The 72089-nt window shown below is 40.0% G+C and overlaps 1 pseudogene; it reads right to left on the bottom strand.

Annotated features, from left to right (window-relative positions):
* Positions 1-48887: 48887 nt before the first annotated feature.
* Positions 48888-59091, bottom strand: LOC111539441 (annotated as a pseudogene).
* Between the last annotated feature and the right edge of the window lie 12998 nt (positions 59092-72089).

Genomic DNA, 72089 nt, shown 5'->3' with positions numbered 1-72089 from the left:
ATAAAAGTATTACTTTGGGGAACTAATAAATGTCCATGAAATCGTCACAATTAATGTTCTGCGGCGGCTTCAGCCGGTCCCTCCGTTCCGGGTCCCTGACTTCCCGCAACAAGACAGATACAGTTAAGAAACGGATTAAAATGCGTGAACATGTATCCAAAATAATTATTCTACTTGGATTATATTTTAATACTCAGATAATCAAAATAAAGCAGTTTTAAATATTGCTTTAATGTACACAGTATATGTTACTTTCGTTTTTTGGAAATTATCTTTGAAAATAGTTTTTGAACTGTTTTAAAGATCTATCAATAAAATAAGTCACTTAAAAATATGTCACAGAGTTACCTAATTTGAATTTTTACCCCCTTTTACCCTCAAAAGCTATAAATTATGTGATCTTTCCACTTATGTCCTCACTAGCAAATCCAGACCCCAACACTGGTAGCACGCTAAAGGAAACAGGCTTTTCCCTTTCTAGAAGGCAGGAAAACGTTGTGAATCCTCATTGTTGTCTTGTCACCTATTTTTTTCTTGCAACTGTCAATTTCCTCATAAGGTCATATAAATTGAGCACTACGTGCTCAAAAGCTGTCTGAAGTTCTTTGCATGAATCAACTCATTTAATCATTCAGGTAGCCCTATGATAGGTATCGTTATTGTTCCCGTTTACAGACAAGGAAACAGAGGCTTTGTTCAAGTTAACTTGCCCAAAAGTACATAGTTTATAAAGGTCAAACCTGAGATTAGGATCATGAACCTCTGTCATTAACTACCCTCTATATTGCCCTTTTAAAAACTTCTGCTTCATCTGCCAAATTTCCAGATTTCTTGGAACAATTATACTCATTCAAGGATCTTCTCTCAACATCTTTATTATTCTAAGTGCCCACACTTCTTCCTGGTGCCAGAAAATTATCACTACCACCCCACCAATTGAACTCCAAATGGAGGGACGTGCTGTAGTACTTGTACCTATGGGCAATAGCTCTGGAGAAAACGGCTTAGGTTCATGTAGAGCTGTGTTGCCAACTGAGCCTTCACTGCAAACATTTTTCAGTGTCTTGTTGAAGTTGATCAGAACTCCTTTTTTTTTTTTTCTTTTGAGACGGACTCTTGCTCTGTGGGCCAGGTTGGAGGGCAGCCGCATGATCTCGGCTCACTGCAAACTCAGTCTCCCGGGTTCACACCATTCTCCTGCCTCAGCCTTCTGAGTAGGTAGGACTACAGGCGCCTGCCACCACACCCGGCTAATTTTGTTTTTGTATTTTTAGTAGAGACGGGGTTTCACCATGTTAGCCAGGATGGTCTTGATCTCCTGACCTTGTGATCTGCCCACCTTGGCCTCCCAAAGTGCTGGAATTACAGGTGTTAGCCACTGTGCCTGGCCCAGAATGCCTTTTAAGAGCAGAGTGGAAATACTGCTGATTTGGAGTCAGAAGACCTAATTTTCAAATCGTGACTTTCAATTCCTCACTAACAAGATGAGCACACTGTTTTGTATACTTAGTACAACTGTTTTAGCCATCAAATTAAAGTGCTTAAAAGTATATTATAAACTGTAAGTGCTATCAGATATTAATTATTGTTCTACAAGTAATCATGGAACAAGACTTTACATTTGTACTATTATTTGCAGTACTATACTATTTCATTGAAACTCTCAGTAACCCTATGGCTTAGGTATCATTATCCCCATTTTACAAACAGGGAACTGAAGCACAGAGAAGATTAATGCTTTCCTGTATCAGTGAGCTTAGACTGCCATAACAAAATACCATAGACTGGGTGGTTTAAACAGAAATTTATTTTTTCAGAGTTCTGAAGACTGGAAGTCTGAGATCAGGATGCCGGCATGGTAGGGTTCTGGTGAAGGCTGTCTTCCAGGTTGCAGATGGCTGCTTTCTTGCTATGTTGTTATATGTCAGGGAGAGAGAGAGAGAGAGAGAGAGAGATCACAAATTCTCTGATATTTCTTCTTGCAAGTATACTAATCCTATCATGAGGGTCTCGACCTCATGACCTTGTCTGAATCTGAATATCTCTCAAAGGCCCACCTTCAAATACCATTACATTAGGGGCTGAGGCTTCAACATGAGAATTTTGGGAGGTCATAATTCTGTCCACAGCACTCCTTCTTTGATATGGTTTGGCTGTGTCCCCAGCCAAATCTCACCTCAAATTGTAATCCTCATAATCACTGTGTGTCTAGGGAGAGGCCAGGTGGGATGTGATTGGTTCATGGAGACGGTTTCCCCCATGCTTTTCTTGTGATGGTGACTGCGTTCTCATGAGATCTGATCCTTTTATAAGGGGCTCTTGCCCCTTCGCTTCTCCCTCTTCTCTCTCTTGCCTACTGCTGTGTAACACTGTCTCTTCCCCATCTACCATGATTGGAAGTTTCCGGAGGCCTCCCTAGCCATGCAGAACTGTGAGTCAATTAACCCTCTTCTCTTTATAAATTACCCAGTCTCAGTTATGTCTTTATAGCAGTGTGAAAATGGACTAATACATCTTCCCTTCAAAGTCATGAAGCTTATAAGCAGCAAAGCCAAATATTAAATCAAAGTTTTCCAACTCCAAATCTTGAACCCTTTCCCTAAAACCAGAGGCCCCACCTCACAATATTTTGAAACTGACTTAATAGTCAAGGCTTTCCCCTGTTATATCTGGTACTTCTTATGACAGACACCATCTTAATAGAGATTGCAGTGTGTTTCTATCCACTTCTCTAGCTCTTGTGGAAATCAGATTTGAGAACATTTCTCCTTGGTAGTAATTTCTTTATAAAAGGCACCTAGCTAATAGGTCCTGGAATGAGCCCAACTAGAAACTCAGGAGTTGCCAAAGGACCTTCTGGTTTCAAGATGCACAATAATTTCAGAAATTATTAATATTATAGAAAAGTAAAGTTTATAGAAATGGAAGTTTTGATCCTTTAACTTATGTAATATAATATGATTTTTTAAAAAATCCTCCTTAAGATAATATGTTTTTTTCTTGGTGCCCAATGAAGTTCAGAACAGTTTTATTTTTTTCATTTATAAAAAGCAGGGAAGTGAGCCGGGCAGATTACCTAAGGTCGGGAGTTCGAGACAGCCTGACCAACATGGAGAAACCCCATCTCTACTAAAAATATATTAAAAAATTAGCCGGGCACATGCCTGTGTAATCCCCAGCTACTTGGGAGGCTGAAGCAGGAGAATTGCTTGAACCTGGGAGGCGAAGGTTGCAGGGAGCCAAGATCGTGCCACTGTACTCCAGCCTGGGCAACAAGAGTGAAACTCCATCTCAAAACAAAAACAACAACAAAAAATAAAAATAAAAAGCAGGGAAGCAATGGTTTTTGTTTTCCTGGGAACTTTCCTCTCTAAGCTTCCCTTCCTCCAGTTCAACACAGTGATCTGTTGTGATTAGATTAAAAACAGGGCTTGTCTGCTGCTTTTTTTTCCTCCTATCTATTCTTATTGCTTCAAATTTTAGAATTTACTATTTTGCTGCTTAATCAGTATGTTTTGAATGTGAAAAATCATAGAAGGGTCTATTACACTTCAAGTATTTGCTCTTAACGTTTTTATTTCTGCCTTACTTTATTTCTACCAAGAGAAAAGACCAATTTGTTTTTCACTTTAACAAAGCATTCTAGCAGGTCATTGCTGGAATATCCCAGGGAAGGTCTTTGAAGTTGCTGACATAAGCAAACTAGAATATTTCTCAGAAGCCTCAACAACATAACTTCTAAAAGAAAGATTTTTTGTGTGGACCGAATTTATCTGAAGTGAATTATTATTTCCAATTTAGCTTGGAGTTTTTCCACATTAAAAGTCTGTGCTCATTTAACCAGTATTAATTGAGTACCTACTATGTGCCAAGCCATTTGCTAGGAGGCAAAGACATAAAACTGAATAAAAGTGGATCTGATAATAGTTGGATGGAGGTGAAAGACAGTGTAGAAAAATCAATAAATGGTATAATAGAGCACACTCAAGTTTCTACAGAAGGTCTGAAGAGAGGGACCATTATTCCAGCTTCTTGAGGTTACTGAAGTACAGCCTAAGAAATGCTTTCAGCAACTTGTTATGGTTAATTTTATGTGTCAATTTGATTGGGCCTCAGGGTGCCCAGATATTTGATGAAACATTTTTCTGGTGTGTCTATAAGGGAATCTCTGGGTGAGATTGACACTTGAATAGGAAGACTGAATAAGGCAGATTGCCCTCCCTAATGTGGGTGTGTCTCATCCAATAGAACAAAAAGGCTGAGTAAGAAAGAATTGCTTCTGTCTGACTGCCTTCAAGCTGGGACATTGGTCTTTTCCTGCCTTCAACTCAAATGGAAACATTGGCTCCTTTTGGGTCTTGAGCCTGATGACTTTTAGAATAAAACTTCAACTATTGCCTCTGCTGGTTCTCAGGCCTTCAAACTTGGAAAGGAACTATACCATCGGCTCTTTTGGGTTTCCAGCTTGCTGACTGCAGATATTGGGACTTGTTATCCTTCATAATCATGTGAGCCAATTTCTTATAATACACCTTTCTGTCTGTCTCTCTCTTTCTTTCTCTCCAAACACACACACACACACACACACCCCTCATATTGCTTCTGTTTCTCTGGAGAACCCCGACTAATACGTAACTCCTCCATGCATATCCTATGGGTACCTTTATAAAGTGTCAACTTGGCAAGGCTAAACTACGTTTTCCACAGATTTCTTCCCTGTTTGTTTAAGATGGGCCACGAGAGATATTTGGCCTAGGATTTGGAAGCAGTGACAATATTGCTTTTATGTGCAGGGGGTAGAGTTAATGGTTGCAGGGGTGATTGTTGTAGGGGCACCAGGTGCTGGTTACAGCTCACACATCTTGTCACTATCTGTTGGCTCACCTTGTTGGTGCGGAAAAGCAGCTGGTCTGGCAGCTTTTCCTCCTGCCCCTGGATCTTTCTTCAGCTTTTCTGGCTCTAGTGAAGTGCATGGTTAGCTTTTTGACAAAAGGCACCCATGTCTGCTGCAGAACACCTGCACTGTTAGAGCTGGAAGCATTAGGAAGCATTGGTTCTAGTTTCATCTTCTTGGGTGCCAGCTTACACTCATAGGTTCCAGTTTGTTCCTCACTTTATGTGAGGGTTTCTCAGACTCATCATTATTGACATTTGGGTTGGATAATTCTTTACTGTGGGAGACTGGCCTTTTCATTGTAGGATATTTAGTGGCCTCCCTCGCTTATACTCACTACATGTTATAGCCTACACCCAGGTTGTGATAAGCCAGAATGTCTCCAAACAGTACCACATGTCTCCTGGGGGTCAAAATAGGCTCTAGTTAAGAACCTCTGCTTTATAGCCATATTCTCTTCCCAACTACTTGCTGAAAACTTCAGGCTCTAACACTAGACACAGAGCCTTACAGAGGCTTTATAACCAAATCCTGTAATTGTGAAAGATCAAATCCCTGAATAAATCCTTTATTACATATCTCTCTCCTAGTGGTTCTGCTTCTCTGATTAAATCCAGACTGATATCTTCCTTAGAGTTGGTTGAATCTTTCTGAGTCTCCTGGACAGCTTTATTCATTTTCATGATCCCTTTGTATCAACAATCTCCAGCACTATCCCTACTAGAGCCAGCCCCCCATCCTCAATACCCTAGTGAGGTAACTCTGCCTTTAGATGAGAGACAATCAGATCCATAGAAAGCATGCTTGGAACAAAATCTCAGTGTAACCCTGCCATGTGGAAATGTAGACTGTGTCCTGCCAGTGCTTCCAGGAGCTGTCAGAGCTGAGGGCAGTGCTGCAGAGACTCAGTGGGGCTTAGAATCACGGGGGAGTTTATTGCTTTGTTAAGGATCTAAGTCTTAAAGGAACAGTTATAGGCTTTGTTTTCAAAAACTTCCAACATATTTTTATTCTATTTTATCAAAGTGATTTCTATAGGAATAAATTGTAAACCAATGAAAATCATTTGCTGTTCGACTACTCTCTAGTCCCAGAGAATCTAAAAGAATATTCTATTTATTTAGCCAAGTAGAAGTCTATAACTAGCTTAGAACAAAGACTTTATTTTCTGGTAAATGGATAAGAAAGTCCTTTTGAAAAATTAGCAAAAGTAAGATAGAGGTATGATAAAATCAGGTCTATTCATTTTTGAATACATGTTATGAGCTGGGCACTGTGCCTGGTGTGGGGTATCTGGTGACCAACCAGACAGACAAGATTTTTGACCTCATGGAACTTACAGTGGAGTAGGAGAAACATTCATTACACAAATAATCATATAAGGAGAATATGAATTTATACATTAAGTTCTATGAAGGAAAAGTAGAGAGTCTTTACAGAGAGAGATCAAATATAGATGGCAGGGGTAAGTGAAGAGGGGCGTTCCTAAAGAAGTGACATGGGCTCTGAAACCTAGAAGATGAGTTGGAGCTAGTGAGTGAGAAGTAGATGGAAAAGAGCTTCAAGAAGGGATAGCAAAGAGCTTGGTGCCTTCAAAAAGCTCTAAGAATGCTGCAATGGCTGGGTCTAGTAAACAGGGAGAAGAGAGGAGGGAGATGAGCCTGCAGAGAGGAGAAGCAGTTAGATTGCTCCAGGACTTGCAGGCCAAGCTTGGGTTTTACTCTTAGGAATGAGCCATCGAAAGGCTTAAAGTCAATGTTTCTTTGAGAAAATGATGTTAACAAGGGAGCAAATCATATGGCTGTACATGATGAGGGAATAGTCCAGAGAGGACCATCTGTATCCACTATCATATGGCTACAGTGACAAGGGAGTAGCCCAGGGAGAGGGAATAGCAAATTCAGAGCTCTGAGTGGCATGCCTAGTGGGTTCAGAAAACTCCACAGAGGCCAGTGTGACTGGAGTGGAGCAAGCAAGGGGAGAGCATGGAAATAAGCAGGGCCAGAACATTCAGGGTCTGGTGTGCCATTTAAGGACTCTGGCCTTTATTCGGAGGAAAATGGGGAACCATTGAGTATACAAGGGATATGATTAGACTTACATTTTACAAGGATCAGTCTGGCTGCTGTATTGTAAAAGACCGTGGGGGTGGAGCCAAGAGAGAAAGAGGAAAGACTGGCTAGAAGGTTATTATAATAACTGAGGCCAGATAATGGTAGCTTGGAGCAGGATGATAGTCATAGAGCTAGTGAGAAGCAGGCAGAGTCTGGGTGTTCTTTGAAAGTAAAGTTATGGATTTGCAGTAGGTTGAATATGGGTATAAGAGAGAGAGGGGAGTGAAGGATGAGATAAGATTTTGGGCCTAAGAAAATAGACTTGCCATAGACTGAAGTGTGGAAGACTACAGGGAGATCAAGTTTTCAGGTCATCAGCTGTTTCGGACACATTAATTTTTAGGTGTCTATCAAGTTCCCATGTCATGTAAGTAAGACAGTTCAGGAAATGCCATCCCAAAATATGCCACTTTGGTATGCTGATTACTTTAATAGAGGGCACTTGGAAAACAGCAAATACAGGCATAGGCTCTCTGGGCTCCCCTTATCTGCCTAAAGATGAACTCAAAAGAAACTCAATTGTTATGAATCTCCTCTTCGGGAGTCTTATTAACCAGGGAGGATTGACTTGGATCCCAGGAGAGGAAAGTGGAGGTCCACACCATGCCAGACAGACCTTGTCACAAGCTATCATCTATTCTTCTGGGGGTCATTCATCTTTCCCAAAAATCACTTACTCTCCTCTAATGTAGGCAACCTACATTCCTGCCCTCCTCTCTATGAGGAAGGTATATATGCTTCTAGATCTCACTGAGTTTTGGGATATGAACTTTTCTGCAACAAATTTGTATACCTTTCTCCTGTTTACTTGTCTACTATCAGTTTATTTCATAGACTCAATTATCAAACTCTCAGAGAGTAGAGGGAACGTTTTTCCTTCCCTAAAGTTCTGGCAGTGAAGGTGGTATCAAATACTGCTAACTGTGAGGCTGCAGCTGAGAAACCCTGGCATCTGACAAAGGTAAGACTTCTTACCATATCAGTCTCTTGGATATCTGCCTGTAGAGTCCAGTCGAGTGAAGGTGGTGTGTTAGTCAGGGGTCTCCAAAGGGACAAAACTAATAGGATATATGTATATATGAAAGGAGTTTATTAACGAGAGTTGACTCACACGATCACAAGGTGAAGTCCCACGATAGGCCGCCTGCAAGCTGAGAAGCAAGGAAGCCAGTAGCAGTTCAGTCTGAGTCCCCAAACCTCAAAAGTTAGGAAACTGACAGTGCAGCCTTCAGTCTGTGGCCAAAGTCCTGAGAGCCACTGGCAAATTACTGGTGTAAGTTTCCAAGATTTCAAAAGCTGAAGAACTTGGAGTTCAATGTTCAAGGGCAGGAAGCATCAGCACAAGAGAAAGATGAAGAGCTCAGCAAGTCAGCTCCTTCCACCTTCTTCTGCCTGTTTGCTCTGATGATAGTTTCTTTTGCTGTGCAGAAGCTCTTTAGTTTAATTAAATCCCACTTGTCAATTTTTGCTTTTGTTGCAATTGCTTTTGTTTTTGGCAATTTCATCATAAAATCTTTGCCCACATGTGTGTCCTGAATGGTATTGCCTAGATTTTCTTCTAGGGTTTTCATAATTTTGGGTTTTACATTTAAGTCTTTAATCCATCTTGAGTTAATTTTTGTACAAGGTGTAAGGAAGGGGTCCAGCTTCAATTTTCTGCATATGGTTAGCCAGTTCTCACAGCACAACTTGTTAAATACAGGATCCTTTTCCCATTGCTTGTTTTTGTCAAGTTTGTTGAAGATCAGATGGTTGTACAGGTGTGGTTTTATTTCTGAGTTCTCTATTCTGTTCCATTGGTCTATGTACCTGTCCAGAACAAATTCTAAGTTATGTCTTTTTGACCTTGAATTAGCTTTAAGAGTTTCCAGTTGGGCCCCTGAAAAGCTTTGCAGGAGATATCTTTCACCCTATAAAAGAGAGAGATTAAAATAATTAGAATTATATGACATGTTAAATTATATGGAAAGCATTGCCGAATAATAAGTGATGCTAAACTTCTTTAAGTTATATTTATGGGTATGTTATTAATACAAGCATTCTAAAAATCATATGAAATTCCTAGAAATCTAATATGTTATCAGTCACAATTTTGGTTATTATGTTAAAATGTTGCATACTATATAAATAACCAAATTTTCCTGTCAGTTGTGCCATTATTATAATGACCCCTCATTATATACTTAACTATGGCCATTTAAAGTCTTTTGTAAACCTTAAGGAGTTATTCTTTTACTTTGATTATTGTTTAAAAGCATTTGCAATCAGATACAGTCCAAAATTATTTCTTCTTGAAGAAGATTCATGGAAAAGACTCTGACAAGTACTATTGAATACAGATTGCTGATAAATTTATTTGTATCAGGTAAGAATTTCTAAAATTCTAACGAAGAAACTGATAGCTTTATCAAGCAGAACAATAATTAATTACATGAGGCTGAATGAACTGATGAGGATGTTTTTATGATTTCAAATTTGTTGGTTTTAAAAATGTTTTGTTTTCCAGATTTAAGAAAACTTTTTAAAAACTCTTTATCTATAGCTTACAACAATTTGGCAAATTATGATTTTGTAAACAGCACTGAAACATTTACTTTTTTTCTCCACCTGATCTTTCCAGAATTTGGAAAATGTTTGTGGGTATTCTTATTTTATGGTATATAGTTATTTGCATAAGTTCAATAAGAATCTGTTCTCTTTGTAACAGGATGCAATTGAGATCACTGCTTATACTACAAAGGCTTTTACTAGGATGTCATATTTTTATATATGACCAGACAGTTTTAAGGAACTAAGGTTTAACTTTATAAAGTCAATAAGGCCTCCCCCACTGGAAAAATTGCCTTGGTAGCTTGCATACATGGTTGTTTTACAGGATTCCTAGCCTTGTGATGAGTAAAGAATGTCAACTCCTGGCAGGTTCAGGAACTTAGAAATATTTTAGGAACTTCAAGAAGAGAACAATTAATCCAAATCTGAAGGTATTATAGGCAAAATCTTACAGTAGGTCATTGGCTTGGCTTCCTAGCCTAGAGAAGCTTTTTTAAGTCTAATATAAGACTTCCTTTAAGCAAAACAGATTTTAAAAGAGCCTGGATGGTCAATCGTTATTCTTGCTGCATTTATTTAAATAATCAGGCCAAGTTTAATGATACTAAACTTATTTGCAATCTTACTGTGATTGTCTTTGGTAAAAACAGGAGGTGACTATGGAGAGAAAAAATTATGTTACAGAAGAAAACTATAGCACACCTGTTATTAGATTCCAGCTTATTGTTTTTGAGGGTTTGTTATTTACATACAAACTGGACTGGATCCTGAATTCCTCTAATTTCCTGCAATATCTGGCTTCAACTTTCCAAACTAATGTTTTCAATTTTTCTTCCACCTGTCTGACTTGGAAATTGTGAAATTAAAACTGCCCTTTTCCCAAAGCTCTGCAAGCTAAAGCTGGATGACTTGATATAAACTTCAGAGAACTCACCACAACAACTTATGTATGGACAACATTTGTGCCTATTGAAGTATGGACTACTCTGAAGGTTCACTGGAACCTCTGATGCGAACTGCAAATTAGGAAAATCTGTCAGATTGCCACCGCCTGCCTGCACTGCAACTGAAGATGCTTGAAGCCCAACATCTAGAAATATTCACAACTGGATAGCCTCCAGACTCTGAAACTAGTTTATAAAACTAGTTTACTAGCTCAGGACAACAAGCTTTTGTTTTTCTTTTGTTTCCATAGAAATGCATCTCATTAAATCCCTATTTGCTTACACCATGAAGAGGCCTAATTTTGATGGGAACCCATCTGCAACACCTCTTCCTGAAATGAGACAAAATTCTTTAATTGGATTGACCTATTCCCATGTCTCTTACCACTCAGTTACTAACCTTGTTTTCCTCTCTGTACCAACTCATGTTTTAGTGTATGAAACTTCTAGAGAAGTTTTAGACAGGAGAAATAAAGGAGTTCAGAATATGCCAAAATATGCCTCTTCGGTGTGCTGATTACTTTAGGAACTTCATATACAGACAGAAGCTTCTGTGAGCTCTCCTTATCTGCCTAAAGATGAATCCTTCAAAAGGAACTCAATCATTATGAATCCCCTCCCAGGAATCTTGTTAACCAGGGAAGGTTGAACTGGATCATAGGAAAGAATTCTCCATGCCCAGACAAATGTTTATTCTTCTGAGGACCCATTCACCTTGCCTCCAAATCATTTACTCTCTCTGCATCCCCACTCTCATGTCTTCTATGAAGAGGGCATATAAGCTTCTAGATCTGACTGGGTTTGGGGATATTCATTTTTCCTTCATATTATGTCACCGTGTGTGTAATAGATTTGTATACCTTTTCCCCTGTAAATTTGTCTACTGTCATTTTATTTTATAGACTCAATTATTGAACCCTCCAAGTGTAAAGGGAAAGTTTTTCTTCCATTACATAAGCAACTGGATACAAGTATGGGGTTAGGGGAACTGTTAGGTTTGCATAAAGACATGTGAGTATCATCAACATGTGGATGTATGTAAAGCCACAAAAATGGATGATCTCGCAAAGAGTGTATAGATAGAGAAGACATGAGGATTGAGGACCAATCTGGTTCTTCAGTCCAGGAGGAACCATCAAAGGGAGACTGAGAAGTAGCCAGTGAGGTAGGAAGAGAGGCAAGAGGGTCTTGAAAATCAAGTGAAGAAAATATTTGAAGGATGATGGAGCAATCAATGTGTAAAGTAAGACTGGGGCTAAAAATTGACTGTTGGATTTACCCACATAGCAGTTATTAGTGACCTTAACAAGAGTGGTCTGGGTTGCATGGTGGGATCAGATGCCTGACTTCAAAAGATTAAGAGAGAACTGAAAGACAGAAGTAGAGGACAGCAAATACAGGTAACTTCTCTGAGGAATTGTTTACTCTAAAGGCTAGGAGACTAATGAAATGTTAGCTGGAAAGATCAGTGGAGTCAACAAAAGGATTTGCTTGTTTGCTTTTAGGAAAAGGGAGATAATGCATGTTTTAGTGCTAATGGGAACAATCCAATAGAGGGGCTAGAATTTAGACAGAGAGGAGGGACTGGCCTTGGATAGAGATAGTTCACAGGGTATCAGAAGAAAAGGCAGTATACGTGGGAACACATGCTTATGAGTAGGTAAATGTGATGGAGATAATTTGTAGAAGGTTCTCTTCTGATTGCTTCTGTTTTCTCAGTGAAATTGGTCATTGGCTGAAAGTGTGGATGGGTAGGTGGTGCTGGAAGTTTGAGGACAGAGAAAGTATGAAACTGTCATGTAAGAGAATGGGAGAATGAATGAACTAGGGAAATGCCATACACCAGATGGGCAGCATTGCAGTCCTATGTGATGGGTGGGTTTGCTCTGGCAATATTTCTAGCTGCATGGATGTAGGTTTGTAGTAAGCAGAGAGTCAGCTGTTTTGCCAAGTAAGAACAATGAAGCAACAGTGGGGAAACAAAGGAGTTAAAAGTTTGTGAAAGACATGATTATAATAATTGACCATGGAATTCAGGCTGGGTAAGGAGGGAAATGAAGATATGAAGAAAGGCAAGGAAGAGTTCAAGTTGCGGGAACAATGGCTTTTAGGTCCTGAGGGTAGAAGTACTACTGGAGTTGGAACATGTAGGGAGAATAATGGCCCCTCAAAGATGTCCATGCACTAGTCCTCAGAATCTTTAAATATGTTTGCTAGGTTATGCAGCAAAGGGGAATTAAGGTTGCAGATGAAATTAAGAGACCTTAGGACAGGAAGATTATCAGAGTGGACTCAACATAATCACAGGGTCCTTAAAAATGGAATGGTAGAAGAGAGTCGGAGGCAGATGTGACTACAGAAGAAGGTCAGAGTAACACGTTGTAAGAAGCACCATTGCTGGCTTTGAAGCTGGAGGAAAGGAGCTATGAATCAAGGAACACAGGTGGCATTTTGAGGCTGGAAAAGACAAGGAAATAGATCCTATGCAGAGTCTACAGAAAGAAACACAGCCCTGCCAACATCTTGATTTTAGCCCTGTGAGTCCCACATCAGGTCAGACTTCTGATCTACAGACTGTACAATAAATTTGTGTTGTTTAAGCCACTAAGTCTGTGGTGATTTGCTATGACAGCAAGAAAACACTGCAGGTTGAGGATCCCTTTTCTGAAATTCTTGGGACCAGAAGTGTTTTGAATTTGGGTTTATTTTGGATCTTGGACTATTAACATATATATAATAACATATCTTGGGAATGGGATTCAAGTCTAAACACAAAAATTCACTATAGTTCTATATTCACCTTATAAACATAGCCAGAAGGTAATTTTATACAACATTTAAAATAATTTTGTATGTGAAATAAAGTTTTGACTGTGACCCATCACATGAGGTCACATGTGAAATTTCCACTTGTGGCATCATGTTGATGCTCAAAAGTTTTGGAGTTTGTAGCATTTTCGGAGTTTGGTTTTCAGATTAGAGATGCTCACCCGGGAATATAAAATATTACAGGAAATAAGCTAGACATTCAGATACTAAACCTCAAGGCCATACACGGTTTGGTATTAGTTTTGGTGGTAACAAGGTCAAGGATATGGCCACAGGTGTAAGTCTGAAGGAAGGTGGTTAGCTACACTGGTGGAAGATTGTGCCTCATAGAACTACACGGTTTAGAACTAAAATTTTATCATGATTTCTATATATTGGTCAAAATCAAATGGCCAGTTATGGACATATTGTTTTTTTTTTGTTTGTTTTTGTACTAGCAGCCATACCCAGCAGCAACGCCAGCCCTCGCCTTCCTGCAGCTGATCTTTATTAGTGTTTACTGCTCACTGGTATAAACTGTGTGACTCCAAATTGGATTAGGGGGTGATCTGGTCTCAATTAAAGCTGTGATAAATGAGCACTGTTTACATTTCCTCACACCCTCCCTTCTCCACACACACACATCAAATTATTCTGAAAATGAAATGCAAAATAAAATGAGGAAAGGTTCTGTTCTTCATTAATGTGTAATTATAAAGTGCTGGGGCTCCCCTGCTGGGTGGAAAAGTAAAGCCCATAGCAGGGGCGAGAATGCTTAAGGGGAGGACATTCTCCGTTGCTATTAACTATGGGTGAATTATTATTTTCACATTTTTTACAAAGAGATGAATGAAAGTGAGGACTTGGATAAGTTCTGTATCCCCTCATGGAATCATAATGAGGAGAGAAAAGCGAGTGGGCAGAACTGTTCATGTTGCAAAACCAGAGCCCAGTGGTCTACTCTCTTTTGATTCCCTTGCTCTTACTTTTAAAAAAATAAGCTAAACAATTTAATAAGTGCCTTGTAAGTCAGCTTTAATTCCTGATTTTAAATCACCTAGTCTTTTGTGAAAATGCAGTAGAGGTGATAGAGATGCTGTCTATTTACTTTGATTTGTTTTAAAGATAGTTAGATTCTCAGCCCTGGGAGGAGAGGGAGAGAGGGGGCTCAGCACACTGCTTAGACCCTGGGATCGCGTAAACTGTTAGCATCTCAGGTCAGCTGTGTGGGGCAGTCATGCTCTCAGAAGCTCAGTTTCTTCATCTGTCTAATGCAGGTGATAATAGTTCAATGGGTCTCACAGTTATTGGGCGAATTCAATGAGATTATGGATAAAAATGCTTGCATACTGCCTGCACGGTGCTCAAAGGAGGGTTGCTTTTATCATCCCTATTCTTGGAAGTGAAGGAAGAAAGAAGAGGAAATCTGTGTCCTTCATTCCAGTTTCCTTTCTCTCAACACTGGCCATCTTGGGCTTAATTTAAAACTTTGTATTTGATCTAAAATTTGATGCTCAGTATTTTCTTTCTACACTACTTTCCCAAGTCCAAAATAAGAGGGAATATCAACTGGTTTTTTGTTAATCCATAAAATGATGAATGGGATATTTGTAAGGACATGTTGGTAAAAAGACATGTTTTTCTTCAAAGAGCTTATAAATGCTATTTAAGGATGGAGCTGTACTTTCTAATATGCCAGCCACCAGCCACATGTACCTGTTTAAATGTAAACCAATTAAAATTAAATAAAATTAAAAATTCAGCTGCTCAGTTGCGCTAGGCACTTTTTGAGTGCTCAGTAACCACATGTGGCCGGTGGCTACGATACTGGACAGTGAAGATACAGTACATGTTCATCACCATTCTGTTGCGTTCATGATAACTGGCCTCAACTGGAGTTGGAGAAACATAGAATAGAAAATAAAAGAGAGGGGGGCACAGTGTTGAAAGACCAAATAGGAAGGTAAAGAAGAGGAATTTCATCAATCTCATAAATTTGTATAGAACTAGTCCTGCATTTTGCCATAATGAAGCCACAAACACTGTAGAAAATTGCCCATATAAGTTATCTGTGGATTGTGTGGGAAGGAATACTCAATAAATATTTTTAAGCTATTGAAAATTTTGCTTCATTTTGTAAACTTGTATATTTCACTTTGCAGAATGAAATTTCATTCATTCATTATATTTATTGAGTGTCTCCCCTGTACCATGTGCCAAGTGAGGGAGTGAGATATCTGGAGGAAGAGTGTTCCAGGGTTATGGGAAAGAAGTAGATCAAGACAGGAAGGACCAAGAATGTGGGGTGAGAAATGGACTGGAGACAGAGGGTAGCATTAAATAAATTGGTCAGAGAAGGCAGTCTTAGTAAAGGGGCTTTGAGCAGGTTTTGAAGGAGGGGAGGGAGGGAATGATGTGGTTACCCAGAGGAAGAGTGTCCACAAGGGCACAGGACCTTAAGCAAGGGTGCACCTGGCATAGTCAATGAACAGCAAAGGGCCAATGTGGCTAAGCAGAGTGAGTGAGGGGGTGAGTGTGGAAATGAGATCTGGGAGGTAACAGGGGAGGAGGGGCAGATTATATTTAGTTCTATAGGGCTTTGGTTTTTTAGTTAGTGTGAAATAGGGAGTTATCAGAGGTTTTTTAAGTAAGACGGGCTGATCCAAATTACGGTTTTAAAAAGAGTCTTCTGGATCCTGAGTGGGCAGGGAATATCTTGGACCAGGCTGGTAGCATGTGTAGGGGAAAATAAATAACTTTTTCTCACCTATCACTACGTTCATAGCTAAGGTCCCTATAACAAAAGGCAGATTAACAACAGAAAAGCATATACCTTTATTTAATTGAAGTTCTACCTGACACAGGAGCCTATATAAGGAAATGAAGATCCCAAGAAACAGGTAAACTTGTGTATTTTTGTGCTTAGATTTGATGAAAGTCGACAGTTGCTGAGAAATGTGATTGGAGGACAAGAGTATCCTCTAATGACAATAAACTGGGGGGATTTTAGCAAGGCCTGTTTGTTCAGATTTGTCTCTGTATCCTTGTGTCGTCAGAGACACTATGGTTTGAATGTTTGTGTCCCCTCCAAATTCATGTTGAAATTTAATCCCAAATGCTACCATATTAAGAGGTGGGGCCTATGGGTGCAGTGGCCCATGCCTGTAATCCCAGCACTTTGGGAGGCTGAGGGAGGAGGATTGCTTGAGACTAGGAGTTTGTGACCAGCCCTGGCAACACAGTGAGACCTCGTCTCTATGAAAAAATACAAAATGTACCAAGGCATGGTGGTGTATGCCTGTAGTCCCAGCTATTTGAGAGGCTGAGATGGGAAGATTGCTTGAGCCTGGGAGGTTGAGCATTTTGTTTACAACCACTTAACCAGTCTCTAAAAAGTTCCAAACTTTCCCTCATCCTCTGTCTTCTTCTGAGCCCTCCAAACTCCTCCAAGCTCTGACCATTAACCAGTTCCAAAGCCACTCCCACATTTTCCAGTATCTTTATAGCAATATCCCACTCTCAGTACCAATTTTCTGTGTTAGGCCATTCTTGCACTGCTATAAAGAAATACCTGAGACTGGTTAATTTATAAAGAAAACAGGTTTAATTGGTCATGGTTCTGCAGGCTGTACAGGAAGCATGGTGCTTGGATCTGCTCAGCTTCCAGGGAGGCCTCAGGAAGCTTACAATCATGGCAGGAGGTGAAAAGGGAACAGGCGTGTCACATGGTGAAAGCAGGAGCAAGTGAGAGAGAGAGAGAGCTGGGGGGAGGGGTGGTGCCATATGCTTTGAAATGACCAGATCTCATGAGAACTCACTCACTATCACAAAGACAGTGCCAAGCCACAAGGGATCTGCCCCATGACCCAAATACCTCTCACCAGGCTTTACCTTCAGCTTTGGAGATTACAATTCAACCTGAGATTTGGAGGGGACACACATCCAAACCATATCAGCCAGAAAATAAATTGACATTAGACAATGTGGCAGAAGGGTTCCAAATATTCAAGACTGCTTTCTACTTCTTTTATGAGATGACCCCTTCTATGGTATGGGCACTGAAACGGAAGCAAACAGTAGCAGAATTGGTACTGTATAGAAACATTTTTAGAGAAAGGAAAAAGCAAAAAAGTCAGACAGAAATTACAATGTACTTCCACGAAGTCATATCAAGTGTGCCTGCCTCTCCCACCTCCCCTTCCACCACCTCCATTTTTCATTTCTGCCACCACTGAGACACCAAGACCAACCACTCCTCTTCCTTCTCTCCTTAGCCTACTCAATGTGAAGATGACCAGAATAAATATTGTTGACTTCCACTTAATGAATAGCATTTAAATATATTTTTCTTATGATTTTTTAGCTAACATTTTTATTTTCTCTCATTCACTTTATTGTTAATATAAGGATACAGTATACAATACATATAACACCAAAAATGTGTTGATTACTGTATATGTTACCAATAAGGCTTCCGGTCAACAGTAGGCTCCTAGTAAGGTTTTGTGGGAGAACAATGTGATAAACAAATTTTCAGGTGGGTGGGAGTTTGGCTCTCCTAACCCCTGTGTTGTTCAAGGGTCCATTGGAAAATGCTAAAGTATTATCTCTTCAGCTTAAAATTTTTGAAAACAAATGGCTTTTCTTAGGTAGAAAGTTGTTTGTCACATTTCTCCCCAGTGTCTTTTCAATTGTTAAGGAGAGGATCCAGAAATCATTACTGGCATAAGCTGTATCCTCCAGGGGGTTTCCCTGCTGCAGCAGATAGCTCTGAAACCTGTCCTAATAAAGAAGCTACATTACAAGGCTTTTGATTGGTGGTTTTTCCCCCAGCTACCCTATTGAAGGCAGTAATTATGTCTGCATTGTCTGATTAAATGCTGCTGGTGTATGCCATTAGAACTGGTTTCAGGCAACTTTTAGAGAGCAGTCTGCTGTCCTCCGGGAATAGATCATGAAGGTTGGGGCTGACCCCACAGCTCTCCCATGTGACTTGACACCTCCACTTGCAAGATAAGAGAAAAGAATGGTTCTGAGAACCCTTGGAAAGTGGGAGGACCCCTGCTGTTCTCTAAAAGGCATTCTAAGAAAAGACTTCACAGAAAATCAATTGTTATCACTTAGGACCTTTCCTTTAACTCACTATATTCCATTGTACACTTATTTTTTTTTCTTCCAGTGGGACAAAGCAATGTGTAAAAAATTGTACGATGTTCCTGTGGTGTCTTTGAAAGCAAGTTTATAAATTCTTAATATGCATAACTATAAGTCAGGAGTCGCAAAGAGAATAGGGTGTCAATAAAAATTATCCACAGGGCAGATGATGGTTTTTGAAGCAGGGAGAAAGGATAATGTTGGGACTGAATGATATGCGTTCAGGAAAGATGATGTGAATTTAAAGAAAGGAAAGTGTTGAGGTGAGACACAAAGCTTCCCACCCCCACCCTGTGAAGTTCTTGAATAAAGTTTCCTGGACATTTCATGCTTTTGCTTCCCTGTGGCTCAAGGCTTCCATTCTCTAGAGGAATTAAGGGAAGATTTCTGCTGAGGACTAGGTCCTGTTGATTCATGGATTTCCTCCTTTTGCTCTGTCTGCCCCCAGTACTCCTTATTTTTTAAATCAAATATTTTACATATATAGCCACTTTAACTCCAACTGCTGTGTGGTTAACAGCATAGATTCTGGAAGCAAACAAAGTCTGTGGTCTAACCCTAGGCCTGATACTTCCTAGCACTGCGAACTTGGGCAGATTGCATAATCTCTCTGGGCCCTCTTTTCTTCCCTATAGATGGGAGCACTGGCCATCTCTGTCTTGTGGGATGGCTGTGATAGTGAATGTGGCAGTGCATGTATGTTAGGCTGGGGGTCTGGCACATGAGAAGTGCTCAGAAATGTTAGCTACTATTATTATAGGGTGAAAAGGTGTTATACCTTCACTCACTGATCATAGGGGTTATGGCAGATACTCCTATAACAAAAGACAGGTTAACAAGAAAAAAAATAACAGATTTATTTAATCAAAGTTTTATGTGACATAAGAGTCTTCAGAAATGAAAACCCAAAGACCAAGGAAAACTGTCATTTTTATGGTTAAATTTGATGACGAATGGACAGACATATAGAAATATAATTGGACAAAAGTATAAATCAAAACAAAACCACACTAAGCTGCCCAGCTAACTAAATAGACCCTCCTCTTGGCCAAGGATATTCCAAAGTAAACCTGAAAAACTAGTTCAGGCCATGGTAGGAAAGAGGGCATGGACATGCTTCATTATACCCTCCTCTCTCCTCTAATTCCTTTGGAATTCAGGTACAACTAACCAGCATTCACATTTAAAACAGAGATCTTAAGACTGACAAAACAAACTCTTTGTAGAAATAAGAGACCAGATTCCAACCTGATCCTAGCACAGCATCATATGACAAAAAGCAGAAACTGAGAGAAATCAAATATTTTACCCCAAAATATATTCCTTTGACATATTTTAAAAAATGACCCTGCAAAGCTGTCTCTTATGGGAAAAACCTACATTCTGCAGAGAATCCCCCCTTTTCCAGGTATTTTTTTTTTTGATCCAGGAAAGATTTAACTAAGAGTGCAGCACCTTTTAAGGCCTGATAAGAGACATTTACTACCTATTCTACATAATCAGAACATTGGTCTCCACAACCCCTTATTTTAACCCATGTAACGATATTCCTTTCCTCTGGGTATAGAAAGGGCACCTCTTGAGGGTCTTATGACCTGCTTCAGAGGAGAAGAGCAGGGGAAAAGTGAGAGCGCCCTTCCTGCTTTTGCTGTTTTTCAAAGGCCAAGGTGCCATGTTTTGGAGTAGCATACCCCGAACCCCATCAAAGCCAAGTACCTTGTATAGATTGTCCGGTGCCTTATTCTAAAACAAGACACAGTAAGTGATGTGATCTTCTAATATCTGTGAACTACAGAATGCTTATTTTACATATAGTTTGCTCCCCAAATTTGTGCATAATTTATAATAATAATGTTAGGGTTCAGAACACAATACTCAAAAGTATGGAATTTTGGCATACTGAGTATTTTGAACTAAAGGAGCTTTCAAGGCCTCAGAACCAAGATCTCTCTGACCTTCTCTTGCCCTCTTGTCTCGTGCCCCTTTTCCTCCCCAAGGTAAGTCATAGAAAGCAGAATTCCTCTTCCACAATGCGGGTCATAGAAACAAGAATCCCTCTCCCTTCAAGCAAGCCATAAAGCTTCTCTCCTTTCTTCTCCCTTGAAGACCCTCATTCTAGGGAGTCTTGCCCCATACCCAGGAGGAAGAAATGCTACACCAAGAGATCAAAAAGAGTCTAAACAGACAGTCCTTGCTGAGTTTTCACCCTTGGTTTATTATTATTAGATCATACCTTTTTATCAATGAAAAAGAGTCAAACTCTATAAAATATTTGGAAAGAATTATTCCAAGTGTGAGAACCATGACATGTGACACAGTCCCAGGAGGTCCTGAGAACATGTGCCCAAGGTGGTTGGGTTACAGCTTGGTTTTATATGTTTTAGGGATACATAAGACATCAATCATTACATGTAAGGTATGCATTAGTTCTGTCTGGAAAAGCAGGGCAACTGGAAGCAGGGGCTTACAGTTCATAGAATTCAAAGAGTTTCTGATTGGCAATTGGTTGAAAGAGTTAAGTTGTTATCTAAAGACCTGGAATCAATAGAAAGGAGTGTCTGGGTTGAGAAAAGAGACTGTGGAGATCAAGATTCTTATGATGTAGAATAGATGGTAAATGTCTCTTATAAGGCCTTAAAAGGCTCCAGACTCTTAGTTACATCTCTCTTGGATCAGGAAAGTACTTAGAAAGAAGAGTCTTCAAAACCCATTGCAACAAAACTAAAAATTGACAAGTGGAACCTAATTAAACTAAAGACTTTCTGTGCAGCCAAAGAAACTATCTACAGAGTAAACAGACAACCTATGGAATGGGAGAAAATATCTACAAACTATGTATCCAACAAAGAACTAATATCCAGAATCTATAAGAAACTTAAATCAACAAGAAAAAAAAAAAAAAACCTCATTAAAAAGTGGGCAAAGGACATGAACAGACACTTCTCAAAAGAAGACATACGAGTGACCAAAAAACATATGAAAAAAATCCTCCACATCACTAATCATCAAAGTAATGCAAATAAAAACCATAAAGAGACACAATCTCATAACAATCAGAATGGCTATTAAAAAGTCAAAAAATAACAGATATTGGTGAGGCTACAGAGAAAAGGGAATGGTTATACATTGTTGGCAGGAATGTCAATTAGTTCAGCCACTGTGGAAAGCAGTTTGGGGATTTCTCAAAGAACTAAATATAGAGCTATCATTTGACCCAGCAATCTCACAATCTCACCCAAAGGAAAATAAATCATTCTACCTAAAAGACACATGTACTCATATATTCATTGTAGCACTATCACAATAGCAAAGACATGGAATCAACCTAGGTATCTGTAAATGGAGGATTGGATAAAGAAAATGTGGTACATATACACCATGGAATACTACACAGCCATAAAAAAGAATGAAGTTATGTCCTTTGTAGCAACATGGATGCAGCTGTATGCCATTATCCTAAGTGAATTAATGCAGAAATAGAAAACCCAATTGGTATGGTTTGGCTGTGTCCCCACCCAAATCTCACCTTGAACTGTAGTTCCCATAATCTCCATGTGTCGTGGGAAGGACCCAGTGGAAAGTAATTTAATCATAAGGACAGTTACCCTCATGCTGTTTTCATGATAGTGAGTTCTCACAAGATCCAATGATTTTATAAGGGGTTTTCCCCACTTTTGCTCAGCACTTCTCTTCCTGTTGCCATATGAAGGACATGTTTGCTTCCTTCTACCATGATTATAAGTTTCCTAAGTCTCCCCAGCCATGCTGAACTGTGAGTTAATTAAACCTCTTTCCTTTATAAATTATCCAGTCTCGGGTATGTCTTTATTAGCAGCTTAAGAACAGGTTAATACACAAATATTGTATGTTCTCACTCATGACTGGGAGCTAAATCTTGCGTACACATGCACATAAAGATGGTAACCATAGACACTGGAAACTCCAAAAGGAGGGAGGAAGAGGGGTAAGGGCTGGAAAACTTCCTGTTGACTACTATGTTCACTATCTGGAGATGGGATCAATAGAAGCCCAAACCTCAGCATCACACACTATACCCTTTTAACAAACCTGCATATGTACCCCCTGAATCTATAATAAAAATGGACATTTTAAAAAAGAAATAAATAAAAATAGCAGAATATTAACAGAATAAATCAGCAATTCCCAACATATGCATGTAGTATACAATATAGCCAGATGCTGTCAGTTGGTTCTAAAACGCATGCCCTCTACAGAGTGTGAGTGAAGGAGAGTCGTATACGTACCCACGCAGAATATGGACGCCTCTGCTTCCTCCTCTGTAAAAGTGCTATCTAGGGCTGTTATGAGGATCCAAGGGTTAGTGCATAAAAACCTTGGCTCTGTGGCTGGCATGTGTTAGCCATTATTCTTAATATTCTTGCTATTGGAAATTTTTGGCTGATTCTAACTGGTGCTTTCAAGGGCCATCAGCTGCATAGAGTCAAGAGACTCTGGAATTAGCACCTTTGGTATTTGGTCATAGTCTTGACCCAATATCACCCATGGGAAGTTGGGTTTGAAGATTTTATAAAATCTGTACCTATCTCTAGACTCCCAGAATGTTTGCTCTGGCAGAAACCTTAGAACATTTCCTGGGTATCCTCCTCTTTTGTAGAGAAGGAAACCCAGGCTCCCAGAGGTAAAATCATTTGAGATCCCACAACCTGAGCCTGTCAAATTCAGACCTAAAACATGAGGAGTTGGTTAAAATATGCCCATTAATATATTTGCTTGGACTTTCTAAGGATCTTCCTTGTTGCTGTTCAGTATTTGAGCAGAAAGTCTTGTAACATGGTGGCTGCGCGAGGTGGCTCACAGTGTAACCACAGCACTTTGGGAGGCTGAGGCTGGCGGATTACTTGAGGTCAGGAGTTTGAGACCAGACTGGCCAACATGGTAAAACCCCGTTTCTACTAAAAATACAAAAAATTAGCTAGGTGTGGTGGTGGCTACCTGTAGTCCCAGCTACTCAGGAGATTGAGGCAGGAGAATGGCGTGAACCTGGGAGGCGGAGCTTGCAGTGAGGGGAGATTGCACCATAGCACTCCAGCCTGGGCGACAGAGAGAGACTCTGTCTCAAACAAAACAAAACAAAACAAAACAAAACACCACAAAAGCGAAAACAAAGAAGTTTGTAAGATGGTACACTAGAACAAAACAAGGCAAAATCTTTAAGGCTTTGGCTGCACCACTTTGGATACGAGAGAGAAACACTCTTCAATCCTGTTGGCTCCTACAGAAAGTAAGCAGGTTGGGACTCAGGAGTAAGCTGAGGAGCTGCGGGACCCTTTGCTGCTCAGTGGCAGCTGGCATTGAATAAGAGTGATGATTGGATGAGGTGTGCCCTGAGGGAGCAGAAAAGCACATTCTGTGGGATCCAAAGTGAAAGCCCTCTTCTCTCCCGACAAGAGAAGCTCTCCTGACAAGAGAAGCAGTAAACTGAACCCGCTGTTTGAAATGAGGTTTCCCTGGGACTTGTCCATCTCATTCTAGTTCCCCCAACTGCCCCTTCCCTTCCTCAGGAGGACACAGTGGGGGCCAAGAGGAAAAGGGGGCAGGGTGTGGGCAGAGGAGGAGGAGATAGAAGTGTGGCGTTAGGTGATGGATGGATGGTAGTCCCATAGTTAAAGGGAGGGAAGGGGAGGAACCAAGCAAGAGGGAATCAAAACAGACTGGAATAATTGTGATCATTTATTGATATATACTTTGAAGAAAACAATAAATGAAGCATGTCCGATTTATTTTCTCACTCTGCCTGGTGGACAGCTGCATGATTATCCCTGAAGGATACCAGAATATGCCACCCCAGAATATGCCTCTTTGCCACATGGGTTTTTAGCTACTGAGTATTGAAAATCAGCAGATTCAGGAAAAGCTCTAAAAACAGGCACAAGTTTTCCTTATGTAAAGGAAATTTACATTTATAAAGGAAATTTCCATTTGAAAAAGTTATCTTCCTCTCGCTTACCTAAAAGAGGAGGACTCTTAACAATTATTATCCATGGAGAAAGCACTGACTTAAATCTGTATTACAAACCTTATTAAACAACTATTGTTTACCCTACTTTTCATGGTCACCTTTTCGTAACTTGCTTCTCTTGCCCTGAAGCCTCAAACTTCTTTTCCTTTGTCTAGCTTAAGATGGTACGGAAGCCCAAATCCTAACCACCCCTTTGGGTTACTTATCACTGGATGCTCCCACATGTATGCCCAATGCATATGTTAATAAAGTGGCTTTTTTCACTTGTTAATCTGTCCTTTGCTACTCTAATTCACAGGGCCTCAGCTGGAGAACCTAAGATGGGTAAAGGAACAAAATTTTTTTTTTTCCTCTCTTACATCCCTATTATCCAGAAGAATGTCAAAGATTCAACAAGCTTAAGGAATTTGCCCAGAATCACAGCCTCTCTAGATTGGAAAGCTAGGATTCAAACCAAAGCAAGTAGTGTCCAAAGCCTTCATGAGCTCTCACTCACTGGACCTTAGCTCCCTAACCCTGCAGAGAATTGGAAATATGTCCATTCAAAGCAGACAAACAGTGGGTGAACTAGGCTAGGAAGACAGGAACATGTAACTTGCTTGACAGGAAAAGTTTACTGAGTTTACTGAGAGGTTGAAGAAAGTTCCAGGCAGTAGATGTGGTCATGGATCTGCCTCTTTTTAGACAAAAACATAAGGGGATCTCTCAAAGCATCCTGAGGGCATCTGCTATGAGAAAAGGAGAAGAGGGTCAGAAGGCAACAAATTGCTTAGGATCCTGGGTCCACACTAGTGGCAGTGTTGGACTCCACAGTCAGAGAGCCACAGCTTTCTCTGCAAAACTCTATTGACCAGGACTGTGAGAAAGAGGCCTGACCCCACCAGGAAGTTACAGCCTCCTGCAAGGTAAGGTATTGTAAGCAGACAGGGAGGGTCTCCAGGGACTATAGGAATTTAACCAGTTGAGTAATCAGCCCATTTTACAGCCTCTTGCCCTGCAGCATGTTTTTTCCAAACAGTGTGGAATACGGTCATCTGGTTGCCTGGAACTAGTTCCTGACAACTCTCGGCAACTTATAGATGAACCTGAGTGAACTTTCCTCATAACCATGCTAAAGTTTCCCCTGTGGGAGGAGGGAAGAGCTGTAGCTTCATGACCATAATGTGCAACCTACGTGCTGGCATGATGACTCACAGTGTCTGCATCATAGGGGACTCTTTTTTTTTTTTTCTTTTTTTAGATGGAGTTTCTCTCTTGTCACCCAGACTGGAGTGCAGTGGCATGATCTCGGCTCACTGTGACCTCCGCCTCCCGGGTTCAAGTGATTCTCCTGCCTCAGCCTCCTGAGTAGCTGGGATTACAGGCACCCACCATGACGTCCGACTAATTTTTGTACTTTTAGTAGAGACAGGATTTTGCCATGTTGGCCAGGCTGGTCTCGAACACCTGACCTTAGGTGATCCGCCCGCCTCAGCCTCCCAAAGTGTTGGGATTATAGGCGTGAGCCACTGCGCCTGGCCTGAGGACCCTTTCTATACATACAGTGACGCACCCTATCCCCTCTCTATTTTCCCATAAACCCTTTCCCTCTGGGAGACACTACTTTGGAGAACACTACTGGTGCACCCCTTGCTTGTGACAAGTAATAAAACTCCTGTTGATCAAAACTTGCATTCTTGTGGAGAGTCCTTTGTTACTCACCAGGTAAAGAAATTCCGGGTTTATTCAGTACACACATAAACACTAGTCACACAAGTACCTTAGAACAGAGTCAGATTGAGCCTTATTGTCATTAAAATGAGAGAGAAGTTACTTATGATGGGCTTATAAGGAAAACCTTCACTGATGATATAGTATCTGAAAAATGTGGGCTTTTTGACCCAAAGAATACAGAGATATTCCAGATGGAGGAAAGGGCTGGAATTTAGAAAACATGGACGGTGTGTGTTGTGGACTAAATGTTTTTGTCTCCCCAAAATTCATGTATTGACGTGCTAATAACCAATGTGATAGTATTCGGAGATGGGGCCTTGGGAAGTAATTAGGCTTAGAGGAGGTTATGAGGGTAGGGCCTTCATGATGGGATTAGTGCCCTTATAAGAAAAGGAAGAGACGCAAAGTTAGTCTGTCTCCACCATGTGAGGATACAGTGAGAAGGCAGCATCTGTGGACCACGAGGAGAGCCGTCACTGAGAACCATGCCAGCCCTCTCATCTCAGACTTGCAGCTTTCAGACTGTGAAAAATAAATGCTTGTTGCTCATGCCACCCAGCCTATGGTATTTTGTGATAGCAGCCAGAGGTAAGACAATGTGTAAGGAGAACCGTGAGCAATTTCATTTTGCTTGATTACATCAGTGAGGTGGGAAAAGTGGCAAGAAAGATAGAGTGGAGTGAAACTGGAGGGCTTTGAAGGTCACTTTATTTTGAGGCAATAGAGACACATTGAAAACTTTTGAGGATGACATAAGTCCCTTGCTTAGGAAGATTAATCTTACTCTTCCCATTCTTTTGCGGCATGGATGGTCAGAGCCTGAAGGCAGGGGGAACATCAAGCAGGCTCCTGCAATAGTTTTGTAGAAGAGCCAATGAAGTTCAGCCCTAAATATGAGCCAAATATGTGTGTCATTTTCAGGTGGAAGCATTTAGGAGGTAGAGCAAGCTACTCCATATGCTTTTTATATCTGCCGTCATGGCCAGCGATGTTCCAAATAGTGCAGGCATCTCTGACAGGGTCCTGAAGTGGGGATGAGGAGGAGAGCCTCCTGCTGGCGTGCAATGGCCACATAGTGTAAATCAAATAAAGCTTTGATGTTTGAAGCCACTGAGATTTGGGAGTTGTTTTCTAGCAGCATAACCTAGTCTATCCTGACTAATATATGAACCACATACTTATGAAGGTGTTCGGTCAATTCAGGACTCATTGACTGCATGCTTACTCTGTGCCAGGCACTGTGTTAGATCTGGGGATACCACAGAGAGCAAGACAAATGTGGTTCCAAGGGACTGAGTAGGAAAAGAGAAAAGAGAACAGGAATTGGGGGTGAGAGGACCTACCATTAGGGAACCAGGAGAGGACCCGGATGACACAGGCTCCAGGAAGGCCCTCAAGAACGGAAGAACACAGCATGAGCCAAAAGAGGGACAGCAGCCTGTGTCAGTCTCAGACCCTCAAGGGAACTGAAAGAGCCAGAAGAACTGGGAGCTAGACTAAGTTTCCCCAGGCTTGCTTCCCCAGTACAGTCATTCTTGAAGTGTGGTCCCAGGTCAGGTGCATCAGCATCACCTGGGAACTTGTTAGTAGTGTAGAATCCCAAGCCTCACTGCAGACTTACTGAATCAGGGCTAGGGCCCAGTGATCTGTGTTTTAACAAACCCTCCAGGCAATTGCAGTTGGATGACCACTGCTCTGCTGCATCCCTCTTAAAGGATGTGACCAACTTCTTTAACAGAGCAGTGAGGAGCTCCTGCAGCCACTAGAGGAACTAGTGGCTATGGTGAGAATTACTGTTAGTAATAAAGTCCCTGCGGTCATCTTAGAAGACAAAAGACTCCAGAGAGGGAACTGAAAGGGCAAGGATGCTGTGCTGGGGTGACACAGGGCAAGACCTCAAGGAGCAGCTGGTGAGCTGCTGTGGAAATAGGGCTTCTGTTGGGACTCACAGATCATGCCTCAGGCTGGGCACCCTGATTGCTTGGAGGTTCCCTGTGTCCGGTGTGGGTTAGACCCGGGGAGGAGCAAAGCTGCATTCTGAAGGATATGCAGGTGCTAGCTAAGGGAAGAGAAAGTGGAAGAACACTCTAGACACAAAGCAGGCGCCTGGGAAGAAGCAAGTGCTGCTTGAAGAATGCCAACTGTTAAACACATCAGTGTGCCTTGAGCACAGCACATGAGGGAGCATGTGTGACATAAGGTGGGGGCAGTTAGGAAGATGCTAGGTCACACAGGTCCATATAGGACATACGTCGATTGGAGGGGGACACTCAGGGGAAGTGAGTTATCTGGATGACAATCAATATTTCTAACTCAGAGTAGAGGATCTGTTACATTCAGTACATGAGTTCTGTAATTAATTAATTCCCTATGAATGAAACTCCTTCATAACAAAGATATCATGATAAAACTAATAGCAACAACAAAGAAATGTTATAGCTTACCTGCATTAGCAAATAAAAAACCCTGTAGCACATAAAAAGCAATTCTTCAAAGAGATAATTGCTGTCATTTATTGAGAACTTACTCCAAGATGGGCAGCTCTTACTATGTACAATTTACATGTAGTCATTCGTTTATTCTTTATAACAAACCTATGCTTTGTAGGTAGAGTTGTCTCTGTATTTTAAAACTGGGAAAGTGAAACTCACTGGCTTAGTTACCCAGCTAGGTAATGCCAAGGAAGGAGGCAAACCTAGTTTCCTGATTCCATTTCCAGTGAGTTTTTTTTGTCTCTAGTGATCTGTGGAAGCCAACAAATGGCCTCGGGTTTGGAGTTGGCAGGGGCACCAGGAAGGCAGCTGTGGTTCTCTGGCATGGGATGGGATTAGGGAGCTCTGATGCTGAATGTCCATCTGTTTCTTTTTACCTCTAACTTAGATCTGACCAGCCTATGAGAAGTTAGCCCAGGGTCATCTGTCACGACCTCTTTAATTATGTATCTATGCTATTTCATAAAAGTGAAAGGCCTCGTCAACATCAGATAATTATCTTCACAAATGAGATCAAATATCAGAATTAAATATTTTACAAATTTGAAGAGCTTCTTAATGCCCTTGGGTTTTCTTGGGTAATATCAACCTCTCATTAAGATCTGGTGTTGCTCAAGAAAAGCTGAGGAACAATCTGCTGTGAAGGACAAGCTAGAATCTTATTTCAATAATGAATGTTGCAGAAATAGACAGCATATGCCATCTCCCACAGATTGCACAGCCTCGGCCCCTGCTTCCGTGGCTTCACTTCTGTGCTCCTGTTCTTCCTTTCTTCCTCCCCCTCTATCAATGGAGTAAAACATTCCTTCCTCTTGTTCCATACAGACCCATTATATCTAAACCCAGTCCCCTCAGAATCTCCCCCTAAACCCTTAGTATTCAGCATCAGTCAGGATGGTCTATGTTATACCATGGTAACAAACAACGTGCCAATGTTAGTGGCTCAAAACAACCAAAGTTATTTCTTGCTCATGATATAGTTCATTATAGGCCATCTGGGGCCTTTGTTCTACAGCATTCTCTGTCAAAGCCACAAGCTGATGGATGCCCCACTACCCAAAATGTTGCTGCCAACATGGCAGGTGAAAGGGAATGTGGCTAATTTTCTTACTGACTCATAAGGACTTCCATGTGCCATTTCCACTCACGGGTCCATGCCTAACTTCAAGAGGAATAGTTCATCCCAACATATACCAGGAGGAGGAGAAACAGAAACATCAGTGAACAGCACTGATGACTAGCACGTACCCATAAAAGTTTATCAAAATATTTTCTCAAACAAAAGGATAAAATTCTGGCACTAGTATCTGAGAGAATAAAATTTTTCCCATCTCATTACACACATTATTAAACACCCAAGAGAGATTCTGTTTTGCTTTCTCTTAGAAGTGGCCTGGGCACACAGGGGAACAGAAGAAGAAAAAGAAGGGGAGCACCAATGTATGCCAGACACTGTGGTGGGAACTTTACCTGTGCTGTCTCTCTTAATACTAACAAGACAGCAAGGTAAATATTTTACATTTCAGTTCATAATGAGAAATCTGAGCTGCAGAGAAGATAAGTGTGCAGTGAAGAGTTAATCTTGCCTGAGTAGAGGCCTGGCCTTTGTCTCAGGTCCTGGCAGGGGTTGGAATTTACTGAGTGATAGGAATGTCATTGTTATTCATGGTGGACCCCTTGGACCACACATGATAGTTTATGCTAATGAGATGGCTCTGGGTGGGTCTGGCCAGGCAAGAATCACATCTAACTGTGTGATTGGATGGTTGGGATATCAGCCACGTGATATCTGCCCAACCTCTGGGAAGGGAAAGGGCTGGAGTTTGAGTTCAACCATATGGACAATGACTCAATTATTGTGGTAATGAAACCCCAATATGCCAGTGAGGCTTAGGTGAGTCTCCAGGTGTGAAAGTCAAATAAATCTTTGGGTCCCAAGATCACTAAGCTAAAGGGAAAAGTCAAGCTGGGAACTGCCTAGGACAAACCTGCCTCCCGTTCTATTCAAAGTCATCCCTCTGCTCATTGACATAAATGCATATCTGATTGCCCCTTTGGAAAGGCTAATCAGAAACTCAAAAAGAATGCAACCATTTGCCTTTCACTTACCTATGACCAGGAAGCCCCGCCCCTCTTCAAATTGTCCTGCTTTTCCAGACCAAACCAGTGTTTGTCTTACATATGTTGATTGATGTCTCATGTCTCCCTAAATGTATAAAACCAAACTGTGCTCTGACCATCTTGGGCACATGTCTTCAGGACCACCTGAGGCTGTGTTGCGGGCGCACATCCTCAACCTTGGGAAAATAAACTCTCTAAATTAACTGACCTGTCTCAGATTTTGGGGGTTCACATTTTGGTAACCATGAAGGGATTGTGAGTGGAGGTAACCCTGACCTTCAACAAATCTATTGGTGCTTGGCACCAGCATGAGCTGTCTATATAGCTCAAACCAACAGGACAATTTGCTGAGGCCTGGAAGCACCTCCTCCAGAGAATCCCTGATTGCCCACAATTTGATCAAGACCTAAAGTTTATTTTGCCGTATAATTTCCTTTTTTTGGAGTTTACTTGCTTCCAACACGAGGAAGGCAAGCTTTTCCTGCTTCCATGACAATGGCAAGCAGGTTACTCCTTTATGGAGTTTGAGCTTGGTTCCAACAGGGAAGATGAGTATTTTTTTTCCTGCTTCTAGAATGGTAGAGAACAGTCTTCAGCCTGAGACCCATCCCTAGGTAAGTAACTGAATTCGGGTTTGTCTTGGCTAAAGTTAAGATTAACAACCATCTGGTCTTAATTTCTCCTTACCATTTCTACTTACTAGAGTAGTAATTTCTACTTACTAGAGTGCTTAGTAATCATAGAAATTGTGCAATCTTTTGTTTTTTCGCTTAACTGTTTTTGTTGTTGTTGTTTGTTTCTGTTTTTGTTGTTGTTTCATCTTTTTCCTATTGAGTTTGACCAACTCTATCCAACTTGATGAAATCTGAAGCAAAGTTCCAAATTATGGGGAACAAAGCTTCTGAAGTGGCTAAATTCCCACACACACAAAAAGGTGGTATGGTTGGGGGAGAAAAGTGGCCGGCAAAAAGGAAAAAAAAAAAAATAAGTAAAAGGAAAGATACTTTAGGGGCTTTATTTACATAACAAGACCACCTTTTTGCTAGCCAGGCCAAACTGAAAGAACAATGGCTGTTGCCCCATGCTGCAGTTCCCTTGCTAAGCGTTCTGCCTTTTTTTTTTTTCCCCACCATGACAGTCTGGGGTTGGTTCCTAAATCAAGCCCTTTCTGGTTTGATACTTGGTACTTCTGAGATAGCAGCAATTTGCCCTAACTGAAATATAGTAATGAGATTTTAAATTATCTTTTTAAAGGAGTTCAATGGTTAAAAGTCAACTTAATTAAAAGCTAACATTCAAGATGCATGTGCATATGTGTGCATGCGTGTGTTGGTATTTAAAAGGCCTTAATTTTTTTTTTTGTTTGTTTGTTTTTCTTTCCTAGGACTTTGTCTTTTTTTTTAGCAACAGTTTTTTTCTTCTCTGTTGACTGAATTCTGTTTTCTTCATTTATTTCTGCTGTCTCTCCTTTCTCTCGCACCTTCTGCTGCATGAGGGACCTAAAATAGCTTATAATAGCTGGGGTTCCTTAAAGAAAATGGAGAAGGTGCCAGGCTCCCTTTTGGGAAGAAATCTCTGTTTTTCCTTATGGAATCCTAAGAGTGTAAATAGACAAGTTTGTCTCAGCTCTTAAACTGCTTGGCTCTTGTATTGCGTTACCTGATTTTTGACTAAAATAGTTATTGCAACAGAGGCTTTTCTTGGGTTTTTAAGGAAGCGTGTAGTTCAGACACTTAGAAATGCCTTTGCTTTAAAAAAAATTTTTTTAAGTGCACTGTAAAAACAACACATGGTCTAACCTCATAATAATTCTCCCCTTTGGAAACCCAGGATCTAGTACAGGCTCTGCCCAGAGTTCAGAGATCCATTTAAAAGACAGGTAGTCCCTATCTAAATAAAATTGGTCTCATTATACAGTTCTATGATAGATTTCCATAATTTTATGTTGGATTTGGCATCCATCTTTAGTCTCCCTCTAGCACAACAGACTTTTTCTTTCCATATCTTATAATGTAAATTTTGCTATTTGATTTTCACCAACCCCTGCAAAGTGACTCTGAAAAAGACGACAAGCCCTGCTCCAGTCACACCCGGAAGCTGACTGGTCCACACATGGCTGAAGCATGAGGAAACTCATCGCAGGACTGATTTTCCTTAAAATTTGGACTTGTACAGTAAGGACTTCAACTGACCTTCCTCAGACTGAGGGCTGTTCCCAGTATATACATTAAGCCACTGAGGTAGGACAAACGATTGCTACAGTCCTATTATTTTATGGTTATTATAAGTGTACCAGGACTCTAAAAGAAACTTGTTTGTATAATGACACCCAGTACAAGATATATAATCCAGGAAGTGACCAGCCCGGTGTGTGCTATGACCCCTCTGAACCTCCCATGATCACAGTTTTTGAAATAAAATTAAGGACCGGTCCTTTTCTAAGTGACACAAGTAAAGTAATAGCTAAAACAGAAAAAAGAGGGGTCCTCAAAAATGTAACCTTAAAATTTGACACCTGTGCCACTATGAATAATAAGCAGCATGGGATGGGATGCAGTTCTCTAAATTGGGAAAAAAGTTACACAGCAGAAAGTAAGTATATCTGTCAAAAATCATATTTATGTGAAATGTGCCAATACTGGTCTTGTGTCATTTGGGCTACTTAAAAAAAAAAAAAAGTAAAAAAGATGCTGTTTGGCTCCAAAAAGGAAAAGTTAGCCCCTCCTGCATGAGTGGGAGCTGCAACCCTTTAGAATTGGTAATCACAAACTCCTCAGATCCAAAATGGAATAAAAAAATATGTAACATTAGGCATTGATGGAAAAGGACTAGATCCTAGTATAAGCATCCTAATAAAAGGCGAGGTTCAAAGACAGTCTCCAGAACCAGTATTTCAGACTTTCTATGATGAATTAAATGTGTCAGTACCTGAGATTCCAGGAAAAACTAAAAATTTGGTTTTGCAATTAGCCGAACATGTAGCCCAGTCTCTAAAAGTCACTTCAAGTTATGTTTGTGGAGGAACCGTAACAGGAGATCAACGGCCATGGGAAGCTCAAGAATTAGTTCCTATAGACCCCGTTCGTGATGAACTCCCGGCCCAAAAGAATCACCCTGACAATTTTGGGGTTCTAAAAGTCTCAATTATTAGACAATATTGCATAGCTAGAAAAGAAAACGGATTCACTCATCCTGTAGGGCGGCTTAGTTGTCTTAGGCAAAAGCTGTATGATAGCACTGCAAAAACAGTCCCACCCAGAATTCCACCAGGACTAGACTGCCCCCACCGGGTTATACTGGATATGTAGACATAGAGCCTATGCTAAGCTGCCTGACCAGTAGACAGGTGGTTGTGTTATTAAACCATCTTTCTTCTTATTGTCCATAAAAGCAGGTGAACGTCTGGGCTTCCCTGTCTATGCTTCCCGTGAAAAATGAAGTGTAGCCATACGTAATTAAAAAGATGATAAATGACCTCCTAAAAAATTATACAATACTATAGGCCTGCCACTTAGACACAAGATCCTCATGGGAATACTGGACCCCCATTTACATGCTCAACCGAATCATATGGTTGCAAGCTGTTTTAAAAATCATCACTAATAAAAGTGGTCAAGCCTTGACTATTCTGACCCAGCAAGAAACTCAGATAAGAAATGCTATCTATCAAAATAGATTGACTCTTGACTACTTGCTAGCAGCTGAAAGAGAGGTCTATAAGAAATTTAACCTTACTAATTACTGTCTACATATAGATAATCAAAGGCAAGTAGTTAAAGACATCGTCACATGTGCCCGTACAAGTGTAGCATGAATTTGACCCTGAAACCTTGTTTAAAAATTAGTTCCCAGCACTAGGAGGATTTAAAACTCTTATAATAAAACTTATAATAGTAATAAGAACCTGCTTACTGCTCCCTTGTTTGCTACCTGTACTTCTTCAAATGATAAAAGAACTTCATCGCTACTTTAGTTCACCAAAATGTTTTGGTACAAGCATACTATATAAATCACTATCAATCTATTGCACAGGAAAACATAAATAATAAAAACGAAAGTGAGAGCTCCTACTAATAAAAAGTGAGAGTCTCAAAAGGGGGGAATGAGAAAAGAGAGAGACCCTCTCATATTGTTTTATATTGTTTTATACTCAGTACCTGTTTTAAGAAAAAAAAACAATGAAGTAAAAACAAAGACAGGCAGCCCAGCGCCAAGCCCAGAACCAGGCCTGGGTCTGCCTGGCCTAAACCCAGTAGTTAAAAATCAACCCATGACTTAGAAACTGATGTTCCTGACATTGTATAGAAGGGCATTGTGAAACTCCCTGCCCTGTTCTGTTTCTCTGTGACTACCAGTGCATGAAACCCCTGTCACATATCCCCTAGATTGCTTAGTCAATCACAATGTTTTCATGTGAAATCTTTAGTACTGTGAGCCCTTAAAAGGGACAGAAATTGTGCACTCAGGGAGCTTGGATTTTAAGGCAGTAGCTTGCTGATGCTCCCAGCTGAATAAAGCCCTTCCTTCTACAACTCGGCGTCTGAGAGGTTTTGTCTGCAGCTCATCCTGCTACACTATAGGGGTCAAAATTTGGCATAGGGGTTATAAAACTATAAACCCAGCCCAAAACAGAATGATCTTTGCTTGTATAATCTTTAATAAATAAGACATTGACATTGGTTTAATACAAATAGCTACATCTTGAATTTAGTAAGATGACCATACCTTCTAATCTTGTGGTTTTAGACAGTGTAGTCCACAGGCAATGAGGTTTGTTTTGGGAAAGGACTTTTATCATCTTTATTTCAAAACTAAACTATCAACTAATTTCCTCCCAAAGTTACTTTGGCTGGACAGCTTGGAGGTTAAAAGCAAGATGGAGCCAGTTAAGTCAAATTTTTTTCACTGTCTTAATAGAATTTTGCAATGGTAGTTCCATAACTTTAAATGGTGACTATCACAGTTTTCATAAATAATCTAGGTAAATAATTAGGTAAATGTAATGGGGTAAATACTTGTATACAAACTCATCATAATTTAGAATCTAAAGTTATATTACATTAAATGATAGATATTTAAGTACTTGAGTATGAGTATTTTCCAATAAAAATATACTCATAGAAAAACATTCTTCTAAAAAGTGTTCTTTTTAAAAATAGGTGAACAATTTTGTCTAACTCAAAGCTTATTTAAAGGTCATATATAAAACAAGTTAAAAGGAACTAGGAAATAAGAGAGATGCAAAAAATGTTATAAAAATAAAGAGGGTTTTTTTTTTTTTGCTAAGAAAGGTTAAAGAGAAATAATTTCATATAAGAATGAATCTTGTATGGTAAATTTAGTCCTAGAATAAAATGTCTAGTTGTTTAAGAAAGAGGGATGTTCAGGACAACAACCAGAAAGTCCAAGTGTGTCATGAATAGTTTGTGTAAATCACAGTAAGGCTTTATTTTAAAAAAAACCAAAAAACAAAAAAACAAAAACAAAAAACTTTTATATGATCAAGTTGTCTATAAACAAAAGGAAATTATAATGGTTTTTCTAGAGATTGGGTTTGATGTAAAAATAATCTTACATACTAAATAATTGGTTAGAACAATGAAATTTTCTTAAATTAAGATTTAGTCATAATTTATTATCAGAGATTTTAATTTTGTTTTAACCCAAAGTTCAACTTTTATTGCATCTCACTATTGTCAGTTTTTTCTCCCCTTTTAAAAGACGAGAAATAGTAATGCTCTTCTTCAACTCATTTTCAGCTCATATTGGTTTTCTTCCTTAAGTTCTGTTTGTTGTGGCCTGATGCTAACAATGTTTTCTTAAGGTTCTAAAGGAAATGTTTTCTTCTAGCATAATATTCTGTGCAGTGCAGAAGGTTTCTTTTGCCTTTTGGTAACTGGCCTAACAGATTTTACAGTTTTTCAAAACAATTCCTATGTTATTATTATTAAGTTTTGGTTTGCTTAGAAAAAAAGCTGAGATTAAAAAATTTTTAAATTAAGGTTATTACATCTGTGTATCTCTCTATATGCACTGTTAAAGTACTTTTGACATTGAGTTATAGGGCTTTGACTCCTGGTCTAAAAGGGACACCAAGTCCTGCTAAATTTTAAATACTGACATCAATTAAAGCCCCATCTTCAGGCCCAGTAGAAGATACCAATAAAAATAAACTGCCTTCCTGAGACGCAGGGCCAGAAATAAAAGCTGTTCAGCTCCTCAAGGCCCATAGACTATCATGGAAGAGGTGGACATGTGAGATTGTAAGAGCTGATTTTGAGAGATAAAATAAGTTCAGTTTCTCTATAAATTATTTATGAATGTCAAAAGCACACTGATGCAAGACCAGTATATATGCCCCTGTGTCAGATTAACAAGGTTTTCTTGAAGCATTAACTGACTCCTTAATAAAGGTTATAAAGTTTATAAAAGGTTTATGGAAGTTATGTCTTGTGGTCAAGATTAAAATGTTATAGATTGTTTATAAAATTTTGAAAAACAAATTGAATTGGCTTCATGCTGTTTCTATTAGGGCTTATTGATTAGAAAATCAAGTCTCCTCTCAAAGAAGGAAGGTTTTTGCCTTTTTTTTTGATATCCTTGAGTTATCACTTCGGTTAAATGAATGACTTAGTTGACAATGAACTATGATCCTATTTTGTGATATCAAGTGTTTTAAACTTTTGATATTTGACAAACTTCCCAAAATCAAATTATAAATTATGACTTTTTCTGATGTAATGAATCCTTTAAGATATTAGTTCCCTAAAGTCCAAAAATAACATACTAGGCTTATTTGATATAAAAATCATACCATGTCATATATGACAATGCTTCCTGTATAATTTGCCTTTCTTTGGGCTGCATTTGTATAAATGTTATTCATATGTATTCCAAAATTATGGAAAACTCTTATGATTCTGATATGACTTAGTGCACATTATCAGTAATAATTATAATTGTTACTGTATGCCACAGAGGTAATAAATTTCCTTGTCAACTGTTTCTTTGACTATGGCTGCCCTACAGCCTTTTGTCATCCACTGAAAATTGTTGCCTTGTTTTGGTCCTCCTTAGAAAGTGGTTTTATAATCAGCTATAAAACCCTAACAGGTGCTCTTGAATGCAGGTTTCTGTAACTTTGGAGATTATGACATCAGAATAGAAGGAAAAATTTCAGGACTCATGGAAAGCTGAAATGTTCACGAATATCAAGCAGTATAGGAATTAACTGCGTGGACTGAACTAGTAGAAGACTGAAATAATCATTTCGATTTTTTGCTTAAAACGTTGTTCATCTTTGGTTTTTTCCAGAGTCAAGAAAACCTTTCTTTTGAGCTATTGACAGCTTTTAACAAGTGAGTATACTCCTTTGAACAAAATTTGCAACATATTTCTTTTCTCTCTACCTGATTTCTCCAGAATTTGGAAACTATTTGTGAGTATTCTTAACTTATGGCAATGGAGTTATTTGCATAAGTGCAGTAAGAATCTGTTTTTATTTGTAACAGGACACAATTGGAGAAACTGGTTATTTTCCCAAGGCTTTGACTGGAATAGTGTGCTTTCCTTTAAGGAATCAAACTTGGCTTATGGAGCCAATAAAACCCCTTTGGAAAAACTGGCCTCATATCTTGTCTACACAGTCCCTGTTCAGGATTCTGATCTGCGGTAGTAAAGTATGTCACTATCTGACATGCCCAGGAGCCCCAAGTTTATCTTGGAACCTCAAGAGGGGAGGATCACCCAACTCATAGGTATTTGATGGTACATATCCATGACTGGGCTCAACTTTAAAAAAGTTTTATCTGAGATTCCTTCTGTGGAACAAAGTTCCATAAAAGCCAATTTAAAAGCCTATGCAAAAAATATTCTTGCTGCACTACATACAAATAATTAGGCCAAGTATAATAAAGAAAACCAGTCCTCCCATGATTTGTTTTTAATAAAAATGGGAAGCTGGAGAGAGAAAAATTATATTTCAAAAACTATAGCACACCTGTTGTTAGATTTTAGTCTTGCATAATGTTTTTCAATTTTTATTATTTTTTACATTTTGGACCGAATTCTAATTTTTCTTGGCTGCAAGTCTTTAAAATAATGTTTTCAACTTTTCCTTCCTTTTTCCCTATTTTTCCTAATTTGGAGTCACTGAAAACTAAGCTGTGCTTTTGTAAAGCCGTGCAAACTGAAACTAGACAAATTAAACTTCAGAAGAAAATAATGGCAACCTGTTTATATACAAAAGCCACTTTCATACCTGCCTACTGAAGTATGGACTTTAGAGTGATGTGGCCTATATCAATTTTTCAAGATTGTTATTTTGTTTGTTGTTGTTGTTATCCTTTCCTCCCCCTACTTTCTCTTCGTGGGATATGAGACTTCACAACCTGCCAAAAATTAGTTTTTCTAATAACTTGAGACCTACTTGTCTAGGAATAAACTGTCCTGGCCATGAGAGATGAGATGAAGTCTGAGACCAGAGATTCATTTTCTTCTCAAATACTTTCTCCAAAAGATTTTACAAAGAAAAGGGGGGAAATGTGGAAGGAAAATAAATCTTTGTGCCCCCAAATCACTAAGCTAATGGGAAAAGTCAAGCTGCGAACCGCCTAGGAAAAACCTGCCTCCTATTCTATTCAAAGTCATCCCTCTGCTCACTGAGATAAATGCATATCTGATTGCCCCCTTTGGAAGGGCTAATCAGAAACTCAAAAAGCATACAACTGTTTGTCTCTCACCTACCTATGACCTGGAAGCCCTGTCCCTACTTTAGGTTTTCCCACCTTTCCAGACTAAACCAATGTTCATCTTAGCTATGTTGATTGATGTGTCATGTTTCTCTAAAGCATATAAAACTAAACTGTGCTCTGACCATCTTGGACACATGTCTTCAGGACCTCCTGAGTCTGTGTCACTGGTGCACATCCTCAACCTTGGCAGAATAAACTTTCTAAATTAACTGAGACCTGTCTCAGATTTTCAGGGTTCATAGAGGGTTGGTAATATTTCATACTTGGGTGAGTTTCCAGGGATGGTAATACTCCATACACGTACTGCTACACATGGATGACAGAGGGACACAGAATCTTGAGGAAACAGACGTTTCATGTTTGGAGCCCTCCTAGTCCCAGATTCCTCCCATGTGTGTCTTTCTTTGAAGGATTCTGATTTGTATCCTTTTTGCTATAATAAAACTGTTATGATCATAAGTATAGTGCTTTGCTGAGTTCTGTAAGTCATTTAGCAACTTATTGAACATAAGGGATTTGTGGGGACCCTTGAATTTGCAGCCAGCTGGTCTGAAGTGAGGGTGACCCTGGGGACCCCCAAACTTGTGGCTAGTGTCAGAAGTCTTGGATAGACTTGGCAGTCTGGGAGGACTTTACCTTTCACTTCAAGTGTGGATAACTCTACGTATTAAGTAACATACTTAAGGCCACATCTAAGAAGTGTTGCAACTGGGATTTGCACCTTGGTGTCTCTGTTACAATATGTCCAAGCAGGAGCTCAGTTTTGTAACCACAGCCCCCACTCCAAAACCCCCAAGTGTGTAACATATGACTGTCACTGTCATTAATCTATACTGTCCTGTTTCTCATTTCTGAGTATAGAGAAGAGCATCTGGGGCAGTTTTGTCCCCCCATAGAATATTTGGTAATGTCTGGAGGCATCTTTTGGGGAGGATCCTACTGGTGTCTAGTGGGTAGAGGCTAGAGATGCTACTTAACATCCTGTAATGCACAGGACAGCCCTCCCTCACAACAAAGAATTACCCAGCTTACACATGAATCATGCTGAGGTTGAGAAACCCTAGTATAGAGGTATGTTCTGTGCTGGAATTGCATAAGTGAGAGCAACACCTTCTGTATTAGTCTGTTTTCACACTGCTCTAAAGGAACACCCAACACTGGGTCATGTATAAAGAAAAAAGAGGTTTAATTGACTCACAGTTCCACATGGCTGGGGAAGCCTCAGGAAACTTAAAATCATGGTAGAAGGGGAAGCAGGCTTGTCTTACATGGTGGCAGGTAAGAAAGAGAGTGAGTGTGAAGGAGGAACTGTGAAACACTTATAAAACCATCAGATCTCATGGGATCTCACTCACTATCATGAGAACAGCATGGGGGAAACTGCCCACATGATCCAGTCACCTCCGTCCCTTGACATGTGGGGATTACAGGTCCCTCCCTTGAAAATATTGCAATTATAATTCCAGATGAGATTTGGGTGGGGACAGAGAGCCAAACCATGTGACCCTCTTATATGTGTTTCTCAATGCACTGGGAAAGGGTAACACCTAGAAATAACATGACAAATCAAAGTACAAGGTAATTAAGCTATGATCATCTTCATTCTCTTAACTCCTGAGATGTAGCTTCAAGCAGGATATTCTTTCACAGGGGGAATGATAATGTTGGGGCTTAGAAAACAATACCCCAAAGTATGGTGCATTGGCATGCTGAGTACTTTGAACTGAAGGATATTGAAAAGACCTCAGAAGCAAAGTATCTTTCTGATCTTCTGCCTTCCTGTCTCCTGCTCCCCTTTTGCCCCCAAGGCAGGTCATATAAACTTGAACACATCTTTCCCAAGGTGGGTTATAGGAAGTAGCAACACTAGTCTAACCTTCCCCTGCCTTTCTGTGTAGGAGCTGATGACAAATAAATTCTATGACCTGCTTTGTCTGATCTGATAGTAGATCATAAGACCCTCATTCCACAGGGGACCTGCCCTATACCTGGGAAGAAGGAATGCTGCACAGAAAGGCTCAGAAGAATCTGAACAGACAGGCTCTGCTGGGTTCCCCACTCAGTCTATTATCATCAGATCATTCTCTTTTTTGTCCAATCACATTTCTACATGGCTATCCATTCTTCATTGAACCAAAGCATAAAAATAGTTTTCCTGGGTCTTCGGGTCCTCATTTCTGAAGGTGTCCAAGTCATGTGAAACTCTAATTAAATAATTCTGTTATGCTTTAGTTCCAGGATACATATGCAGAATGTGCAGGTGTGTTACACAGGTATATGTATGCTAGGGTGCTTTGCTGCACCTATCAACCCGTCACCTAGGCTTTAAGCCCCACATTCATTAGCTATTTGTCCTAATGCTTTCCCTCCACTACCCCCTATTCCTGACCAGCCCCTCCCTGTTTCCATGTGCTCTCATTGTTCAACTCCCACTTATGAGTGAGAACATATGTGTTTGGACGAGCGGAGGCAGGATGGCGCACTTCCGGGTTCTTCTTCACCAGCTTTACCCGCGCGCGCGAAAATGCAGCCGGTGACCCGGGAAGGTGCAGACCAACTGGGCATGCACCAGGTGACGTCAATCCGAAGAGACCAAGATTTACCTGGTCGTACCTGCGGAACGCCCCTGACACGCCCGTGCCCCGCCTATTGCCCTCCCACTCCTAGAAAAGCCACTCTTGGCCAGTGAGCCACGCGGCCTTCTCACAGCCCCACTGCTGTCGGGATGTCGGGACTGTGGGAAGTCCGTCCAAGAGCCCCACGGGGGGACTCTGCCGGCCTTCTTTGCCGGAGGCCGACAGACTTCTCCCCCACACCTTAGGTTACCAAAAATAAGTGTGCAGTTTTGCTCCTACACTTGCCTACTGGCTGGTTCTTTTGCGCCCGCTCGGCTGGTCTTAGAAAAACAAATCAATACGGTGTTTGGTTTTCTGTTCCTGCATAAGTTTGCTGAGGATGATGGCTTCCAGCTTCATCCATGTCCCTGCAAAGGACATGATCTTATTCCATTTTATGGCTGCATAGTATTCCATCGTATATATGTACCACATTTTCTTTATCCAGTCTATCATTGATGGGCATTTGGGTTGGTTCCATGTCTTTGCTATTGTGAATAGTGCTGCAATAAACATATGTGTGCATGTATCTTTATAACAGAATGATTTATATTCCTTTATTGTTAACCCAGCTTTTGAGAGTTGAGAGTCTGCCATGACCCTTATAATGGGTGAGGAAAGGTATCGCACTTCCCACCTCTATAATAGTTGTCTCCTATTATAGTTAAAGCTATTGTTTAAAGCTATAATAGTTAAAGCTATTGTTCCTGTAGATAATATGTTAGTTTGAGTCCTCTAAGAAGGAGACGCCAAGACAAAATCAAATGTGCAAGAAATGTATTAAGGGAAATACTCATAAGAGAAAATAGGGAAGGACCATGGGAAGGCAGAAGGAAGACAGGACGGTTGGGCAGAAGCATCTGAGGTTGCAGTATCATCCTTTTGAAAATGTGATAAGGCCGTCAGAGTGTCTTTGTGCCAAAGTCACCCATCAGAGAAGTCCTGCCTCTTGAGGCCCGCATGTATATCTCTGCCTTTGCTCAATCCATGGCTGAGAGCAACCCATGGGAAGTGTAGCTTGGTGCAAACACAGCAGTGGACATCTAAGTGCAGCACCTGGGGCTGTCGGTCAGTTTTGCTCACTGCAGTTGGAGATCACAGAGGCACATTCTCACAGCCACTGCAGCTAACAAGCACATTTCTCAAAGTAGCATTTTTAGTGTGATATCTGGCTTTTCCTTTCAGACTCCTGAAATTACAAATAACTAGTTGCATCTGTTGTCCAAATTTACCACTTCTTCTCTCAGAATATAGATCAGAAAGTTTCAGGTCTGTCTTTGAAAATTATATTATTGCTAAAGTCTAAGATAACTCAATAGCATCATTTGGAATTGACCTGATCAGATCGGGACACACCATCCCCAAAATATAGCTGTAGAAGACCAGAATCTGCCACCCCAAATATCCCTCTTTTGCATAAGGATTATTTTGAGTTGGTTATTTTGAGAAATTGCAGACAGAGGAGTTCTGAAAAGTTACCCTTTTGTAAGAGAAATTTGCATCTATATTCATTTGTAAGGGTGTCTCCCTGTCTGTACCAGGGATGAGAAGGATGACTAAATGACTAGAGACTCTATAATCAAGGAAGAAGGCATCCATTAAATCTGCATAACAAATCTAACCTGTGTTTTAGTGTTTTTCATGGCTATTACATCTTAATGGAAACTCGCATCACACCCTTCTTTCTTTGTTTCAGAGAACAATGGGATTTAAGCCTGAATTCTAAGACTACCCTTTTGAGATCTACTCTAGAGATGTACTCATTGATCTTGTTTTCTCCTTTGTATACAAGAGGTACACATTGTTAAACTTTTGTTTATTTTTCTCTTGTTAATCTGTCTTTTGTTAACTGGAGTTCCAGTTAAGAACTCATGAAGCGTAGAAGAGAAAATTATTTTTCCCCTCCTACAGACCCTTTGAAAAGTTCTACAGATATCCAATATTGTGTGATCCATAAAAGATACTTAGCTTCATGTGGATTTTCAAGACATTTGTCATTTAAATAAAGCTTGACTTTCACATTCACACCAAATTCTACAGTTTATAGAACCTTATTTTTTAAGACATTAGCTCTTAAAGATTTAAGGAATCTTTATTTATTTTATTTTATTTTTTTTGAGACAGAGTCTCGCTTTGTCACCGAGGCTGGAGTGCAGTGGCCAGATCTCAGCTCACTGCAAGCTCCGCCTCCCGGGTTCATGCCATTCTCCTGCCTCAGCCTCCCGAGTAGCTGGGACTACAGGTGCCCGCCACCTCACCCGGCTAGTTTTTTGTAGTTTTTAGTAGAGACGGGATTTCCCCGGTTTAGCCAGGATGGTCTCGATCTCCTGACCTCGTGATCTGCCCATCTCAGCCTCCTAAAGTGCTGGGATTACAGGCAGGAATCTTTATTTTTATGATACTAAAGAAATCTTACTTTTTATAATATTGCACATAAATGTAAAATGTTAAAAGTCTGGAAGAATATATAACAACTCATCAACAATGAATACCTCTGAGAGGTTTTAACATTTTTCTTTGTATTGATTCAGAATTGCATTTGGCTGTCTATTTAGAAACCTCAGAAACAGACGCTCAGGCAAATTGGGGAGTCATTTTTCTCACATAGTGAGGAGTCTGAAAGCAGGTGGTTCAATGACACCAGAATCAAGGTCTCTGTGATTCTCTCAGCCTTTCCTTCTTGGTCACAAAGTGGTAGCCACTGCTCCAGCATACTGTCCAGAGGAGGAAGAAGGAAAGAAAAGGGATGAGGAGAAATTGCCAACCAAGGCACTCCATTTATTTATTTATTTATTTTTGAGATGGTATCTTACTCTGTCACCCAGTCTGGAGTGCAGTGATACGATCTCTGCTCACTGCAACCTCTGTTTCTCAGGTTCAAACGATTCTGCTGCCTCAGCCTACTGAGTAGCTGGGACTACAGGCATATGCCAGTATGCCTGGCTAAGTTTTGTATTTTTAGTAGAGATGGGATTTCACCATGTTGGCCAGTCTGGTCTCAAACTCCTGACCTCAAGTGATCCACCTGCCTTGGCCTCCCGAAGTGCTGGGATTATAGATGTAAGTCCTCGTGCCCAGCCAAGACATTTCATTTTAAAGACAGCTTTTCAACATGCTCCACCCCACAACTTCTAATTTCCCTGTTGACCAAACCTTCTGCAAAGGATACTTAGCAATGTTGTTTTTAGCTACACACATTGACATTCCGAATAAAGTTAGGGTTCTATTGGTGATGGAAAAAAATCACTTAATCTCTATTTCAACCTCCTTTTATCCCAGTTGTTACACGATGTATTCTAGTCAACTCTTGGTTAACAAAGTCAGTTCAGCATTTTTATAGTTAAATCACACTTAAACTCAATCAATTCAGATTTCACCTATTTATTTTTCCTTTGCCCTGGGAAGAGCTGGGGAGAGGGGTGTCTATGTGTTGGGTAAAGCATGCCATGGAGCTGGAAGTGGTGGTGGGCTCTGGTCCATGGTGGTCCACACTGACAATTATGGAGCTGTCTGTGGTCTCAGATGTCCATTTCAGACTTACTTGCTGTGCCCTCCTTGTCCTGGAATGCTATCATTTTTACTCTAGAGCTGCCATACCATCTTGCCCCCAAGAACTCTCTGTGAGGTCTGCCATCTTCTAGAACATTGATTGGGAACAAGGCTGAGACAGGACAGGGGCCCATAATAAGGAAGTCAAGCATGGAAATAAGGGAAAATCTTGAGTTCCTTCAAGAGACACTTCAGGAACCTAGTTAACCTTGAGATGTAAATGAGCAACCTGATAAGCAAGAAGGTAACAATAGCTTAAAACAGTAGTTACCCAAGAAAATTAGAGCCACAAGATGTTTGTTTCCCTGTAGAAACTAAAGATGCCATCTTCACATATATCTCTGGGTTGTTTTTCAGACTCCTATCAGATAGGAAATGCCAACTGCTGCCAGGTAGACCACAGATAAGGGGAAGCTGAAGACTGAACTCTGTCCGCCATTCTTTGTTCTAAATTTCTTCCTGAGGGGCCTAGAGAAATTCACATCCACAGGCCACACCTTAATTTTTTTTTTCTGTTAACCCTAAGTTTTTAGACAAAGCCTTGCTTCCTTAACCAATTGCAAATCAAAGAATCTCTGAATCTACCTATGACATGTAAACCCACTGCATCAAGATATCCTGCCTTTTGGGGCCAAACCAATGTAACCTCCAAGTATCGATTTACAGTTTTGCCTGTGTAAACCCAAAGGTGACTGAGGTAGGTGTTTCAATTGATTAGAGGTTTATTTAGCCAAAGTGCAGAACATGCCTGGGAAAACCACAAATCACAGGAGCATTTGTGATCTATGCATTTGCCAAGGGTGTCGTGAACTTCAGTATTTAAAGGGGAAAGAGCAAACAGGAGGGAGGGAGGCAGTGAGGCAGATTCTTGTGAGGCTCTAAGTAGCCTCAGTAAATCTACATTTTACATACGAAAATAGGGAGTAGTGGAAAAGTCAATTATGCATTGTCTCATGCCCAGTAAATCTACATTTTATATAAGACACATTTTAGGGAGGCAGAAGTTACAGGTAAGAGTATTAAATCAATACATGGAAGGTATACATTGGTTTGGCCCAGAAAGGTAGGACATCTTGAAGTAGGGGCTTCCACGTCAAAGGTGGATCCAAAGGTTTTCTGATTGGCAATTGATTGAAAGACTTAAGCTTTGCCTGAAGAGTTTGAAGTTAGCATGAAGAAATGCTTGAGTTGAGACAAGGGGCATTGTGGAAGCCAAGGTTCTTGTCATGTAGCTGAAGCTTCCAGATAGGAGGTTTCAGAAAGAAGAGAGCAAATTTCTCCTATTGGGCCTTACAAGGTGTCAGACTCTCCAGAAGAAGGTCTAGCAAGGGAAGGAGATTCTCTACCGATTGCAAATTTCTCTCACAAGAGACAACTTTGCAGAGTCATTTTAAAATACATTTTTGGGTAAAACACTTTGATTTCCTTACTGTCTGTCATGTGATGCCATACCAGAGTCAGGTTGGAATATGGTATCCAAAGAGTCTGTTTGGTCAATCTTGTGATCTCTATTCTAATGTTAGTTAATGCTGGTCAGTTGTGCCTAAATTCCAAAGAGAGGAGGGTATAAGGAGGCCTATGCAGCATTCCCTTCCCATCACACCTGAACTAGTTTTTCAGGTTTCTTCGGTACCACCTTGGCCAAGAGAGCAGTTCATTTAGTCAGCTGGGGACTTAGAATTTTATTTTTGGATTAGAAGGTAAACAAAAATATTTTATTCTCTCTTAATGTTACACAGAAATCTTGTTCAAAAGAGAAAACCAAATTTTACCTTTGTATGTAGTGTACTATTAACAGCTAATTGTATGTATGTATATGTGTGTGTGTTTGTGTGTGTGTAAGAAATGTTAGTTTGATTTAACCAGTTTTCACAACTGAATATTTATTCTATAAAAACTTTACAGATTATACAGTTTATATATAGTTCAAACTACTGAATGAAAAGGTAGGCCCCACAGATGCAGAACTACTATACCAATCAATCCAAGATAAAGGTTGATTTACACACTGTACAGCACTTTGCCTGGCTGCGGTGGTGGTCAGTTCTGAGTATAAACTTCAATATTGCACAGAAATAAGGTTTTGATTTGTTTTCACTCTTCATACATTCAATATGATTGCAAACTCAGAAGCCTAACTAATAATAAGTGATATGGTTTGGCTATGTACCTACCCAAATCTCACCTTGAATTGTCATAATCTCTATGTGTCAAGGGTGGGGCCGGATGGAGATAACTGAATCTTGGAGGCAGTCCTCCCCATACTGATCTCGTGGTAGTGAATAAGTCTTATGAGATCTGATGGTTTTATAAATAGGAGTTCCTCTGCACAAGCACTGTTGCCTGCTGCCATGTAGGACATGCCTTTGCTTCTCCTCTGCGGTCTGCCATGATTGTGAGGCCTCCACAGCCCTGTGGAACTGTGAGTTCATTAAACTTCTTTCCTTTATAAATTACCCAGTCTCAGTTATGTCTTTATTAGCAGTGTGAGAACAGACTAATACAGTGAGCATCTGTAGTCTGGAATGAGCACTCACTCCTGGAAGGAATTCACATGTCTATCCACACAGGGCACTCTTGGACGCCATATTGTAATAGTCTACGGTATAGACATAAAAGCAGAGGCCAAGAACATTAAAAGTTGAAAATAAGGTAGTTCTTTTTTTGTTTTGAAAGGAGTTTCTGCAACTAATACTATGTTAAAAGAACTTTAACTTATTAAATTAAATATATTCTAAGTGAACCTAAAAAATTACATTTTATAAACATAAAAATAATTTATTTTGATGTAATATATTAGTCATATCTGCAAATAGAAAATGAAAACTGTATATAAGGTAATATTTCTGACCCAGTAATAAAAGTCACTTTGGTAGTTTTGTTTTGTTTTGTTTTTTAAAGGGTCAGAAAAACTGTTTAAAGCTTGGTAAGACTAACATAACTTAGATATTCATTATTAAGCTATTCAGTGATTCACTAATACTACAAAAGAAGCTTTCTTTTACAGAGACAGTGGTTTCTTCCTGCTAACTGGGTAAGAGCTGGATATATTTAAAAAAGAAGAGGAAACCAATCGGTATCTCGCATGAATCCTAAGCATATGTTTGGTTTAGGGGTGTGCTCATCAGTGGATTTTTCATCAGAAAGATTTATCTTACAAGATAAGTCTCACTTTTGATTTAGAATTTCCCATCTCTGAAGTATTTGTACCTTCTTGGAGACAAAGGCAATACGTCAGACATTCTGTATCTCTGTATCAGTGAGGCTGGCTGATACTCCTTTAGATTCTGTATTCTAGAAGAAAAACATGAGAAAAAACAAACATTATCAAACATTACTCTAGACTTTTCTGCAATTCAAAACTAATAAAACAGAATTCCTTTTTTTATATTGTACTAGCCAAAGCAAACAAAAACTAGAGCTTCCAAGAGCAGTCTAGTGCTCACCATTACACTTTTACACTTATGTGGACAAAGTAGCTTTCTAGTTACTTATTTTAAAGCTACAGTACTTAAAAGCTTCTTGATAATAAATAACTTGACTATTTCCAGTCGTGTTTCCAAGTGTGAACTATGGGTGACTTATTTCAGGCTGCAAGAATGGATTAGGGAAACCAATGATGTTCTTTGGCTCAGCCCATCCCTGCGTTATCAGCAGGCAGCTTGACACTCACAACTCAATTTTCCTCTGCAAGCACTCTAACATGGAGTCCATCAGTTGGGCCAAGCCCTAAATTGTCTTCAGCACTTTGCACTCCATCTCATTGGCCTGCTCCAATTCCATCTTCATGTTGCAGCACACAAGGGCTTCAGATTCTTCAAGCACAACTGGATTACATGAAGCAAACTTCTTAATTCAAATCATAACTTCCCGGGTGAAGGTCCTGGGCCCAAATACCTGGGCTACCAGACCTTTACCACATGCCTCCTTTGCCGTCAGCTTCTGCCCACTGAGCAATATCTCATTTGCAAATGCTCCTTCCATTATTTTGGGAAACAATGGTAGAACAGCCATCTGGATTCTGTCCAAAGGTAGTAGAGAGTGGTGGAAACTAAGCTTTTTCATTAGTCCAGACCACATTGCAAAGAGGCAATATAGATGCTCTTAGCCTAATGGTTGGGCCATTGACTACTACAGTAATAGGCTTCTGAAACTGTATGAAAGTATTCACGAAGTTTCTGATAGCTTCTGCTGTTTTAGTGCTTTCTCTTTTGCTGTCATTTGTTGAATGCTATATAAAATAAATAAAGTCAAGTGCACAACAGAAGACACTGCCAATGGCACTGAGCAGCATAAGCTTTCTGTCATCAGCAGCAGCTGTGCTCAAGCACTTTGGATTTCTTTTTCTCTTTCTTTTCTTTTTTTTTGAGACAGAGTCACTCTGTTTCCCAGGCTGGAATACAGTGCCATCTCACCTCACTGCAACCTCTGCCTCCCAGATTCAAATGATTTTCCTGCCTCAGCCTCCTGAGCAGCTGGGATTACAAGTGGGCTAATTTTTTTTGCATTTTTAGTAGAGATGGGTTTTCACCATGTTGGCCAGGCTGATCTCAAACACCTGGCCTCAAGTGATCTGCCTGCCTCGGCCTCCCAAAGTGCTGGGATTACAGGCGTGAGTCACCGTGCCTGGCCTGTACTTCTTTCATTACCTTGAAATTTAGCGAGTTATTCTCTGATGATTCTGTGAATATAACAAGGTGAGTGAAATCATCCTGCTTTCTGATGACAATAGCTCTTTATCTGCAGGCACTTTCTGTTTGCCTCATGCTGAAATGCAATCACTTGCCAAAGGTTGGCCTTTTCTGTCATCAGTAAATTTTCTTCTCCCAGGTGTCACTCCTGTAACAGATGTCTGCATGTTGGTTGTTCCATTGGCTGTTAACGCATCCATAAACAGAGATGTACCTTTCCCGTTAATAGCTAGGGCTGTGGTCATGGCTGTAGTGGTGGGGCCAGACACCTGAGGCACTAGTGGGTGTATTCAGGGCCTGTTTCCCATCCTGGCCTGCTCCATGCACAGGGGTCCAATAAAGCTCCAACTTATTATTCTTCTGCCACCATTCCATAGCTCCAACTGGCTATTCAGTCACCATCATGTCATCCTGACCCTGCTCAACAGGGTCGTTTCTGGGGGCTCTTGTTCTGAAAGCCATCCACCGTGGTTCTGCTCTTAATGGGGCTCTTAAACACAAGTACCTTGACACCTGACTTTGCTAGGTCAATATTCTTCCAGCTAGAGAGAGATGGAGCTGTGTTTTTCCTGAACTTCCGGGTAGCAGCAAACAACTGGCTGTTTTTAGACTTGTGGTGTTAGCCAATCTCTAGTGACTCAGGAGAGGTCTTATCAAAGTTTCTGTTGGTGGATCTGGAGATTTATTTCCTAGCATTGTTTGGAGAGTGCCGTTTGTTCTGGTCAGTGTGCTCTCTTTCTGCTTTTTGACGTGGTGTCTGTATTCCTCATGTTTCACGAGATGCCACTCTGGTTCCCAAGTGTGATCCTCACTGTCACAGCCCTTCCATTAAAGCAAATACTCTGTCTTCCCTTCTTATTTTTCCTTTTGTCAACAATTCTTTCAGCCTGTCCTGTTCTAGTTGATGCAGGCCATCATAAGCCAGTTTACTCCTTCTCTAAATCCTGTGTACCCAAACCATCGATCATTGCAAACCAGTACTTCCCAAGATAAAACTCTTCAGATCAGGAATCACAGACATTTCCTGCCTTAGGAGAACAATGACTTAAAGGTAATTTTTCACAAAACCGTAAAATAAACAAATCCGTCTAATCTCAATCAGTTAGACCATAAGGTAAGATTTCCATAAACCTTTTAAAAACTTTTTCAATTTTTTGTTATAGAGTGGATCAATCCTGCAAAAAACAAACAAAGAAACAAACAAAACCTTATTATTCTGACACAGGGGCCCAGATTCTCACATCAGTGTGCTTTTGCTATTAATGCTTAATTTATAGGAAAACTAAATAATCCCTTTTATATTTAGCCAATTTAAGCACACAGAATTCTTTTCACAAGATCAATTGCATAAACTTTCTATAACTTGCTTAAACCTTCAGTTTTGTCCCATCATTGTACCTTAGGATAAAAATTTACATTCTTTTTCACCTTTCTGTATTCATATAGCTTTACCTGACACTGTTTTTACTTCTTTAATTAAAAATAATAAAAATCCTCTAAACTAGGAAAAATTACTTTCCCTTTAACAAAAATCACATTTCTATGTCTTCTTATAATTTTTTAAATCAAAACTCATCTTACTTTCCTTATAGAGTTTGTATAAAAAATATAGGCTCTAAAAAAATGGTTACAGTAAGGCCTAACGACACGTGGAGCTCTCCCTGGCCCAGCTGTGCCTCGTGGTTCAGCTGGGAAGGGCCATGCCTTATCTGCAGCTCTGTTTTTTGTCCTGAGCTCTGCATCTGATACATAATTAAAAATGCTACCTCTTAGGTTTTTCACTAAAAATAAGAGTTGCTAAGAGTTAACATTATAATTAATGTAAACCTGATCCAAATATACATAAATTGGAAAATTGAAACTGAGGAAATTATGACAGTGAAAGAAATCAGACCTAACCAACTCCATCTTGCTTCTAACTTTTAAGCTGTTCTTATTCATTCCTGAGCATAGGCCGAACTAACTTTGGGAAGGAATTCAGTTCATGGTTTGATTCTGAAACAAAATTGATAATAGTCCTTTCCAGAAAAGACCCCCTTCTTTCCTGGGGACCAGTCTGCCTAGGCAGGACTAACAAATTACCTACAAGATTAGAAAGCACAGTTTAGGGGTCATGCAGCCTCTGGTTCCAAGAATCTGAACCTCCCCAAATTGCTCCTGGGAATAACATCACTATTGTAAAACCTAAGGTGAGTGCTTGAGATATTTTGCCGACTCTGCACTCCATGGATCAGCTGACACCACTCAGACCTGTAATCTGGCTCAACCAGTTCTGCCATCCCACCCAGGAGCAGAAGACAGCAAGAAAAACTCATTTCGACCACCTATGATTCCATCTCCAGCCTGACCAATCATCACCCCCCACTTCCCAAGCCCCTTCCCGCCAAATTATCTTTAAAAATTCCGATCCCCAAATGTAATAATAAAACTCCGGTCTCCCACATAGCCAGCTGTGTGTGAATTACTCTTTCTCCATCCATTATGATTCCCCTGTCTTGATAAATCGGCTCTGTCTAGGCAGTGGGCAAGGTGAACTCATTGGACGGTTACACTTCCACAGTGTTCCTCTGTATAAGGACATTCCCCAGAGGCCAGTGAACAACCCAAGCCAATCAGCCCACTCTGTGATCCACCCATTCCCTATTTAATATATACTCCATGGTCAAGTCTTTTTTTCACAATACAAAGCAATTTCTGGTGCCCCCAAAAGCCAAAGAGATTAAGTAACACAATCCAAAAGAGACTGAAGATGGCAAAGAGGAAGGAGGAATAGGGTGGAGTAAAAATAAATAGAACAATTTTTAAGAAAGGAAGTGAACAGAAGTACCAAGCACATATTTTTTTTTTTAATGTTTCGGTCAACTAAAAAATTCCTAAAAATAGAATCCAAAAAGAGAAAAAGTATAATGGATATATATATATTTATACACACACATATTTAATCTACCTTGGATATCAACTTTTAATTAAGCTGACTTCTAATCGTAGATTTGGAGTTAGCCAACTCCACTCAGATTTTTTAAAAAAAATCCTTTCAAATCTCTTATTACAAGATTTCAGCTGGGACAAATAGCTGATATTTTTGGCTTTTGAACATCCTTGCCAAAGATACCCTCTCAATTACCATAACCAAAGTTATAACCACAGATGCACACATGACGTATCTCCAAAGAGGTGACAAGTAGTTTTTACAAGATCCAGAATCACCCCAAAAATAACTAAGAGAAAGGAAAGTTTCACTAGCCATAAACAGGGTTTAACCCACATTTCTTTCAGGCCATATTTTCTAGGGTCTTAACTTTACAGCTTACTGTCCATACATGAAGGCCCAAGAGCCTTGGGTCCCCCACCAGAGACAGAAGACAGGAAATCAAAAGCTGTCCACGTAAGGGGAAAAGATCAATAATACATTGGTACCCTCAAAGCCACATAAATATTAAACCAAGACAGGCTGGTTCCCTGACCAGGAATCAAACCCATGCTATGGAGGGTTTTAACAATTAGGCCACAAAGTAGATTGGCCATTGTTATTCCCTAATCAGGAAGCAAACCCAAGCTGTGGTGGAAATTTTAACTACCAGAACTATTTTTGGTCAGAGTTTGCTCTTAATTTAGTCAAGAGAATTTTTAAGGCTAGCCCTGAAACTATTAGGCTTCCTTTAAAAATCTGATCTTTTCATTAATAGTGTAGAATAGGAAATCTCTAAAATCTTTAAATTAATAGCACAATGAGAGAGAGAGAGAGAGGCTGGAAAGACAGTCTTATTATGTGAAACATTTCAGATAGTCAAATTTTAATTTTTCTCAAGTGGCTGGGGTTTTTAGAGGTGGAATTTGACTTTCTACAGCTGCAGGGATTTTAGTCAACTTTAGAGGAGGCTAGAAGTTGGTTAAATCTAATGGAACATGGACTGAAACAAACAAAAAACAGAAAAAAGCAACCACACGATTTACATAAAATTGAGATTTCTGAGCACGAGGAGAAATTACAGCCAACCGACAGTAAGCCTTGACCTTCAGCTACTAAATACCCAAATGACACCCCAAACCAGCTCCTTACCTGGAGATGGGGCCCAAGCTGAAAACTGCTCTCTGCCATCATGGAAGCAGGAAAGTCGTCTTCCTTGTTAGAAGTAAAAACTCCCAGGAAAGGAGTTCTGCAGCAGAATAAACTTCAGATCTCAACTGGAAATTTTTGAGTGATTAGGGATCTCTGGAGGGAGAAACTCTCAGACTTCAGCAAATCATCCAATAGGTCAGAACAATAAAGAGCTCCAGCTGGTACTAGGGGCCCAGTAGGAGCACTGCTACAGGCCAAGAGCCAACTCCACTCAGCCCCTTTGTGGTTACCAAAATGTAAACCAAAAAGTCTCCATCCATTAGAGGTTTATTTGGCCAAAGCTGAGGATGCGCCTGGGAAAAAGCATAGATCACAGATGCTCCTGTGATCTGTGTTTTTTCCAAAGGGGTTTTGTGAACTTCGATTCACAAAAGGGGAACTGCAAGCAGGAAGGAGAAGAAAAGGAGGCAGGCAGTGAGGCAGGTGGTCACATTCTTGTGAGGCTCTAATTAGCCTCAGTACATTTTACAGTGAAAAGAGGGAATAGAGGAAAAAGTGAATGATGCATTGCCTCACGCTCAGTGAGTTTTACATAAGATTAAGCAAATGTGGAAAAAGGAAGTAGAGGAAATGAGGCTATGACATGGGGCTGTGAAATTACACCTATCTGGGAGCCAAAGGAAGACAGTATTTGTAGCTCAGCTTCTAAGCTTAACTTGCCCTTTGGTATAGTGAGTTCAGGGTTCCAAGGTTCTATTTTTTTTCATACCTGTAATTTCTGTTTCCAAAATTGTTCCCCTGCCTTTGAAAACCCTTGCTTATAAGCCACTGGGGAAGTAGGATCGCATACAATAGTGGTCTGATTTTCCTTGCTTGGCACCCTGCAAATAAATGCCCTCCTTTTTCTTGCTGCAAACTTTGGTACAGGTATTTGTCTTTACTGTGCTGGGCCAATGGACCCAGGTTTGGTTCAGTAACAAGGCGTAAATTTTCTCACTTTTAGGTACCCCCACCAACTCTAAGATTCCATCACAGAGAGACAAGGAGCAGGACCCTTTCCCAGAGGCCCACAGCAATGTATAAGCCTGGAGCTCTAATCTGACTCTAGCCTGATAATTCAAATACCTCTGAGCTAGTTTTAAAGAGCAGGGAAGTCTGCATGGTCATCTATTGAGTTTCCATTCTGTTGAGTTGGGCAGTGGTTCTCAACTCTGAGTGCCTGTGAGAATCACCTAGTGTGTGGGTATTATGAGGGGGGACTTTAAAAATACCAATACTGAGCCCCCACAGCAAGCGATCTCCTTCAACTGGTCTAGACCCAGCCCAGGCAATGGCATTTTTAGAAAACATCCCCAGGTGGTTCTACTATGCAGCCAGGTGGAGAGCCAGTGGTGATGGCTTATACTGTATGCTCTGATTTCTTCAGAGCTTTGTTTTTGATTCTCCAACCAAAATTTTATAACTCAGAATGGTTTTCCTTCCCAGAAAGTACAGCTTTTGTAAATTAAAACCCTTGTTTTTCTCTCATGAATTTCAAAGGCCTGCCTAGAAAGTAAAAAGCCCAGAATCTGACTCTAAATTATCTGCAGTGTGCCTTCTCAGGCAGAAACCCACAAGCCTGAGCCCAGCCTCACTGTGCAGTGATGATAAAGAGAGATGTCGAGTAAGAAAAAGCATTACTTAGTATGGAAAACAGCAGCTCGTGTATTAAAATCATACCCATTCCCCTGAGCCTGTATCAGAAAAAATTCCAAAGAAGCCAGTTCTCCCTACATCCTCTTGCCCAAGAAATCACAGCCAGAGATTTTCTTTTAATCTTACTCCCTAATAAACAAAAAGGCCCTCAGAAACTGTCTGTTTCCTTAACTGCCCCTAACAGTGATCCCTGGGGAAATAAGAATTTTCTCATGAAGGTGTGAGTGGTATATATTCTTCTTGAAAGAATGAAAGTTACATCAAAGTTTTTTTTTCCTGGTGTTTTTCCATTGAAGTATGGAATAGTTACCAATTTTCAGAGTACCTCATGTAGTTCAGATTTGATAAATTATAGAGCTAATTCATTTGCAAATCTATATGTTAGCATTCCATAGGGTTATTACTTTTTTCTTAGGCTACGTAGCTCCGTTGACTATGCTTGCTACTACTAATGTCAAGGTTAAGCCTTCAGTCTTCAGGGGGTCTAATTAATTACCTTTGCTGTGTTTTACCCCTTCCTAAAATATATGCATTTAGTCACCAGGGGGACCAGACAATGTAGATAGTTAGAAGTATAAAATATCCAGAGAAATTCAATGACTTTTCTGAGAAAAATACATGTTTTCTTTTTAGTAAGCCAAATAACTGACATTTTAGAAAAACTCACAATTTATCTAACTCTTTCCCTAACATTTTATTTTTTAAAATTTCAAGCATACAGAAAAGTTGAAAGAATTTTAAGTTAGTATCCATGTACCCACCACCTAGATTCTACCATGAACATTTTCCTGTGATAGCTTTAGCATGCTTCTAACCATCTATCTATGCCTCTGTCTAGTAAACTTACGTTTTTGATGTATATCAAAGAAATTTGCAGAAATCAGTGTACTTCACTTTAAAACACTTTAGTATGTATATATGTTTTTCCTCTTGGTTGTGTACCAAATTATTAGTATGTATGTAAGTTTTTCCTGTTGGTGCTGTACCATATTATACAAAGTGGCTTAAGACAACACGAATTTATTATGTACAATGCTGGAGGTCAAAAATCTGAAATGGGTCATCCAGGGCTCAAATCAAGGTGTCAGCAGAGTTGCTTTTCTTCTGGAGGCTCTAGGGGAGAATCTATTTCCTTGTTTTTTGTAACTTCTAGAAGCCATTCATATTCCTTAGCTTGTGGCCCCTTCCTCCATCTTCAAAACCAACACTGAGAATTCATCAAGTCTCTCCCTGGTGTCTGCCCCTCTCTTCATATCTTCTTTGCTGACTCTGGCCCACCTGCTTCCCTGTTATAGGGGCCCTGTGATTACATTGTGCCTACCCAGATGATCCAAGATAATCAACCCCTCTCAAGATCCTTAATTTAATCACATCTCCAAAGTCCCTTTTGTGGAAAGTAACATACTTATAGGCTCTGGGAACTAGGACATGAATATCTTGCTGGGCAGAAATTATTCATCTAATATAGCATGCATAACTTTTTCATCTTTAACACTCATTGAAAATTTACAGTCAGATGAAAATTAGGAAGCTGACCTATGAATGGGAGTGAATATTGATACAAAAAGAAGGCTAAGAACTGAGGTCTGGGGCACACTTGGAGGTCAGGAAGATGAGGAGGAACCAGCAAAGTAGCCCTGAGAGGAACAGCTGGGGAAGTAAGAAGTGAACATTCAGCAAGTGTGGAATCTGGGAGCCAGAAGAATTTCTAAAGTTTTTCTTAAAAAGGATGATGAGCTGTATCACATGCTGCTTACAGAGCAAAGTTCTATGGTTGAGATCTAGTCACTGGTTGAGTTTAGCAAAGTGGAGATCTCTGGGTACCGTGTTCCGGTGGTGTGGCCAGGGTAAGTGCCTGGTTGGAGTGGTTTCAAGGGAAAAGGAAAGGAGAAGAAGTGGAGTAGGTATAGGAGTGAACCGAGAAGAGGTGAACACATCAGATAACTTTTTCAGGTACTTCTGATTAAAAGAGGAGCAGAGAAAGGGGTGATATCCAATGTTGTCACTATCATCATCATCATCAACTTGACATAGTTGCAAACATTAATCAGCTCTTTTTTTAGCTCCAGAAAATAAAGGAATAAAAGAAGCATAGAGTAAGAGCCTGTAAGTGCTTAGTTGTAAGTTGTCCTTACCACCATGATTCAACAGGGACACCGCTGAAGAAATTCACAAGGCCCTGATGGCCTAAATTCTGACAATGCTATCAGCAGTCTTGACTTCTGCTCTCCTTTCCATCTTCTTTGTTTCATCCTATTCTTTCATTCTTTCCTTCCTTCCTTTATTCCACAAACATATAAGCCCCCACATCTTTGAAACTTGAATCCGACAGAGGGATAAGTGTGAATTGACTAGCAGTAAAATTCTTTTCATTTCTTAATGAAAAATCTTTCATTCTATTCTTGAGAATAAAAATATTCTTAAATTTCAAAACCAGTTGGTTTTATCTTCCAAAAACACACTTTCTGATTTAGTTGTAGACATTTATTTAAATACTTTTACATGTAAATGTCCCTATTTCATAGTTTTTAAAAGCAATTTTTGGAGAGCAAAGTTTAGGCAGCAATATAGGAACAATTTATATTATGAATTTCATTCACTCAAAAAGATAACCATTCTTTTTCCATTTTAAAAACTGCACTCACAAATGAATGGGGAAACTTCATGAATGTTTCCATTTTTTTTCTGGGGCTTCACATTTCTGTATTTGATTCTTTCTTGACTTTCCCAGACTCTAGAATTTTTCCTTTTCTCCATTCATATGCACATATCCTTTGTTCTTTTATTTACATTTCACTGTGTCTTCTTAGTCTCCTTAGTCTTCTTGTAATTTCTTTGTCCCAGGTGTAGCTAAGGACGATTCACATACCTAAGACTGCTTAATATTGTTCTTTTAATCATCCCATCTCTATCAACTCTTTCCACACTATAATCCATTATGTGAGTCTAACGATCTCATTCTCCCTTGCTAAGATACTTTTCTCACATCTTATGATTTCCTTATGATTGACTTAACAATTAGAATATTTCACTGAAAACTTCCTGGCTGAAACAAAGAAAACAGACAGAATCTTTACAACCTTGATATTTACCTGGTAAAATGTTTTCATATGAACACTCAAAGCATTGTATTTGGATCTGGGCACCACATCTTCAGAAGGACAATGACAAATTAAAATGTGCCCATTGGTGAGTGATCAGGAGTTTGAAGGTCATGTCATGAGTAATGAATAAAGGATCTTGGGATGTCCTGTTAGGAAGTAAAAAGTCTGGGGTGGGAGTAGGGACTGGGGTAGTAAGGGACAATAGAAAAAGGGAGAGCCTGGCTGGGCTGAGGACTGCCACCGTTGGTCAACAGGGTGGCTGACCTAGGAGGATAGTGCCACTTGGGATGGAGGGAGGGGAAAATATCTACAGGAGCACCAAGGGGAAAATGTGGTCTCATGAAGCTTCATAGAAAAAAGGTATCTCATCCATTCCCCACACCCACCTGGCCATGGGCTTTTGCTACTTCCCCAAGTTAGCCTAATGAACAGAGGTGGTTGATGGTCTCAAAGGACTGACAATGAGACCACCGTAAACAAAATCTTGGGACAATTTAAGAAAAAGAGTTACTGTGAAAGAATAACCACAAACAGAACAGCCTACAGCAGAAGAAGCAGACCTATTGACAGATATGAACAGGAATCTTAATACCAAATAAAACATTGCAAATATGAAACAAGAATAAGTGGTTTGAAGGAGAGCCAATCAAAGGTACTAGATAAAAAAATTACAATTGCCAATATAAGGAATAGGTTGAAGAACTGAATGAATGACAAATGGGTAGAATCTAGAAACAGATCCATATGTCCATGGGAACTTGGAATAGGTATGTAGCATCATAGCCTGGTAGAAGGAAGGTGAATTCATCAATAGTCCCTAGAAAACTGGTTAATCATGTGGGAAAAACTTGGAGTAGATGCCCGCCTTTTTCTATATACAAAAATAAACTTTAGGTAGAGTAAAAGCCTAAACATGAAAGGCAAAGCCATACATCTGTTAGAAGTAAATGTAGAATTGTTTTTTGTGACACTGGAATGGAGAAGAATTTTGTAAGGTGCTAAAAAGTACAGACCGCAAGGGAAACAATCAATAGAGTTAATGACACCAAAATGAAAGATTTCTGATACCACAAAGTTACCAGATGTATGACAGGTTTGGAGGTGACAAAGTGGTAATAACTGACAAAAAGTAATAACTAGAGAACACAGAAAACTCCCGCAAGTGGATAAGAAAAGGATGAGGATATTGTAGGGGACACTGCTGATGCCCTGCCCACATTCCTGGCCCATCTCTGAGTTCCCCTGTAGTTATGATCGATGGTTCCCAGCATGCACACTGCTTCCCACCTGTGTGGGAGCCTCTCTCTTTCTCAGCCTCAAGATTTTTTCAGGTGCTGTGGGAACTTGCTCAATTTAGGTTCACTGCAAATTGGACAAGCTAGTGGCTGAATCTCGCCAGGGGCAGCTCTCAACCAAAGCGGACCAGTGAGTAGCATATAAACAGCCTAGCTTCCCCATATACTGGTCGGACAGTTCTGAGGCATGTTCAACACAGGTCCTCAGAGGGTCCTCAGCAGGACTGAGCCCTGGTTGCCCACAGCAATTATCTGCCCATAACTTACCCTTTAGTGGGTTTTCTCCTTTCCTTTTCTTGCTGTCTTTACTCCCTTGCTTGTACTTCTGAATAAATGACCTGCACCCAAGTCTGTGACTGAGACCTGCTTTCCAGGTAACACAAATGAGGACAGATATACATAAGCATTTCACAGAAGGGGGAAGTGGAAAGCCTGGCAAGCATAGGAAGAGATACTCCACTTAATAAGCAGAGAAATGGGCCAGGCACGGTGGCTCACGCCTGTAATCCCAGCACTTTGGGAAGCCAAGGCGGGCGGATCACGAGGTCAGGAGATCGAGACCATCCTGGCTAACATGGTGAAACCCCATCTCTACTAAAAATACAAAAAATTAGCTGAGCATGGTGGCACGTGCCTGTAGTACCAGCTACTCATGAGGCTGAGGCAGGAGAATCGCTTGAACCCCGAGACGGAGGTTGCAGTGAGCTGAGATCGTGCCACTGCACTCCAGCCTGGGTGACAGAGTGAGACTCCGTCAAAAAAAAAAAAAAAAAAAAAAAAAAAAATCAGAGAAATGAGAAGTATATAGGGAAGTAGAAATTTACGTGAAAAGTATGGAAAAAATAAAAAACCTCAATTTCCTAAAGTGCCTATGAGAATTCGGAGAGGCAGAACCCCCATAAATCACTAGCGAGGTCATTCTGGAGAGCAATTAGCAATGTTTAGTGGGTTTGCCTAGATGCACACCCTACGATCTCACAAATCCTCTTCGATGTGTAGGCCCCACACAAACTCCCACACTCCCACCCTACCTGGTCTATGAATCAAACTGATCTTCAGGGTTCCTGGTAATCTTACCATATTTCTCAAGTCCATCACTCTCCTTCTCAAGTTCTTTCTTCTCGTATCTTCTCTTTCTTCCTCACATTCAGCTGATGACCTCACTTCTTATTGAATTGAGAATATAGAAGCAAGCAGAAAAATATTTCCCCACATTCCCATCACCAAATCTACCAATCTACCAGTAAGTGTGCCTGTATCCTCTGCCTTCCTCCCTTCCTGACACTAACTCTTTCCGTCTCTCTCATCTCTTCATGAACCATGTTTCTAGACCGTCACCACTGTCTCCTGATCATCAATTTCTCCCACCTGTTGGATCATTCACACCAGTATGCTGCAGCAGTCCCTACATAGCAGGAGGAGGAGAATGAGGGGCAGGGGCAGGAAGGGAAAGCAGAGAAGAGAGAGGAGGAAAGTGGAAGAAAAAAGGAAAGAAAACATCCCTTTTTTATACATTCCCCTTTATGTTTTGCTTCATATTTATGCTTCCCTTTACAGCAAAATGTCTCCAAAGAATTGTCTATAATTGTCAGTCTTCCCCTTATTGGGCCCATCAATACCCGTGGACATAATAGATGGACTCCTCTGTCTTGAAGCCCTTTCTTCACTGCTCCAGGGATGCTTCTCTCTTGCTTGAGTCTTCTGTCTCATGGCGTCTACTTCTCAGTTTCCTTTGCTGGCTCCTCATCCCCTTTCCAGACTCCGTGTGTTGCCTTGCTCCAGGGCTCAGTCCCTTACTTGTCCTGTTCTCAGTCTACACTCACTCCCTGTGTAAGCTTGGCTTTAATATCATACGTACCAGGACAACTTTCTAGTTTTATTTCTAGCACAGACCTTAATCTCAAATTCCAGAACTAACCTCTTGACAGCTCCACTTGGATGTCTGATAAGCATTTCAAACTTAAAATGTTAAAACCAAACCATTGGTTTTCCCCTGAAACCTGTTCTACTTGTTGTCTTCCTCTCAATAAATGGCACAACTTTATCTTCCCAGCTGCTCAAGTCAGAACTCTTGGGGTCACCCCTGATGCTTCTTTTCCTCCCATTCCCCATATCCAGTCTATTAACAAATCTCATTGGCTCTACTTTCCAAATTTGCGGCAGTATTCCTACCCTTCTCCCACCTCCACCACCACCACTCAGTCCAAGCACCACCATCTCTGCTCAGGACAATTGCAGTGGTCTCCTAACTGGATTCTCCCTCCCATCCTTACTCTCCTGTCATCTATTCTCCACTCAGCTTCCAGAGGGATCATTTCAAAAAGTCAGGTCTTGTCATTCTCTTCCTTGAAATCCTTCCTACTTCACTCAGAATAGAAGCATCAGTCTTCACATGGCCTGGGGCCCCTATCTGATTTGGCTCCAGCCTATTCCTGTGGTCTCATATCTCCCGTGCTCCCCTCCAGCCTCCCTTCCCTCAGTCTGCTTTAGCCTCACCCACTGCTAGTTCTGGAACAAGTCTTGCACTTGCCATTCCCTCTGCCTGGAATGCTCCTTTTCCAGATATTAGCGTGGCCCACTCTCTAACTGCATTCATGTCCCTATTCAAATGTTACCACGTTCTCAGAGAGACGTTTCCTGACCCCTGTATTTGAAACAGCCTCCTCCATTGCTCTCTGTCCTCTTATCTTGATTTATTTTCTTCCTTGCACTTATATAACCTAGCATTGTGTGTTTATTGTCTATTTTTTCCCACACTAAAATAAGGCAAGGGATTTTGTCTACTCCCAATCATGCTGTACTCCCAGTACCTACTTGTATTTAGCACAGACTGGCACCAGATAAATATATTTTGAATAAAAGAATGAACAGGCACACAAGCAAAGCTTGAGCGCTAAGCAAAGATTTTCATCCCAGCGTTTTACATAAAAAAAAAAACTGGAAACAAGCTTCATGCCCTTCAATGAGAGCATGAAGAAATAAAATGCAGTCCAAGCAAAAAGAATGAAATGCTGTTCAGCTGTTTCAAGGAACAAACTAGAGTCATGTATCCAGCTACCAAAATGGGTAGGTCTTAAAAACATAAAGCTGAGCGGAAAAAGTAACAAGGAAGATGAAATAAAGAGTATAATACTGAACGAATACTAGGATTGAGAAATGGGGAATAAAAGGAAGACATTTTTAAATAAAATAAATAATACAATACAAGAAAATAGAATAAGGGTTCTTCCATAAACCCACAATGATAGTGTGTTATGAACTAAGTTGAACTGTATGTTTAAGGTTTAAAAATAATGTATGTGTGAAAAAATAAGAGTTGCCTTGGGAAGTACTTATTTACTTAACTGAAAAATATGGGATGGGATTCCGAAGAGCTGTCGGTAAGACCAGTGGGGCCTGATCCCATCAGGGAAGGCTTTGTGGAAGCAGGGAGACTTGAGGTGTTCCTTGAAGGATGAAAATGATATAAACAATGTAAGCAAAGAGCAGTAGCAAGACATTCTAGTGGGTCCCAAAACTCTGGAAGTAGGAAAGCTGGAAATAGACCTATCAGCCTCAGGAGATGGCTCACAGTGTAGGGAAAGGGGTAGAAGAGAAAAAGATAAAATTGAACATACTTGCTAAGATCAGCTGGTAGAATGCCTTGGCTAGACTAAGGAATTTGGACTTGATTCTAACACTGGTGATACTAATTTTGTGTAACACTTGCCCAGTGTCACCCAGCTATTAATGTGGAAGCCAGCATTTGACTTCCAGCAGTCTGATTCCAGAATTCCTACTTTTAACCGCCATGCTTAACTTCTTTCAGTGAGCAACAGGAATCTAGTCAAGGGTTCTGAGAATTGCCAGGTAATGGACAAGGGATTTTAGCAGGTGGGTTCACCAGAAGTATGCGGAATGGCTTGCATGAGGCAGAGACTGGAGGTGAGCAGTCTGTGAGGAGGGGAGTGTGACAATGTCCATGTGAGCTGATAAGACCCTGACTAGCATGCGGCCAGGGAGATGGGACAGGGAGGGACCAATGAGGTAGAACCAATGGGGTTGACCAATCAGACAGGCCACAGATTTGTTTTGTGGCCCTCCTGTGTGCTAGACATTGGTCTAGGCTCTGAGGACAGTGTAGTGAAAGAGATGAACACAGATAATTAACTACTAGTAAGCATACACACTACTGTCAGGTAAAAGGAATGCAAAGGTCCAACCTAAAGCAGAAGGAGGGTGGTCTTTGTATTTAATTAGAGCTCTTCTTATTAAAAGAACAAATGTTAAGCATTAAGTAGTCTTAATGTTTCATACCCTTGAAAAAAATAATTCTGAAAAAAAAATCATGGTTTTAGAATTTCTTTCTATAACCAAAACGGTAGAATATTTGCCTTTAAGAAATGGATTCCCTTTTCAAGTTAATCATCTTTATCTGAAAATGCAAAGAAGGTGGCTTAATGGTCATTGAATTGACAGATGTAACTGGAACTCTAATCTGGTTCTGTGATGCACAATTATACAGAAATGTAAGATCTGAGTTTGTGGATAACGAATGTGTTATCTTCAAGCAGATTTTAGAAATCAGAATGAGCAGAAATTTTAACTGGAAGATCAAAAGTACAAATCAATAAAATTCATCCCCAGGCAGAGGTTGCACAAGATGTAGCAATTTTTTATGAATATTTATATACTCACATGAATCATACTTTACTTGCCTTATTTAGTAAGTTATTTGACCCTCTTAGACATTCTTTTATTCATGAAATGTAATTGCACTGCCATCAAAATGACTATAATATCTGATATCTATGCAGACATTTATCTTCTATTTTTGTTTTTAACTTTTGTTTTAAGTTTAGGGGTATACGTGCAGGTTTGTTACATAGGTAAACTTGTGTCATGGGGATTTTTTGTACAGATTATTTCATCACCCAGGTATTAAGCCTAGTACTCATTAGTTACTTTTCCTGATCCTCTCCCTCCTCCCACCCTCCACCCTCCAGTCTGCCCCAGTGTGTGTTGTTGCCTTCTATGTGTCCATGTGTTTTCATCATTTAGTTCCCATTTATAAGTAAGAACATGTGGTATTTGGTTTTCTGTTCCTGTGTTAGTTTGCTAAGGATAATGGCCTCCAGCTCCATCCATGTTCCTGCAAAGAACATGATCTTGTTCTTTTTTATGGCTGCATAGTATTCCATGGTGTATATGTACCACATTTTCTTTATCCAGTCTATCATTCATGGGCATTTAGGTTCATTTCATGTTTTTGCTATTGTGAAGAGTGCTGCAATGAACATATGCATGCAAGTGTCTTTTTAAATTTTATTTTATTTTAAGTCAGGTTTGTTACATAGGTATACACGTGCCCATCATCTATGTTTTAAGCCTTACATACATTAGGTATTTGTCCTAATGCTCTCCCTCCCCTTGCCCTGACCCCCACAGGCCCCAGTGTGAGATGTTCCCCTCCTTGTGTCCATGTTTTCTCATTGTTCAGCTCCCACTTATGAATGAGAACATGCAGTGTTTGCTTGTCTGTTCCTATATTAGTTTGTGGAGGATAATGGTTTTCAGCTTCATCCGTGTCCCTGCAAAGGTCATGAACTCATTCTTTTTTATGGTTGCATAGTATTCCATGGTGTATATGTACTACATTTTCTTTATGCAGTCTATCATTGATGGGCATTTGAGTTGTTTCCAAGTCTTTGCTATTGTAAATAGTGCTGCAATAAACATACGTATAAAAACCCTAGAAGAAAACCTAGGCAATACCCTTCAGTACACAGACTTCATAGGCATAGACTTCATGACTAAAACACCAAAAGCAATTGCAACAAAAGCCAAATTGATAAATGAGATCTAATTAAGCTAAAGAGCTTCTGTGCAGCAAAAGAAACTATCATCAGAGTGAACAGGCAACCTATAGAATGGGAGAAAATTTTTGCAGTCTATCTATCTGACAAAGGTCAAGTATCCAGAATCTATAAGAAACTTAAAAAAATTTACAAGAAAAAAAACAAACAACCCCATCAAAAAGTGGGCAAAGGATATGAACAGACACTTCTCAAAAGAAGACATTTATGTGGCTAACAAACATATGAAAAAAAGCTCATCATCACTGGTCATTATAGAAATGCAGATCAAAACCACAATGAGTTGCCATCTCATGCCAGTTAAAATGGCAGGTGTCTTTGTGATAGAATGATTCATATTCCTTTGAGTATATACCCAGTAATGGGATTATTGGGTTGAATGGTATTTCTGTCTTTAGGTCTTTGAGGAATCACCACACTGTCTTCCACAATGGTTGAACTAATTTACACCCCCACCAACAGTGTATAAGCATTCCTTTTTCTCCATAGTGTTGCCAATACCTGTTATTTTTTACTTTTTATTAATAGCCATTTTGGCTGGTGTGAGATGATATCTCATTGTGGTTTTGATTTGCATTTCTCTAGCAATCAGCAATATTGAGCTTTTTTTCATATGATTGTTGGCCACATGTATGTCTTCTTTTGAAAGGTCTGATCATGTCCTTTGCCCACTTTTTAATGGAGTTGCTTGTTTTTTCTTGTAAATTTGTTTAAGTTCCTTATAGATGATGGATATTAGACCTTTGTCAGATGCATAGTTTGCAAAAACTCTTTTCCATCCCATAGGCTATCTATTTGCTCTGTTGATAGTTTCTTTTGCTGTGCAGAAGCTCTTTAGTTTAATTAGATCTCATTTGCCAATTTTTGCTTTTATTGCAATTGCTTTTGGTGTCTTTGTCATGAAATTTTTGCCCCTGCCTATGTCCTGAATGGTATTGCCTAGGTTGTCTCTCAGGGTTTTTATAATTTTGGGTTTTACATTTATTACTTTTATAATTTTGGGTTTTACATTTAAGTCTCTAATCCATCTTAAATTATATCTTATAGGGCGTAAGAAAGGGGTCCAGTTTCAATCTTTGGCATATGGTTAAGCCGGTTATTCCAGCACCGTTTATTGAATAGCTAATCCCTTCCCCATAGCTTGTTTTTGTCAGGTTTGTCAAAGATTAGGCAGTTGTAGGTTTATGGTCTTATTTCTGTGTTCTTTTTTCTGTTCTATTAGTTTAGATGTCTGTTTTTGTACAAGTACTATGCTGTTTTGGTTACTGTAACCTGGTAGTATAGTTTGAAGTTGGGTAATATGATGCCTCCAGCTTTGTTCTTTTTGCTTAGGATTGCCTTGGCTATTTGGACTTTTTTGCTTACATATGAATTTTAAACAGTTTTTTTCTAGTTCTGTGAAAAATCGCAATGGTAGTTTAAAGGAATAGTATTGAATTTATAAATTGTTTTGGGCAGTACGGCCATCTTAACAGTATTGATTCTTTCTATTCTTTCTATCCATGAGCATGGAATGTTTCTACATTTGTTTGTATCATCTCTTTTTCTTTGTACAGTGGTTTGTAGTTCTCTTCGTAGAGATCTTTCATGCCTCTAGTTAGCTGTATTGCTAGATATATTATTCCTTTGTGGCAGTTGTAAATGGGAGTTAGTTCCTAATTTGGCTCTTGACTTTACCATTGCTGGCGAATAAGAATGCTAGTGATTTTGGTGATTTTTGCGCATTGGTTTTGTATCCTGAGACTTTGCTGAAGGTGTTTATCAGCTTAAGAAGCTTTTGAGTGCAGACTATGAGGTTTTCTAGATATAGGAACATGCTGTCTGCTGAGATAGTTTGACTTCCTCTCCTCCTATTTGGATGTCGTTTATTTCTTTCTTTTGTCTGACTGCCCTGGCCAATACTTCCAATACTATGTTGCATGGGAGTGTTGAGAGAGGGCATCCTTGCCTTGCACTGATTTTCAAAGGGAATGTCTCTATCTTTTGCCCACTCAGTATGATGTTGGCTGTGGGTTTGTCATATATGACTTTCATTATTTTGAAGTATGTTCCTTCAATACTTAGTTTATTGAGAGCTTTTAACATGAATGAACGTTGAATGTTGAATTTTGTTGAAAGCCTTTTCTGCATCTATTGACATAATTATTTGGTTTTGTCTTTAGGTCTGTTTACGTGATGAATAATCACATTTATTGATTTACATATGCTGAGTCACCTTGCCTCCTGGAGATAAAGCCTACTTGATCGTGGTGGATAAGCTTTTTGATGTACTGCTGGATTCAATTTGCCAATATTTTGTTGAGGATGTTTGCGTTGATATTCATCAAGGATATTGGCCTGAATTTTTCTTTTTTTGCTGTATCTCTGCCAGGGTGTTGTATCTCTGCCAGGGTTTTGTATCAGGATGATGCTGGCCTCATAGAATGAGTTAGGGAGGAGTCCCTCCTCCTCAATTTTTGGAAATAGTTTCAGTAGGAATGTTCTTTGTACACCTGGTAGAGTTCAACTGTGAATCTGTCTAGTCTTGGGCTTTTTTTGGTGGGTAGGCTATTTACTGCCTCAATTTTAGAGCTCATTACTACTCTGTTCAGGGACTCAATTTCTTTCTGGTTCAGTCTTAGGAGGGTATATGTGTCCAAGAATGGAATGTAACAATTTCTTCCATATTTTCTAGTTTATATGCAATAAGGTGTTCATAATATTTTCTGATGGTTGTTTGTATTTCTGTGGGATCGGTGCTAATATCTCCCTTGTTGCTTCTGATTGTGTTTATTTGGATATTCTCTCTCTTCTTCTTTATTAGTCTAGCTAGTAGTATATTTTATTATTATTTTTTAAAAATCTAGCTCCTGGATTCATTGATCTTTTTAATGGTTTTTCATGTCTCAATCTCCTTCAGTTCAGCTCTGATTTTTGTTATTTCTTGTTTTCTGCTAGCTTTGGAATTTGTTTGCTCTGGGTTCTCTAGTTATTTTAGTTGTGATGTTAAGTTTTTAATTTGAGATCTTTCTAACTTTTTGATATGGGCATTTAGTGCTATAAATTTCCCTCTTAACACTACCTAAGCTGTGTCACAGAGATTCTGATATGTTGTATCTTTGTTCTCATTAGTTTTAAAAACTTCTTGATTTCTACCTTAACTTCATTATTCAAAAATCATTCAGGAGCAGGTTATTCAATTTCCATGTAATTGCATAGTTCTGAGCGAATTTCTTAGTCTTGATTTCTAATTTGATTCTGCTGTGGTCCAAGAGACTGTTATAATTTCAGTTCTTTTGCATTGCTGAGGAGTGTTTTACTTCCAATTATGTGATTGATTTTAGACCATGTGCCATGTGGTAATTAGAAGAATGTATATTCTGTTGTTTTTGGGTGGAGATTTCTGTAGATATCTATCAGGTCCATTTTATCCAATGCTGAGTTTAGGTCCTGCATATCTTTGTTAATTTTCTGTCTTGATGATCTATTGTCAGTGAGGTGTTAAAATTTCCCACTTTTATTGTATGGGAATCTAAGTTTCTTTGAAGGTCTTTAAGAACTTGCTCTATAAATCTGGGTGCTCCTGTGTTGGATGTATACATACATAGGACAGTTAGGTCTTCTTGTTGAACTGAACTTTTTACATTATGTGATGCCCTTGTCTCTTTTGATCTTTGTTGGTTTAAAGTTTGTTTTGTCAAAAACTAGGATTGCAACTCCTACTCTTTTTCTGTTTCCCATTTGCTTGGTAGATTTTTCTCCTTATTTTGAACCTATGTATTTCATTGCATGTAAGATGGATCTCTTGAAGACAGCATACTAGTGGGTCTTGGTTCTTTATCCAGCTTCTCACGCTGTGTCTTTTAATTGGGGCTGTTAGCCTGTTCACATTTAAGGTTCATATTGATATATGTGGATTTGATCCTGTCATCATGATGCTAGCTGGTTATTTGCACACCTGTTTATGTGGTTGCTTTGTAATCTCACTGGTCTGTGTACTTCGATGTGTTTTTGTAGTGGCTGATAACAGTCTTTCGTCTTCATTTTTAGTGTTTCCTTCAGAAGCTCTTGTAAGGAAGGTCTGATGGTAACAAATTCCCTCAGTGTTTGCTTGTCTGAAAAGATCCCATTTCTCCTTTGCTTATGAAGCTTAGTTTAGCCAGATATGAAATTCTGAGTTGGAAGTTCTTTTAAGAATGTTACTATTGGTCACTGATCTCTTCTGGCTTATGGAGTTTTAGCTGAGATGTCTGTTGTTAGATTAATGGGCTTCACCTTGTAGGTGTCCTGGCCTTTCTCTCTAGATTCTTTTAACATTTTTTCCTTTCATTTCAACCTTGGAGAATCTGATAATTATGAGTCTTGGAGATAATCTTCTAATGAAGTATCTTACTGGGGTTGTCTGCATTTCCTGAATTTGCACATTGCCCTCTGTAGCTAGGATGGGGAAGTTCTCATGGATGATATTCTAACATATGTTTTCCAAGTTGGTTCCATTCTTTCCATCTCTTTCGGGTACACCAGTAAGTCGTAGATTCGATCTATTTATATAATCCCATAATTCTGAGAGATTTTGTTCATTCCTTTGCATTGTGTTTTCTCTACTCTTGTCTGCCCATCTTATTTCAGAAAGCCAGTCTTCAAGTTCTGAGATCCTTTCCTCCACTTGGTCTATTCTGCTATTAATACTTGCATTATAAAATTCTTATAGTGTGTTTTTCAGTTCTATCAGGTCTGTTACATTCTTCTCTATACTGGCTATTTTGTTTGTCAGCTCCTGCAATGTTTCATCATGATTTTTAGCTTCCTTGCATTGGGTTTCAATGTACTCTGGTAACTCAATGAACTTATAACTATTTATATTCTGGATTCTACTTCTGTCATTTCAGCCATCTCAGCCTCAGCCCAGTTCTGAACCCTTGCTGAAGAGGTGATAAGATCATTTGGAGGAAAGAAGGCACTCTGGCTCTTTCAGTTTTTAGCATTCTTGTGCAGATTCTTTCTCATCTATGAGGGCTTATATACCTTTAATCTTTGAGGTTGCTGACCTGTGGATGGGTTTTTTTTCTTTTATCCTATTTGATGACCTTGAGGGTTTATTGTGTTATATGGTGTATTCAGCCAACTGGCTTCATTTCTGGGAGACTTTAGGGGGCCAGTGCTCAGCCTCCAACTCCTGGACTGCGAGCTCTAACTCTGAGGGACTTGTATTGGGTCCCAACTTTGTTCTCCAGCTCCTCAAGGTTTGGAGTCCACTGTGCTTGGGAGTGGGCTGAGGTGCAACAGCTTTAACACAGTGCCAGTAGATGTGAGGGTGCCTGTCTCCCTGAGGGAATTTACCACAGTGGAGGAGGCAAGGCAGCTGGTGACCGTGTGTGCTGTTGCACTGGAGGTGGTGCTGGCTTGGGGCAAGGTGCTGGCTGGCACAGGTCTGGGTGCCTTCTCTGCCCTGCAAACAGGAGTAATAGCTCAGGGGGTGGGAGAATCCCCTGTTCTCTGCACAGTGTTAGCACGAGGGCAGGATACTGGCAGTGGTGGGGTTTGCTGGCTTGATGCCCACCAAGGCTCTGTCTACAATGGTGGTCAGTGGAGGGTTCGGGGACGCTGCACACCTGTATGCTGGTTGGGCAAGTAAAGCAAAACCTGGCCATGCAGACATGCATGAACAAAGTGGTCTGGGGAGTAGCCATGGGCTCAGGGGA

Source organism: Piliocolobus tephrosceles, chromosome 2 (genome assembly GCF_002776525.5).
Source record: "Piliocolobus tephrosceles isolate RC106 chromosome 2, ASM277652v3, whole genome shotgun sequence".
NCBI classification, from domain to species: Eukaryota; Metazoa; Chordata; class Mammalia; order Primates; family Cercopithecidae; genus Piliocolobus; species Piliocolobus tephrosceles.
This window is presented reverse-complemented; position numbering and strand designations above follow the sequence as displayed.